The sequence below is a fragment of the Limanda limanda genome, chromosome 1, assembly GCF_963576545.1.
Source record: "Limanda limanda chromosome 1, fLimLim1.1, whole genome shotgun sequence".
Taxonomy (NCBI): domain Eukaryota; kingdom Metazoa; phylum Chordata; class Actinopteri; order Pleuronectiformes; family Pleuronectidae; genus Limanda; species Limanda limanda.
This window is the reverse complement of record NC_083636.1, coordinates 25,820,121-25,876,752: the sequence shown is the minus strand read 5'-3', so window position 1 is coordinate 25,876,752 and position 56,632 is coordinate 25,820,121. Positions and strand designations below refer to the sequence as shown.

The window sequence follows — 56,632 nt, the reverse complement described above, 5'->3', positions numbered from 1 at the left end:
GTGCACCAAAACGTGAGACCCAAGCTGAAAGAAAAACGCGTGCCACGTCCGCAGATGTCGTGGAAGACAGAGGAACCGCCTCTGGCCACCTAGTGGTCCGATCTACCATGGTAAGGAGATGTGTAAAACCCTGGGAAGGGGGAAGAGGCCCCACAAGGTCGATATGCACATGATCAAAACGCCTGGCTGGAATCAAAAATGGCTCGAGGGGCGCCCTAGTGTGCTGGTGAACTTTTGCGCGCTGACACGCCACACATGTGGCCGCCCACTCTTTGACCTCTTTGCGAAGGCCAGGCCACACAAACTTCGAAGACACCAACTTCACCGACGCCCGGACACCCGGATGAGAAAGAGAGTGCACCATATCAAAGACCCGACGGCGCCAAGCAACCGGCACCACCGGGCGGGGGCGGCCCGTGGAGACGTCGCAAAGGAGGGCAGGCCCACCATTTTGCACAACTGCCTCCTCCAGCTCCAGACCGGTACTCGCAGCTCTCAGTGCAACGATACCCGGGTCCCCAGGTTGATCGGCAGCCAGTGCGGAAAAATCAACCCCAAGATGCACAGGGCACACCAGCACCCGCGACAGGCAGTCTGCAACCGGGTTCGCTTTACCCGCCACATGTTGGATGTCCGTTGTGAATTCGGAGATCGCCGCTAGATGGCGCTGCTGGCGAGCAGACCATGGCTCTGTCACCTTCGCCATAGCAAACGTCAATGGTTTGTGGTCAACATAGGCTGTGAAAGGGCGGCCTTCCAGCAGGAAACGGAAATGACGCGTAGCCAGGTACAACGCTAACAGTTCCCGGTCAAACACACTGTATTTTCGCTCACTGTCTCGCAAACCGCGGCTAAAAAATGCAAGGGGCTGCCACGCACCCGCAACACGCTGTTCAACAACTGCATCAACAGCCACATCCGAAGCATCGGTCGTTAGGGCGATGGGCGCCCGAGACGCGGGGTGCGCCAGAAGCGCCGCGTTAGCCAGGGCAGCCTTGGCCCCCTCAAAAGCCTGGATCCTCACAGGGGTCCAGTCAACCTGGTCCTTGGCTGTCTTAAGCTTCAAAGCACCATACAATGGTTGCAGGAGTTGGGCCGCACGAGGCAAGAAACGATTGTAAAAGTTTACCATGCCCAAAAACTCCTGTAGCGACCTGACCGAGACCGGACCGGGAAAATCCGCAACTGCATGCACCTTCGAGGGCAAAGGAACCGCACCCTGCGACGAAATGCGATGGCCAAAAAAGTCTATGACAGACAGCCCAAACTGGCACTTGGCTGTGTTGACAATGAGACCATGCCCATCAAGGCGCTGGAAAACCTGCCTAAGGTGCGACAAATGCTCATCAGCCGACGGGCTGGCCACCAAGATGTCGTCCAAATAGACGAAAACAAACGCGAGGTCACGTAGCACCGAGTCCATCAAGCGCTGAAACGTCTGCGCTGCACCTTTAAGGCCGAACGGCATTCGCAGGAACTCGAAAAGCCCAAACGGTGTAATGACAGCAGTCTTGGGCACGTCCTCTGCCCGCACAGGCACCTGATGATAACCTCGCACCAAATCGATTTTAGAAAAAATTGTCATGCCCGCCAGACGAATCGAAAAATCCTGAACATGCGGAATGGGGTAACGGTCATGGGCCGTAATGTTATTTAAACGGCGGAAGTCGCCGCACGGCCGCCAAGAACCGTCCGCCTTGGGCACCATGTGGAGCGGCGAAGCCCACGGGCTGTTGGACCGCCTAACGATCCCCAAACGCTCCATGGTAGCAAACTCCTCCTTCGCGGTGGCTAACTTCACGGTGTCGAGGCGACGCGAACGTGCGAAAACGGGCGCACCCGCAGTGGGAATGAATTGTTCCACGCCGTGTTTAGTAACCGCGGCAGAAAATGCGGGCGTTGTCAGCGAAGGAAATTCCGCCAGTAAGCGCTGGAAGACATCCTTTGACGCAGCGAAATTAGCGTGTGTTAACGGCCCGGGTCCCCCTGACTGACACGGAAAAGACGCAAAAGACACAGCATCAATGAGCCTGCGATTAGCTACATCCACTAATAACCCATTAGTGCACAGAAAATCTGCTCCGATAATAGGAACCGTAATGGAGGCTACAACAAAGTCACACCGAAATTTGCGTCCATTGAAACACACAGTCACAGACTTGGTACCAAACGTCTCTATAGCTGAACCGTTAGCCGCTGTCAGACGCGGACCACTGCCACGGGCCGAGAGGTCCGTAGCTGCAGGAGGGAGAAGGCTCTTCTGTGAGCCGGAGTCCACCAGGAACTGATTACCTGATATGGAGTCATGAACGAACAGCAGCTCCTCTTGATCACCAGCGCCCACGGCTGCTACCGAGCACCGGATCTTCCGTTTCCCGGTGCCTCGATGCGCACGGAGGAACGCAGCGGCGCGCCTTGCTGCCGAAGCGCTGATGGAAGAAACACAGCTGGCCGCGCTGTCTGTGGGTGGAAACTGCAGCCGTCCATGCCGGAACCTCGTTCTCCAACGTCGACTGGGAGGACTCCACGGCCACACTCTGCACGCAGACGTTCCTTGAAGTCAGCAGGATCCGGTCTGCCTGCTCAGCCAATCCACGGAAGTCGCCGGCCGCCAAGCAAGAAGAGTTGGCAGGGCTGCGCGCACCTGCAGCGGGAGCTGGCGCAGAAAGATGTGCGGGAACAGGAAACCCTCATCCTCGGAGCCCAGCAACGACAGCATCTCGTCCATCAGGTCCACTGCCGAACCATCACCCAAACCGGGAAGCGACAGTAGCTTGTCCGCTCTCTCCGCGGCTGACAAGCCGTAGCGCCGGAGGAGAAGCTGCTTGATGGCGGCGTACTTTCCCCGCAGCGGCGGGGCTCGCAGGAGCTGCATCACGCGCCGGGTGGATTGCTGGTCCAAAGCCGCGACCACCAAAAAATACCTGGAGTCGTCTGCCGTTACTCCTCGCAGATGGAAGAGAGCCTCGATGTGCTGAAACCACGGCGCGGGGTCGTTCTGCCAAAACTCCGGCAGTTTAACGTGCTCCGCGGAGCTGGTTGATCGCGGAAGCTGCTGCGCCATGGTCGTTGTGGAGACACGGTCCACGGGAGCCGGGGAAGAAAATACGTCTTCCCCCGATGAGGAAGGGACACAATCCTCCTCAACCTCGAACATGTCCAAAAAACGGGGTCACCAATGTGGCAGGACAAGGAAAGGCAGAGACGCAGGTACTGCTTACTGTTGTTTATTCAGTAGTCAGGAAGAACTGGCACATATATATAGTAGTATATATAGCTACAGACTTTACATTACCCATCAACCCACTGGGTGAGAGGACACACCCATGAGTGCACGCCACAATATCTTTTTTAAATGCCAATAATTTACTTTACTATAATCTGATCAAACAAAGACATTGTACATCAAGTCAATTTGGGAAGTTTACATTTTTAATGGGCATTTTTTTTAAACATGTAATAATAAATTATAGTTCAAACTGTCAATCCAGAATATAATCTCCATCCACCACAGTTATCTGGACTTGATGAAGTACAAAGACACAGCCCTGAATCTTGATGATATATCAGATAATTGATAATATCTCATATAAATGTAAGTTATCAGGGGACATTATTATAGGAGCCTTAAATCCAGTGGTGTAAGTTTAATGTTTAAAGCTCAAGGTTTTTTAAAAAGTGGTTTAAAGCAGCTTGTTGTTGATTGTCATCTTATTGCTTTTACACGCCTGTAAACTGTGAACACGACTTACATAGTTTTAAAAAATGATTTCAAATAAATTAGTCAACTTTTTCTTCAGTAGTTCCTTCACAGCCTCACAAGATTCTCACCTCTGCACAACACCAATGTCTCTGTGTGTGTGTGGAGTCATATAATCCAGTATTTCAAATTATTTCATCTGTTGTAGAAAACTAACTTTAAATTGGTGTCAAATTACACATTAACTAGAACACATTCAGTACAGTGTGGAAATTGCAATTAAACACAGAAGGCAATTTCCTCAAGTTGGGAACACAAGTGTGTGTCCCGTTTATTAACATGACAACAATGAATACAAAATGGCGTTAAGTAACCCGGCATGCATTGGGCCTCCGACGTCATCACGTTACCCAGCATGCATTGGGATCCGACGTCATCGCGTTACCCAGCATGCATTGGAATCGACGTCATCACCCACGCAGGATACTTAGCGGGACGTCGATCCCGGCAGTCGTACTTATGCCTAACACATTAATTAAATAACTGTGTGAAAAAAACAGTGTGTAGAACTATACTAAGAACGAGGGTGAATTATGTGAGTCCCATTCACTACAACAGCAAATTTATCACCAGTATGAAGCAGCATGGATATAACTATACCATGTCTACAAATTATTTTACTTTTCATTCTCATCAATCAGGCAAGATCAGACCTTTACTTTAAAAAAAGCAGTTATAATACAATATTAACCAAATCAAGACATTTTAAAGATTTTTTTGCACTTTGCTTCAGTCATTCAATAAAATTAGCTGGTTTTCAGAACAGAATGGAATGTGGTTTCATGACATTCATCTGTGATCGCCCCACCTCTGAGAAGAGAGAGAATCAGGGGAAGCATGGTTATTGAATTGAGCATGGGTTCAGCGCGTCATTGCTTGTTGACCACTGTCGACCAGACAGATCCATCCAACTATTCTGCAGTGTTGGTCATAAAGTATCTATTATATCTGATTGAAAGCATGTGGATTGGAAGAATCCCTGGATTTTGATGTATCTCCAAAATGGAGTTCTTATGGTATGAAGACTGGGTGGAGGTCAACCTGCAGGTCACAGGATCAGGTTGTTCTCATCCTAGTTCAGCGACTACTGACGCCAGAAAAGGAATGTACACTACATCCCTCCAAAATCTTCTCACACCTCAGTGTGCTGGAAAGTTGTGTCTAGCACTGGTATGAGCCAATGTAGTAGACCAGGGGATCCAGTAGGCAGTTCAGACTTCCTAAACACATTAACACAAGATAGGGTCACCTCAGCTTTGGTCGCCTCAGCACCTCCGATAAATTGCAAATAAAGTGCCATCATTAGACAGTTTGTGGGTGTGAAACAGCACAAATATCCCAAGCACTGTTTCAGCCATCACTATTGCTCTTGTTCTCCTGCGTGAACGTCCTAGAACGCCGCATGGGACTCTGCTCAGTGCCAAGATCACACAAGTGTAGGACACCACTGTGATGAGCAGAGGCAGGAAGAAGAAGGGGCAGCACAGGGCGATGTAGAAGAACTTGTTGGACCAGATTATCTTGGTCACAGTCTGGAATTTGTGGCAGGTGGTGACGTGCAGCTGACTGAGGGGAAAAGTCTAGTCGAGGTGGACAAGGGGCACAGTGCCAAAGATAATAGGTTTGGTTTTGGTCTTTGGTACGTAGGTTTGGTTTTCTATTTACTTGGGTTTAATACCTTTTGATAGAACAACTGACAATGCATTTAATATACCTGCACTTCCTCCATAGAAAAACACTTTTACCTATTCACAATATGATTGGTCCATCCATCATCCATCCATCTCCATCTATACATCCATGCATCCGAAACAGTTGAGCAACTGCAGCCACTGCCATTTACAACCCAACAGTGAACCCTTTTCAATGCGACTCAGATCTGTTCCTCTTGCCTTAAACCCATTCAAGATATAAACATATATTATACATACATAAAACTCTACAACTCTAAACACTCTCCATTCATTCAGTCTTATCCCTTTAATTTGTCTGTAGTTTATCAGTATTAAACCAACTCACCTTTTCTTTTTTAATAAAATAACACAGTAAAACATATCAAAACTTATATACAAGTGTTCTTTTTTTCATTATAAATGAATCATTCTTACTGTAGTTGATCCCAGCTGAGGCAGCACATGCACACACCAGAACCAGCAATGTTGGAAACACTTGAAACATTGTGCTGGTGAAAAATGAAGCAATAACAATAACAAAAAAAAAGATTCTATTAAATATGGTTAATCCGCGTATCAGTTCTCTGCGTGTCTCATCTCTCTCGCACTCATTCTGCTGCTGATCCTGACCAGTGAGTTGGTTTCCTCCCAGCGTCTGAAAGATAATTCACAAAAACCCTGAACAGCCAATCAACTACGGCATCTGCACACACAGAGACAATTCTGTCCAATGATGTCAACTTTCCCATCACACTGACAGGAAACACACACACTTCACTGACCGCACCATAACTGGACCTCAACTTGTATTAAAGGTTGAAGGAGACAGCGTTGATTCTTGGCTGCAGACAAAAGAAAATCAATCCTCATTCCACTGCTGACACACAGTTATACTATAGTTGTAAAGGATCCAGGATGGTGTGTGGATTCAAACGCACGACTCGGAGACACAGGTAAGTGCTGTTAACAATTTTTACTGTAAATCCAACAGGGAGCAGGCAGCGGCAGAGTTGGTCAAGATAACAGTCCAAGGTCGGTACACGGGTAAATCCAACAGGGAGCAGGCAGCGGCAGAGTTGGTCAAGATAACAGTCCAAGGTCGGTACACGGGCAGGCAGTCGATCACGAAGCAAGGTATCCGACAGGGAGAGGACAGAGACGTAGGTCGTTAAACAGGCAGAGATCGGTAACAAGGTAGCTATACGGAGAAACTGCTGGGACGCTAAGAACATGAAGATACAAAGACGAACTGGCAACGCAACACAGGAACCCACAGACTAAATACACCAGGTAATGAGGGCCAGGTGCAAACAATCGGGGAGGAGTCGCTAATCAACAACGTGGAACACACACACGAGGGAGGGAGTGAGGAATCTGAAACGAGAGGAGATGTGAGTAAACAATAACAACACAGAACAGAAGAATAAGTTCTACATATAATCCAACTTATCTTAATATTCGGGACTGGACCTAACAATAGTGCTAATATGGTGAATTTATACCCATTTAATATATATATGTGTGTTTTTTATATTTATATTAATTTTGTGTAGTCACGTGCCTTTTTATCTTTAAAGGTCTATAGATGCATACATATGGATATGTCTATTTCAATATCCCCTTATACTAATGCACAATTACAGTGTACACCCTACAAACAATATTTTTGGTTTTATTTTTTCAATTGACTTTTTCATTCTCTTGCCTCATTGTGGCTTATCTACTGCAAGTGAATTACCCTGGTGTGGGATACATACAAATGTATATTTTATCAAATAGAAAAGTATTAAACAACTGAGAGCAAATTACAGTATTTTAAGCAACAACAGAAAATACTCGGTATCACTTACCTTTAAGATCAAGCACTGACAACACAAAAGTTCAGAAATGTACTCAGGGTCTTCACTTGCATATTTTTCTATGAGTAATTCTATATCAAAATCTAAACTCTGTTAAAGAAGAGAGTCCATACTGGAGTAATGAAGGCAGACCCATACAGACCTGGGCTGAAGCAGGATTATAATGAATCACAATATTCTCAGAGTGAAGGCAAAAAAACATGGATTCATTTATCAGAACTGTCAAAAAAAGTGGAGGAGAAGTGCCGATTTCCAGCTCTCCAGAGAGAACCGCAAAAACAGGAGCCACAAACCAGCAAGACTATTTCACTGGACTTCGAACAGCACATTCACTTTTTCCCCTATTCATGAACGGGTAACTGGGCTTGATAATTATACTAGGCTAAGTAAAGATTGTTTATGCGATTCTGTGTGATCTTTATAAGTTTGATTTGTGTAGCTGTGATATTTATGTTATAAGTTATTTTAAAGTTAATGTTAGCTATGTTATGCTCTACACAGTCTGTCTTTGCATGCAACTAGCTACTTTTCTCTAACCTGGTACCAACACACACACATCTCTCTGACCCCCGCCACATGTCGTAAACATTCCAAAGAGGGGGGGGGCTCCGTTATTTTTAGAATGGCCAGCCGCCATTTTGAAAGCCCACTCACTCACACACGCCTTCTCACATAAACATCTTTAGTAATTTGTGTTTTTATACTTTTAGTATCGTTGTAATAATTATTTTCTTAAGCAAAATGTTGTTTTCATTAATGTTGCGTAAGCGTAAGTGTGAATTTTGCCAACCTCTACACTGTCAATAACTCCATATCCTTCAACTTTGATAATCATCTATATGGCAATTTTGGTTATAGTTATTAATCTAATTGTAAATCAGAGTTCCAATTTGAAGTTAGTGCTTTCATGAGACCTAATCAATAAATTGGCTATCTTTTCACTTCCTTTGAAGGGTGGTGCCCCGACGTAACTTTAATCAATTAAAGTAATTATTGATTATTAATATTTGTAATATTAATATTCAATACTTTTCTGATAGCAAAATTCATTGAATGCACAAAGGCACAGCATTTAATGGTGTCAAGTTTAATGTATCAATTGCACGACAAAAGAAACTGAGTAGGACTGGAAGTCACAATAGGCAGTGAACTACAGGATATTTATGGTGACATTGTCAGTGTTACTTCTGAATTTCAGAGGATTAAAGTTGACTGTCAAAGGTTTTGTGCTATTTTTTAAACTTTGGGAATTTCTGGGAAACTTTTCACCAACACATTTCAGGGGAAATATCCCTGGAGATGCCTAAGTGTTTCCTGTTTGTTACAGTCAGATAACCTCATCAGATGGAAAATGAGATGGGATGAATTCAGCCACTGAAATGCCCTATCGTAGTACAAAATAGTCTCTTTTTTACCCGCTAATGTAAATCTAATGGCTCTAATGGTGTCTTGTTCCAGGCAATCAAATTATGTTTCTTTTCTTTTTTAATAAAACAGAAAATTCTAACCCTAACTCTATGGCAAGACAGTTTTCTAACAGAGATCAAGCTCAAACAAGCTGAAGCTTTAGCCATCATGTGTTTGATTCTGGGAGCTCTGCAGTTATAAAACACAGGAAATGAGGATTGAAGTCGGTACAAAGAAAGTGTAAAAATCTGTGTAGGCTGTATGTTTAGCTTTTGCTCTAGTTTTTATATATGGTGCAGCAGTGGTGGAGGTCACTCTAGAAAGAAGACTTCAGTATCTTACCTTTTATGTCATGGTAAGAACGGGCCAGAGGAAAACTATACTTGTGGAACAGTCTAATATAGGAAACATAATTTTTATGTTGAACTGACATATAATTAATTTGAGCAGATACAGAGCAACATTAGCATCCGTTTTTACTTGTGCAGTGTCGTTTCTAAATATGTTTGTTTGGTCTGCAGTGATGCTGGTTGCAGCTTTCTTTCTGAAACTGTAAAAGTGACCTGCAGTAATAAATAAAGAGCGGCTGCAGGACTCAGTCCACAAAAACCCTGAAGCTGTTTGTTCAAAGTTCTGTCAAGTTCAACTCAGTTTACAGAATCCCAGACTGGAGAATCTGTTGCCATTGCTGCTGTCCTGAACATGCCAGTTGTTATGGATGTACTGTTGTCGTGATCAACAACATCACTTACGTTGATGAGTCCCAGAGCGCTGGTCACCTGGAAATATTTGGCTCTTTGATGGTTAAATGTTCCACTATGTTCACCAGCTCATTACTAAGTTTTCTGTTTGGTGCTGCAGAAAGTGCACTGTGGGTTTAAAGAGCATTTTTTCTTGTCTGATACAGTGAAACAATAAACCAAAACAACATAATTGTTGGGTATGAAAGCAAAAACATTGATAAGAGAGGCACCATACAGCTCTATCGAGCTAAATGGACTGCATTGCCAGGCGATAGCTCTTAATCATTGAATCACGATTGACCCTTTAGCAACCAACTTGCCATATGATCCCTTGTTGATATAATACACTGATTATTGCAGGTTCCCTTTTCACAGCAATTCTTATCTCACTGGCCATGGGTAATGAGTGTAGCTTTTAATGAACACCCACTGACCATTTACATCCATACATGAACCACAACCTGTGTGATTCCACCGAGTCAGGTGATCCCACACACACTCACCTTCCTTCCTTGTTCATACTACTTGAAAAAGGCAATCACACTTTATTGATTCTTTTTGTATTGATTTTAATAACATAAAAACTACTACATTGTTTTATTATTGAATTATGTAAGTTATTACATGAATAATAATATCAATAATAACAAACCTCCATCCGCCACAGTTATCTGGACTTGATGACGGACGTAGGCGAAGCCCTGAATCTTGATGGTATATCAGATAATAATTGATAATATCTAATTTAAGTGTCAGTTATCAGGGAGCATTATTTTAGTATCCGTAGATGGTGTAAGTTTAATGTTAAAGCTTAAAGTTTAAAGTGGTTATTTAAAGCAGTTTAATGTTGATGTCAACTTTCCTCAGTAGTTCCTTCACAGCCTCACAAGACTCTTACATCCGCACAACACCAATGTCTGTGTGTCTGTGGTGTCATATAATTCATTGTTTCCAATTATTTTATCTGCTGTAGAAAACTAACTTTAAAATGGTGTCAATTTACAGCTTTAAAGGGACTCTTACCTTTGTTGCATTTTTACACTTTTTTTGGATAAGGTTAAATTGGTGTTAATAAGGTAATGACACTCTAAAATGCAAGACAGACCCACCAGGAGTAAAAACAAACAATTATTTCACTCTCATAATATTTAGTGAAAACTTCAACCAATAAAATTCTTTGGACCGAAGGACCTTATTGGCCGACAGACCTGTCTGTTTGCTGCATGGACATGCAGGTTTTCCGTCTGCTTCTTGTGGCGCATTCGGGCCCGCGTCATCAAGGCATGTGAATGTAAATGTATATAACTTACCGAATCCATTGCTTTGGTAAACAAAAACTCACGTGCGTGCGCGGAGGCAGTAGATTGTAAGTCTGCTTGTAAATAAAGTTTCTTTAAAAAAACACCGCGGATGGGAACGAGGGGGTGGGGCATTGGACAAAGGCGGGATGATTTGAATGTGCTGTAATTCTCAAATGCAACAAAGGTAAGAGTCCCTTTAATAGAACACATTCAGCACAGCACATTTATCACCAGTAGATGGCAGAATGGATCTAACCATACCAATGTGTACAACTTATTTCACTTTTCATTCTCATCAATCAGGCCGGATCAGATCTTTCCTTTAAACAGAACCCACCCCTATGAGAGACGTCCGTGTTCAGGTTTCTGATATTTTTTTTACAAGTTTATAATAAATTTTCAAGTTTAAGAGCAGCGTGTTCAAGAAATATACTCAAAAAAATGCTCAGTAATCTGTGCCAAATCATGCAGCTCTACTAATATATGGTGAAGTTATATTCTGTAAAATAATATATAAATGTGTGTCAAGCAGAAGGTGTATTAAACAAATGTTCATTATAACACAATCATTAAAACAGTCAACACAATCAACCATCACAACATGATATAAACATTATATGAATTGAACACAGGATAACATTACTAGTTGCAGTACAGTTATATTGTATATGTTTACCTGCATTCTATAGGTAAATTAAGTTCATATAATAGGCTTCTCAATTACAATTTCATAAAACCTGGATCACTTTTGGAAATTTCTATAAAATTATCTCAAAGCAGTAATAAAACAATATTAACCAAATCAAGACAGTTTAAACATTGTTTGCACTTTGCTTCAGTCATTCAATAAAATGAGCTCGTTTTCAGAACAGAATGAACTGTGGTTTCATGGCATTCGTCTTTGATTGCCCCACCTCTGGGAAGAGAGAGAGAGGCAGAGGAAGCATGGTTATTGAATTGAGCATGGGTTCAGGGCGTCATTGCTTGTTGACCACTGTCGACCAGACAGTTCCATCCAACTATTCTGCAGTGTTGGTCATATAGTATATCTATTTTATCTGATTGAAAGCATTTGGTTTGGAAGAAACCCTGGTTTTTCTTTTGTGTCCAAAATTGAGTTTTTATGGTATGAAGACTGGGTGGAGGTCAACCTGCAGGTCACAGGATCAGGTTGTTCTCATCCTAGTTAAGCGACTACTGAGGCTAGAAAAGGAATGTCCACTACAGCCCTCCAAAATCTTCTCACACCTCAGTGTGCTGGAAAGTTGTTTCTGGCACTGGGATGAGCCAAAGTAGTAGACCAGGGGATCCAGGAGGCAGTTCAGACTTCCCAAACACATTAACACGAGATAGGCTGCATAAGAGCCATCATTGCTCTCTTTGGACGCCTCAGCATCTCCGTTAAATTGCAGATAGTAGGCCATCAGTAGACAGTTTGTTGGAGTGAAACACAGCACAAATATCACCAGCACTGTTCCAGCCATCACCACTGCTCTTTTTCTCCTGCGTGAACGTCCTAGAACGCTGCGTGGGACTCTGCTCAGTGCCCAGATCACACGAGTGTAGGACACCACTGTGATGAGCAGAGGCAGGAAGAAGAAGGCACAGCACAGGGCGATGAAGAAGATCTTGTTGAACCAGATTTCCTTGTGCACAGACTGGACGTCATGGCAGGTGGTGATGTTCAGCTGACTGAGGGGAAAAGTCTGTTCGTGGAGGACAAGGGGCACAGTGCCAGCGAAGGATAATATCCACATGGCGACGCAGGCCATGATTGTATTGCCTGGCGTCCTCCAAGGCAGAGAGTCAAGAGGATAGACTACACCAAGGAGACGGTCCACACTGATGCAAGTTATGAGCAGAACAGAGCAGTACATGTTCCAGTAGAAGGCTGCGGTGACCACGCGGCACATGAGCAAGCCGAATATCCAGTTGTTGCCGCCAAAGTGGTAGAAGATCTTGAAGGGGAGCAGCACAGCAAAGAGCAGATCGGCACAGGCCAGATTCAACATGTAGATGGCCGCCGGCTTCTTGGGTTTGATCTTCAGAGCGAAGGCCACCACTGCACAGATGTTGATCGGCAAGCTGAGGAGGCAGATCAGTGTGTAGAAGGAAGGGATGAGGATGGTGGACACAGAGCCTGTGAGAAACAACAGCGCTTCTTCTGAGATTTTCACCTTCTGGGTGCTGGTTTCATTCAGCAGCCCCGTTCCGTTGATGTAGTCATTGTATTCATCAGGAATCCAACTCCTGTTGTTAAAGTATTCATCGGGGATGAGCGACGGCCTTGTAGCATCTTTAAAAAACCGTTTCATAGGAGTCCATCTGTCAAAAGATGCGCTGAACATTGCTGTTTCTAGCCCACCAGAACCTTCAGTCATTTCCTGTGTAGCTGGAGAGAGAGAAAGAGAGAGAAAGAGTCAGAGGATCCAAGATATAGAAAAATACTGTTTAATCAAGGTGTTGACAGATCTTTCTAATTCATATGCTACATATTCTAGAACTGAAACGATTAGTTATCTACATCGTCAATTGATTATCTGCATCGGTAACTAGTTTTATTTAGAATCAATTAATGGCAGATTTCCTGGCAGATGCCACTTTAGTCACTGTTCCTAGTGAAACAGTTGAGCTGTCTCTGTGACTTCAGCTCCTGATAGTTATGTCCCATCAGTAAGCCTTTTGTCAAAGTCAATCACATTTTTTCCTGTTGCGTTGAACCCATTAGCATTTTCAAACCCCCCACACACCAGAACCATCAGCAAGGCTTTTTGAAACAACGAAAACATTGTGCTGACGAAACTGAAGCAATGAAGACTGATAAAAAAATTTTAATCTTAAATATGGTAGAAAGTTTCTTCTCTTGCAGGCTCTTTTTACAGCGTATCCTGATCAGTAAAGATTCTTTCTGCCCAAAGTCTGCTGGCTCCAAAAAACAAACCCTGTAAGCAACAAACGACATCTGCACATACAGACACATTCCTGTCCACTGATATCCCATTCCATAAACAGCCGCCAGTTCCAGTTTAACAGTTAATGGGCCATAAGGGACATCTTCATGAAAAAGTATTTGGCTGAAGATGATAAAATACAAATCCTCAAACAGCAAGTAGTAAACGACTGAAAGCGAATGTAAATTATACAATTCAATATAAATTATTTATTTGGAGGGGGGTCTACTTCAATGAGCCCTCCACTTGAAGTCATTTGGGGCTCCAAATGTGAACGGCTCACTGATTCACATGTTTTCAGACCCAAGCAGCCTCTAAGTAAAGTACCTGCTTGTGATATTTTGGCCTTTCTACATTAGTAGCCACCACAAAGATGACCGTACATGTTTAAAGGCAAATAAATGTGTCTTTTATTGTGTCTCCTGCATTTGGTCATGTGAAGTAATGCAACCCAGAGAGCCACAGTAGGATTGGGAATCACACCAGGGAGTCATCTACAGTGTACAGCTATGTCCTTTTGATGGATATTTATAGTGTAACTTGTTCTGGATCGGAGAAGATTGAAGTGGAATTTTTTAATCTTTCGGGACTTTGACCAACACATGATTTAATTGACATATAGAACAAAATGATTTATATTATCATCCCATTACTTTTTTTTTATGGAAGAAATATCCCTAGAGATGCTTATGTGTTTCATCTGTTTGTAACAGCTAAATAACAGCATCAGAAGGAAAATGAGATGGGATGAATAAAGCCAGTAATATGACCTATTAGTACAAGTTGGTCTCTTTGTTTACCTGGTAAGGTAAATATAATTGCTGTTATGGAGTCTCCTTCCAGGAAATCAGATTATGTTTATTTTCGTTTTATTAAAACAGAAAAATCTACAAGCTGAAGCCATGGGGGATTTAACCTTGACGTGTCTGATTCTTGGAGCTCTGCAGTTTTATATAAATGAAAATGAGGATGGGAGTTAGTACAAACGACAAATGTCGATAATGTGTTCATAAAGAAAAAGAAAATGTGTTCATAGAGTAAAAGTAAGAAGGCGTCAGGGAAATAAATACCAAAGTAAGTAAATGTACTTAAGTACTGTATCGAAGTATTTGTACTTCATTACTTCCTACCTCTGGTGTCGTCTGACTCATTTGTGCTTTATATCCACAGGGAGTCGATATCTGAGCTCACAGACAGACATACTAAATCCACTTCCTCAAAAATATATCTGTTAGATATGTTTCTTATTTGTAAAATGAGTGCATTTGAGATATGCAATCATTTCATGGTTATAGCCTCCAATATGTACACATATATATATATATATATCCAGTGGCCTTTCTACATTAGGGGAAGGCACTGCCCCACCAGATCCACCAGATGGCGCAGTTGTGCAGAAAGCTAAATACCGCATATCTGAATTTTGTGGCAAAAATATATTTTATTTTATATGCAAAGTAGCGTGAATGTGTGTGTGAATGAACTTGACTCAAAAGCATTATAGTCTTGTTTGGGAGTAATTTGATTCGTGTGTGTGTTTCTGTCTGTGAGTTTGCTTTGTGAAACGCTTCCCTCTCGCCTTTGTTCATAAGTAACACTTCCTCTACAATAATGCCATACTTTTATGTTTCTTATCATTTTATTAGGGGCGGACGAGGCTGAAGGACACAGCTGTGCTGACCGTGTTCTGTCTCTTATGGCAAAGAAGAAAAATAAAACACTGGGTTCTTATCTGTTCTTATCTTAAGTGTATTAAATCAGAAAGCAAAAGATAAAAATTGTTCTAATAAGTGTTAATTTGAATATATAATATATAATGAATATAGAAATTAACTATATTATCCACAACACTTAGCAATGACTGCCAACTCTAAACAGTTGCAGGCCGTCTTTAGTTAAGGGAGGAAAACACAAAGTGTTGTGCAGATGAAGCTGGTGCATGTCGTCCTCATGTTGATAATAATAATTTAATAAATTATGCAAGTTATTTGAGCTATGTGTCTGTCTAATCTTTTTACTTTGTTGCATCATTTTACTTTAATGCTGTATTATAGGCAACATCTTTGAGTGCTAAAGCATGTGAAATGTATTTGAAATAGGATTTCTGCTCCCTGCTGGCACTCAAAATGCAGCCCATGGTATATCTTACTGGTCTATATAGGCCTACTGCTTATAATAATCAGCTACCTCTATTTTTGTGATGGTGACATGACGTCATACAAAGTTGCCCCACCAGAAATTTCAGGCTAAAATCGCCATTGTATATATGTTAGACCAGGGATCTTCAACGTTTTTCAGGCCAAGGACCCCCAAACAGGTGGAGAGATGGAGCAGGGACCCCCTACTATATATATTGTATAAAATTGTGTTTTGGCCTGGTGCCATGTATAAACATAACTACCCTGATATTGTGCATTCAATACTAAGTTATTCAAATATTACACGGGTTCATATATTCATGTTTTTATATTAAACATGTGCAAGGTACAGGGTTGCCATGCCACTGCCATTTATAAACATACAGTGGGTACAGAAAGTATTCAGACCCCTTTAAATGTTTCACTCTGTTTCATTGCAGCCATTTGCTAATATCAAAAAAGTTCATTTTATTTCTCATCAATGTACACTCAGCACCCCATCTTTACAGAAAAAAACAGAAATGTAGAAATTTTTGCAAATTTATTAAAAAAGAAAAACTGAAATACCATGATGCTCCCACCACCATGTTTCACTGTTGGGATTGTATTGGGCAGGTGATGAGCAGTGCCTGGTTTTCTCAACACATACCACTTAGAATTAATCCCAACAAGTTCAATCTTGGTCTCATCAGACCAGAGAATCTCATAGTCTGGGAGTCCGTCATGTGTTTTTTGGCAAACTCTATGCGGGCTTTCATATGTCTTGCACTGAGGAGAGGCTTCCGTCGGGCCACTCTGCCATAAAGCCCCGACTGTTGGAGGGCTGCAATGATAGTTGACCTTGTGGAACTTTCTCCCATCTCCCTACTGCATCTCTGGAGCTCAGCCACAGTGATCTTTGGGTTCTTCTTTACCTCTCTCACCAAGGCTCTTCTCCCACGATTGCTCAGTTTGGCTGGACGGCCAGGTCTAGGAAGAGTTCTGGTAGTCCCAAACTTCTTCCGTTAAAGGATTACGGAGGCCACTGTGCTCTTAGGAACCTTGAGTGCTGCAGAAATTCTTTTGTAACCCTGGCCAGATCTGTGCCTTGCCACAATTCTGTCTCTGAGCTCCTTGGGCAGTTCCTTCGACCTCATGATTCTCATTTGCTCTGACACGCACTGTGAGCTGTAAGGTCTTATATAGACTGGTGTGTGCCTTTCCTATTCAAGTCCAATCAGTTTAATTAAACACAGCTGCACTCCAATGAAGGAGTAGAACCATCTCAAGGAGGATCAGAAGAAATGGACCGCATGTGAGTTAAATATGAATGTCACAGCAAAGGTCTGAATACTTATGACCATGTGATATTTCAGTTTTTCTTTCATAATAAATTTGCAAAAATTTCTGCTTTTCTGTTTTTTTTCTGTCAAGATGGGGTGCTGAGTGTACATTAATGAGAAATAAAATTTTACTTTTTTGATTTTTGCAAATTGCTGCAATGAAAAAAAGAATGAAATATTTAGAGGGGTCTGAATACTTTCCGTACCCACTGTACATCTTGCATACAACACCGAGCTATTAATGTAATTCACAGATTCATGTTTTTATTTTTAACATACATGTAGAAGAGACAGTGAATCCTCAAGCTATCTGTGGATGGCACACATACTCCCACATTAGTGAGATGTCTGACCCTGAGCACACAACTTATCTAATCTTGGATGGATGGAGGTTGTCAGGCAGAGGGTCAAATATGTTGGATGCATGTTAATGTGTATTAAAAGACATTTAAATTCGTGAAAAAAAAAAACAAAAAAAAAATTATAAAAAATTACAAAAATTGTCCAATCAACCAAAGATTTTTGTGACCCCCCTGCAGTAGCTCCGCGGACCCCCTAGGGGTCGCGGACCCCCTGTTGAAGACCTCTGTCTTAGACTGATGGTTGAAAAAAACTAGCCATTTAATTTCTTGGACCAACACATTTTTATTAAGTATAAACAAGTTGAAAAATCACTCCAGATTTAAAATTTTTTTCCAATGTTAGACCTCTGTGTTTACAACAAAAACCGAGAAAGCAGCGAATCCATACTTGAGAGGCTGAAAAAGTTAAAAAAAAACAATTAACAGATTATATTTTGGATTTACAGTTTGAACTATAACTTGTCATGAAATGTTTTAAAAAAAAGTTTTAAAACAGTTTGAACTATAACTTGTTAATAAATGTATATATAGAGTTACCAGGTTTGTGCTGGATTCTGACAGGATGATCTGCTACAGTTTTTTTTCCTGAAAGATAATTTAGTTTTCTACATCTCTGCGTAGACAACTTAATAATAAAATCAACATTTCCCTGAAAACTATAACAGAACTCATCCTTGTTTACAGGCACAGGTCACTAAATCCATCAGTCTTCTACAGAAAAAGAGTCCTCTCATACAGATGGACAGACTGCACCTGACTGAGAAATTGTGGCAGTTGACATTGGGAAATGTGCCCAGTCGACTTGGGAAGATAAGAACATTATGTAAGAAAAACTTGAGAAGATGTTGGTGAATGAAGCTCAATGACATAAATGAAGTGTAAAGACACGTCCATCATTTCTGCCACCAGCCAGTCTAAACATCACAGGCAAATTACAGAAACTGTGGGCCTACTCTTGGTGGCACTGAGCTGAAAGAGGTAAATGATGTTGGCATTAAGTGACTTGAATATCAGATAAGCAGTTGCAAGCATAAGCAATGATCTTATCCTATTATAATCAGATAAATGTCGCCCTCTTGTGGGAAGAGCACATTTTATAAACAAATTTTTTCAGTAAACATCAAAGTTTTAAAACCAATAAAAAGCATATTTATGTTAAAATGAATCTAACATTTAAATATTTTTTGAATGGACACGTGGGAGAAAGCAAACTTGGTTGTTATTATAATCTTTCACATAATTTATCTCAGTGTTTGCTTCAACATAATCCTCCTCACATGTCTGATTGTAAGTGAGTTCATTCTGAAATTATCCACTTAATGTATTTAAGAAGAATTCGAAACACAAAGCAATGGTGTAGGAAGTGAATTTAGTGTATTATAACTAAATCCACTAATGTGTAACCCTTAGACAGGAAACAGATGTTTTCTGCAGATGTGTTGCTGTTCTTTGAGAGAGTTTAAGAGAAAGGAGGAAGGTGCATCATGGCACTAGACCTGTTTATTATTCATATTTAATTATTTAACAGCGACAGTGCATGATTGTGAACATTGTTGCAGAGCTGTCACAGTATGCCAGTTTTAGACAGATGACACAAAGTCATCCTAAGAGAAAATAGGAATTACAGTTACTCTTTGAGCAACAGTAATTTAAAAAAAGGCAATATTCATGTTTATGTACTTGAACGGATATGACTATGTTTACCTTACAGTAAACATAACCTCCATGGCTTTTCGCTGCTAGTATGAAAACAACTTGTTTATGATTTGTTTGTGACGATTGTAAACTCAGTGCGAGCCGACGCTTCGCCCTCTTCTCTGTTTTGAGTCATGCAGGATGTTCTTAGCTGCACGTCAGCGGTAACGTCACAGGCAGGAAATAGATATCGCACATCTGCGAGGTGTCTGCATGTGGTGCATACTGAGGTCAGACACATGCTGTCAGTAAATGCGTCGCTCTGGCTGTTCAACAGATTCAGTGGGAACAGGACACAGGTCACATCTGCAATCAGCTGGGTGTTAGGGACTCAAAGAATTAAATAAAAACATTAAAAGGGTACTTCAGTGTGTGTGTCCCGGAGAATATGAAAGATTCAAGTTGATGAAGTTTCCTGTAAATATAAAAAGTGAGCTGAAAGGGAAAATACAGAAGAAAACAAAAAAGACACATTCCTCCTAATACAGATGCATTTACAAACTTTGACTTTTCTCATCTCTCAACATTTTTTGCCACGTCAGTACACAACTTCACAAAGGCTTTGTAATGTAACCAAAGTATGGCAAGGCTTACATAATCTTTCAAGAAGACTGGGAGTAAAGACTAAACAAAAAACGCTCATGTCCGGACAAGCTTATCGTCTTCAGACAGACATTTCCTTGCTTATCTAGTGGCCTGTTTCTGTTTATCCCCTCTCTCCATGTCACTCCAGGGATCATAATGCCACGGGTAAAAAGTACAGAAAGCTCCCAGATACCCAGATGTGCCACATATGTGAGGCTGGAGTTTCAGACAATTGACACTCACCCTGGGGGTTGAATATTTATGTCAAGAGCCAAGTAGCTTTATAGAAGTCTACACAGAATAGTAATGGCAAAACAATGTACATTCCTTTCAGATTTATCCCTGCTGAGGTGATTTAAGAGGAAAAAAGAGAAAAACACAAAAGAGAAAGTGGGTAGTGACAGATACATTAGATTGTTGATCAGTATTGTCACCTTTGAATCTCATAAAACAGTATGATAGGGTGACAAAGTTCGTATGCGAGGGCGTCATACTGTGCATGTCCAACAGAAGGTAAATTGAAACCACACGAGTTTTCGAAGACGTCATGTTTCCATTTTTTCTCCTCATTCTCACTCGGGGGAGGTGTTTCCCGACCTGAATCCACCCACAGAGAGGCAGCAGAGAGAGGTTCAACGACAAGCAGAGATGAGGAAACTTGTATTTCTGCTCACTTTTGTTCTGTGCATAAGTGGCACACTTCAAAAAAGGGGTAAGTGTTGCTTATTTAAGTTGAGTTTTTACGAATAGACCTTTTTCTCATTAGACTTATTTTATGATTCTCTTGGTGATAGAAGTGAAACTCTGAGTTGATCTGTGAGCTGGTGTGGATACTTAACAAGCAAGCTGTAACTTGTGGAGTGGTTCCTCCATGATTCACACCAAATAGTTTATTATTATGACACAAGGGGGTCACAGCTCGGTTAGAGCTGAATAAACAGATTAATTGATTACTAAAAAAGCAGTAAAAAGATACTTTGATTATCGATCCACCATTTAATTCCTTGTTTTCACTTTTTTTTTCTTTTTTTCTAGAAGTAAATATCTGTAGGTTTAGGACATAACGTGATTTGGTTGTGTTGTCTTGTCCTTTAGAAAACTGCAATGATTATTTGTCCACTATTTTAAGATATTTAACCACATCTTACTATAGGATACATCTATTAATCTAATAAAAGACAGAAAACAGATGATTATATAGTTGCAGCACTTATTAGGAACTTGTCTGCGTTTTCAGTACATTGTTTAGTGATGACGACACAGTTGAATTTTATATTGATAAAATACTTTTATGTCCAAAGAATGAACATGTTTTCACTAACTTTTGTGTGTTCTCGTTTGGTGGCAGGTAAACAGAGGATGAAAAGGCAGAACAGCTCTGACTCTGCCTTCCCCATGCCCAGAACATTCAATGCGGGCCTCGTAACTAGGACAGTTGTCCAAAATGGGACTCAGGCTTTTAATTCATCTCCTTCTCATCCAGCTCTGACGTTACGAAGCAACAGCACAGCAGGGTACCTCAACAGCGCTCTCAGCACCCGGGTCATCCCCATTATTTATATCCTGGTGCTTACTGTCGGGATCCCGGCCAATGCTGCCATCTTGTGCACGTTGGCCTCTAAAATTAGGAAGGTGTCCTCTGCCATTCTGTACTGCAGCCTGGCTGTCTCCGACCTCTTCCTCCTCCTCTCCCTCTTCTTCAAGGCTCACTACCATTTCTATGGAAACCACTGGGTTCTCGGAGAAGCCGCCTGTCGAGTGGTCACGGCCTGTTTCTATGGCAACCTCTATTGCTCGGCCCAGACGTTGGCCTGCATCAGCATCAAGCGCTACCTGGCTGTAGTGCACCCGTTCAAGTACAAATCCCTGCCCAAGAGGATGTGCACCGCCTGGGTCACGTTTGCCGTGTGGGTGGTGTTTGGAGCCGCCGTTGTCCCTGAACTCCTCGTCCAGCAGAGCTACTGGCTCCCTGAGCTGGGACGCTTCACCTGCCATGATGTACTGCCTCTGGACAATGACTCCCATATGTTCCTGCTCTACTACAACCTGATCCTGACCATCTTCGGCCTCCTGCTGCCGCTGGTAATCACTGTTGTGTGCTTCATACGAATCGTCTGTGAGCTCAACCGGTCACACAACGACTGGTCGTTATACATCAAGGCCAGCTCACTGGTGTTTGCCATCTTCCTGCTGTGTTTTACACCTGCTGGTGTTTTGCACTTCCTCCATTACGTGCAGCTGTTTGTGGACAGAACAGAGACTCTGTACGTGTACTTTAACGTGGCGGTGTGCTTGTGTTGCCTCCATGCCTGTCTAGACCCTTTCCTCTTTCTCTTGATGTCCAAATCTGCAGGCTCCAGCCGTTACTTCAGGGCCTTTAAAGGCAAGACCCTGAGCATATCTGTTTAAGAGACTCATGATGCCAAAATCTGATCATCATACAGAGAAACTTTTATCAATTTACAGACTCCGACTAACCTAACCTCAATCTGCATTTTTTAAGATTGTGAAAGTTAATCTTACAAACAGGACCGACATTTCTTTGACTAATCAATCTGGTAGTTATTTGGAAATCTGGTAGAGTCAGGGTTGGGTTTGATTTGAATCTAAGAGCACATGTGGGTCAAGTGAAAGTTCCAACAGCCCCGGGAGGTTACCCCTGGAAGCTTGAAATGTCTAACTGGGTAACTTGGGCACTAGACTGAAGCCGGCCCAGTTCAGTTTTACTTGCCAGGGTGTAGGTTGAAGAGGCTAATGCTGAAAATAACAGGAACTTCTCACTATATTTAGCTTCTAAACATTAAGTAAGTATTTCTTAAAGTAAATTTTTTCTACCAGATTTATCTCAATATTTGTCATATTTAGCTTTTTTATAAAAAAACAAAACAAATTGAAGATTGCCAATTTTAAATCTAAATGTGTATTACTTCAAATAAGTAACGTTTTGTCTAATACATTTTCTTTGAGTATTTTCATTTTTATTTTGTTGTTGAATTGGGGGGAAAGGTTTTTTGGGGCTGGAATCCAAAAAGAAAGTAAAAGGACCTCCACTGCATCTTGTTAACAAGATTTGGACTTGATTCTTGTCATCATTTAGATAACTTCTTCTTGCACATATACCTATAGTTTTGTCTCTGGTTGTCTGTGACAAAGGGAATGAGCAGACACATTCTGAATATGCTATAAATGGTCAAATATATAAATGTATTAACGCACAACAGTTAATGTTGTAGGCCTATTGCTTTTCCCTCTGTAGACATTCGAGAAAAATTACACGAAAATAACTTCATCCTCATGTGGGGAGTATTTACAATAAGCTTGAAATATGTTACTTACCATAAACAATGTGAAACAGGCTGACTTTAGGAAATAAGTCTCCCAAACTTTTGTGTATTCCTGTAATCATATATACAGTGCCGTCCATTCAATAAAATTGAAACTATCTCCAAGATGTTTTGTGTCTTTACATTTTGTATTGGATGTTTTTTTAGTGCTGCAGTGTTGTGCAGCTTCCCGAGAGGAACAGTTTCAGATATAATCTAAGCAATTCTTAGTCTAGAACCTTGTTTAGTTTATCTTCTGAACTCACGTAGAGAATTAACCACTTATACGCCTCTCTAACTGCGTTGGTATTTCCTGTCCAGCAAGTGACAAAGTTCAGGATGACACACATGCACAGACTTCCCATTCACTTTGCATCACATCATTTACCACATTAGTCAGCTGCACATTTATGCTCCAGATCTCCAAAAGTGTTTTTCTGGATTCACATCAGGTGACTCTGGAGGTCCCTCAACTCATTTTCATGACACCAGTGTGAGACTTGGATCATTATCCTGCAGGAAGTAGCCATTAGAAGAGGGTTAAATGTGGACATTAAGGGATGAACATGTTCAGAGACAATACTGAGATTGTCTGTAAAACTCAAACCTTGATCATTTGGTATCAAAGCCTTAACTGTGTAAAGACAACACCATCAGTCTGGACTGTTGACACAGGCAGGTTCTCTCCATGGATTCATGGTGTTGACTCCAGATTAAAACGTAAGCAGCCTCAGCAGGAATCCACATTCATCAGGCCAGGCTATGTTATTCAAGCCTCAACTGTCCAGTGTTGGTGAGTCTGTGTCCCTGCAGCCTGAGGTTTCTGCTCCTGACTGACAGGAGAAAAACCTCAGACCACTCCAGGATATTGCGTATCCTTTGAGGGTTGCAGGAGAAACTGGTGCCAAACCCAGCTAACACAGGACGAGAGAGGCAGGATCCCTCCCGGAAAGGTCGCCAGCATATTGCAGAGTCATCATACAGAGACAATTAAATCAATTTAGAGACTCCGACTAACCTAAACTCAATCTGCATGTTTAAAGATTGTGAAAGTTAATCAAACAAGACAAAAGTTCCTTTGACTAGTCAATCTGTTATTTATTTGGAAAACTGGTCAGGATTGGGTTTGGTTTGACTCCAAGAGCACACGCGGGCCAAGGGAAAGTTCCAACAGTCCTGGCGGTTACCCTTGGAGACTTGAAAAGTCTAGCTCCATAAAAACAGAGACTTTGGGTAACTCATGGCACTAGACTGAAGTCCAATTCAGTTTAACTTGCCAGGGTGTAAGTTTAAGTGGTGTATGCTGAAAATAACAGGAACTTCTCCCCATATTTAGTGCTAGGATTAGGGTTAGCCCCCTAACCCTCCGAAAAAGTGATTATTTCTTAAAGTCACTTTTTTCTCTCAGATCTTCCTAAATATTTGTCATTTTTAGCTTTAAAAAATAAATAAATAATAATGTCAATGTTAAATCTCAACATTGAATTTAAATGCAAATGTTGGAATGTAATTTGGATTATAATAACAAGGTTTATAATTATAATTCAAGATTTGGGTTTATATATGATATTAGTATTTAGTTACCTTTTCACCTTAGAAGAAGTAATTACCACAGTTATATCTCATGGGAGGTTTTTAACGCCTATTACTTCAAATAAGTAACGTCTTGTCTAATGCATTTTCTTTCTGTAATCTGATCGCTTATGCTGATTCACCCATACTCCTGCATCTTTACAATCTTTACATAAAAGATATATACATGTGAAATAAATATGAGGGTGTACTGTGTTATCGTTGATACTTCTTATGGTTATCTGTGACTTAATGTCGAACCACTTCCTCTTTTGAAAAGAGAGAACTGGTTTTTGATATCTGTCCCTCACTTTCTTTCCTGATGGTTTTACATCTCTGTGGTTGTCTGGGTGTTGAACTTCCTCTCTCGAACACTGAAGCTGTGGCGTTACATTGTGCTGCTGTCTACACAGTCACATGTTCACTGTAAGATTTCAGGGTGAAATTGTAAAAAATAAATCATCATCGTTTGATCATATAACTAGTGCTGCAGACCCATCTGTACCAGTTATGACCTCTGATATTTTCTGAAGTGGACATAAACATTAAGTGATCTGCCTTTTTAGTATTCAGCACTTATTTATTATATTTATATTATTTAGTAGCGTATGAGCTTCTGTTCTTACGTTCATATCTGTACAGATGAAAAAATAAAAGAAATATATGTGTGTCATGTATCAAAGGTTGGTATGACAAGTTTCTTCTTGATATGAGTGATTTGTTCTTTGGAGATTATGCAATTTCCTGTATCACACCTTTATGTAGTGATAAAACAAACCCCAGTTTGTTTACTCCATTAGTAAACTGAGATTAAGTTCTACTGTATACCCTATCATTTTCAATATTTGACCTGGCCTCTGACTAACTTTTCTGCCAGACAGGTAACCTTACTTTTGAAGCAGGAAATAACACAATCTTCCCTTAGCAAATGATTTATTGAATGAATAAGCATTACAACAGATGCCTGTGCTAATTTAATTCACTCAGGGGTTTTATCGCAACATCCTTACTTGGTCTTATCCGACCAGGAACCATATAATGGGTAGATTTATTAAATTACAGTTCAAATTTGCCACATAAACATACATTTTTTCGTCCAGTAAATTTACACAATCCTGCTTTGATGACGGGCTACTCTGAAAGAGCGGCTGGTCTCAGCAATTTGCAAGAACTGAGTAAGAATCTTGTCAAGACTTTTCAAATAGGAAGTCAAAAAGTTATCAGGTGTTACTCTTAAAATAAGGCCCCATCTCTGAATAAGCCATAACACCTGTCACTCCAGAGGAGCCCATCCTGGTTTATTTATTGTAAATGGTGCCATCTGCAGGTGAAAGTGGATAAGCCCGATGTGGACACTGAACACAATGAATGAAGCCCCACATCGGTTCAAATGAAACTCTTTATTCAATATGTAGACACCAGAGGAATCCACCTTTACATTGCGTTCTCTTGCACCTTTTCTTATCAAAATAAATCATATCAAGGACAGGTAATTCTTTTTTACACACTCCTCCACATATTGTTTGACAGCAGAGGTTTTCAAATCTGAAAGTAACAGCGTCTGCATTTCCACACCCGCTCCAATGACTAATCCAACCGGAAACAGATTTGACCACCCCTGCTACAACATCTCACCACCGGCACGCCCCATTCACGATGACCTCGAAGTCAACTTGATTATAATGAACACCTGACAAAACAAATCTGACAACACGCACCAATGATACATTCACCTTTGGCCCCCGGGAATCGCACACGCCTGCTTCCTCCCGCGGAGGAACAGTGAAGACACCAAAACAGAAAGAGCACACACAACAGGGGGGACTTCGGTAACAAACATGCAGGATTTCTTGGTGGAAATAGTGAAGTTTAGGGAGTTTGTTCAGCACAGCTGGTGGTTCTCGGAGGAGGGCACAGTGCAGACCAGCAGACGGATAAAGCATCAGACATACTCATCAGGAACCCAGATTCACTCCTCCATTGAGTGGCAGAAACTAATGAAATGTCTAATGTAAATTGATTTCCATAGTAAGAAATATGATATTAGCAACAGAACACCACATCCAGTATATTGACAGTAATCCTCATCATCATAAAACCCATCCGAATGAAACATTACTTCACTCTTGTATTAACTGACTCATTTGAAGAGATATTACAGGAATTGATTTTGCAAAGGATCTGATGCATTTGAACATTAATGCACTCACACTGTAGCAGCTATAGTACCATTCACAAGAGGTTTTAAAGGGCCTGTTCACCCAAATCACAAAAAATCATTATCTAATTTAGCTTAGAGGTATCTAGCCATGCAGATAGATTTCATTCTATGTGAATAGATATCTCTCTCTCTCTCTCTCTCTCTCTCTCTCTCTCTCAAGGATTTCTACCTGCACGTCAGTACATGAATGGGCTTTTGTGTGGGGCGCTCACAATATTGAAAAATGTACTTTCACAGCAACAGGTCTTTCCAGAAACATTTTTAAACCAACAAAATATTCCTTATAACAGCTGTTTACAAAGTTGTGTGTATTATCCAGAGAAACAAGCATAGTTTTTTCCTTGAAAGACACATTGCTATTGAATTTTTAGCTGGATTAGTGGCATGGCTTAGATCTTGAGTCCACCACTCTGGTCCGGGCTAAAATATCTCAACAACTGGTTCGCCATGAAAGACATGGAGAACTCCAGAGGATGAACTGTGATTTTATATATATATATACGTATCTTTTCTTTTTGATTTAACAGCAAGTTAAAATTTTAATTTGTACAATACATTGATTTATGATGAAACACTACTATTAGGTTAATAACATTCACATCTGTCTCATTCTGTTATACCTGCCAAACATCAGTGTGTTGTCATGGCCACTAGTGTTTGTATTTACCTGAAAGCTCTGCATTGGCACCACAACAATGGTCCATTCAAGTGAAACAGAGTGCTGTGGTTTTTTATGCAGGTCAGAGGTCGGTCTGAACTTGGCCTTCGTCTTCTTTACATGTAATTGTTCAGTGTTAGGAGCAGAACTCAGCTAAAATCTCAGCACAAAGCCACGAAACCCTGCGTAGGTAGTGCGTTTATTTATTTTTTTCAATGTGGGTGAACTGACCCTTTATGCATGGCTTATAATTTCGCTTCGTTATGTTAACAAACTCAGTTATTTGGTAAAGAAAAGAACAAGACAAATTTAAAAAATACCTTTTTCAGCATATGCAATGCTCACTGCGTCTAGAAAGTGTTCATCTGAAAACACACTCATACACACACGCACACGCGCACGCACATACCCAGAAACTGCAGTATCAATATATGAGAGGCCGAAAAAGCAGGGCAGAGCAGCAAAGCTTTCAGCAGGGTTTGGAAAGAGAGACAAGCTCAATGGAGAGAGGAAGAGGCACGACATTTGAGAAAGGCCTTTGAGTTTTAGAGGGAGTAGCGCAGCAGCAAGGCAGGAAGAGGTAAAGAGAGAGGACAAGAAGACAGGACCAGACACACAATGAGGAAACCATGACGTGAGACGCATAAAGAGGAAGGAACCACAGGGAGAAGAGCAGGTTCTTATAACAGCAGAGGTTTCCTACGGTATAAGTTCTTCTTGACAGATCAGATTACAACAGAGAGCAAAGCCCTTCATGGTGAGCTCAGCACCACGAGACGAACACAACACAGACACGAGAGAAGGAGAGAGGAAGCATTCAGACAAAAGGTTTCCAATCTCAAAAGTCTCTTACTGTAAAAAGCAGAAAATGTAAACTTCTTTTCACTTTATAAATGTAGCTGCAGAATGTTTCGACTAAACTACTACATCGTTACTGTATTATTTTTTTCTATGGCCTTTTTATTCTTGCACATTGCGGCTAAAGGCTTGAACATCATCAACTGTTGGAGGAATACTGATCGCAGTTTCAGCTGGTAAAGCAATAAATAACACACATAAATACTACAGGAATAAATATACAAATAAACATAATCATAAATACTCGGCCGCTACGGAATGATTTGTACTTAAAGGTATTGCTCAGCGTTTTGTACAGTTATTCAGTTTCTTGCTGAGCTAGAAGTGAAGACTGATACCATTGTCAAATATGAGCCAGTTAGCTTAGCTTAGCATAAAGACTGGGAGCAAAGGGAAACAAGTAGCCTGGACCTTTCCAAAGAAAACCAAATCCACCCATCAGCACCTCTGAAGCTCACTAAGTGTAAAAACTTAATAAAACCACACAGCGCTTTTGTGATTTAAGGATTATGGGGCACCTGTGGGAGGAAGAGTGGGTTTTCCACTAACCAGAAAGTCGGCGGTTCGAATCCCAGTCTCTGCCATTCTGCATGCCGAAGTGTCTTGGGCAAAATACTGAACCCCAAATTGCTGTGTGTGACTGATGTGATGAGAGATGCAATATTAGTTATGTGTGGGTGTGTGTGTGTGAATATGGGTGAAAACTGTTTTGATGGTCAAACATATGCAGATGCAGGAGATGCAAACATTCCTGGATTCAAAAATCTGCTTCCAGCGGGGAGGCAGATGGGAGCATGGCTTTGTGTGGAGTTCAACTTTGGTGAACTTTGACCTTCGACATTCGCATATGTGTGACCGTGCCCTGAAGCGTTTTGAGTGGTCATCAAGACTAGAAAAGTGCTATATAAATACAGACCATTTACCATGAATGTGTTAAATGTTGAGCTTTGGATGTTATATCTCCAGACAGAGGCCAGGCTAGCTGTTACCTTTAGCTCCACTCTTTATGCTACTCTACTTTTCAAAACACATATTTCCCAAAATGTTAAACTATTCCTTTAATCTGAGTAAAGTGGGATTTGAAAGAGGATACGTTGTTGGAGGTCCAAGCCCTTTGCCGCCTAGACACATGTGTTTGTTGGTTGCACGTGAGAAACAGCCCATGGTGGATACAGAGCTGCTGATATACAGAGTTTTAGAAGCACTAATTATCAAGTTCTTTGTTTAACTCTTAACTCTTTCATCCAGAATCCCTGGAAGAATCACAGGGTTTTGGTAATCTAGCCTCTGACACCACACAGATTTTTGATTAGTGTCTTCAATCTCTTCATATCCACAGCTCTATGTAAAGTTAAACTGCATCTGATTATCCCAATTGACCAGGTATTTCACTCAGAAATAGCAGAATAACAGTCTCTGTCCTGTTGTTTGGATTGTGGGCAGAGTAACATTATTTGTCAAATAATAACTACAAGGGATGATCACAGCTACGCTTGTTTTACTGAAATTCAAATAAAACTTTACTGGACACAGCGTAAACAAATTATCCAGTGCACTGAGTGAAAAACCTGGTAAACAACATATTGTCCTGGGTTGAGGTTCACATGAGGACATTGGCGCGTGTGTCTGGCAGTCGAAGGCCCACCAGGCCGCCGCCAACCAACACGGACGATGCCAGCAGGATGGGGATCGCCTTGGTGATGCCAACCAGTGAGCCAAAGATCAGGTTGCCCATCACCGCTGCCAGCTTGCACATGGCATTACAGAAGCCAAAGCCTGTGCCCCTGGAAAAAAAAAACACAAGGACACAAGCAAGATATAGAGGAGGGCGGAGCATGTGTCGCAGTGTGTTTGTGTCATTTCATTTTTGGAAAATGATTTTTTGTAATTCAAATTTAGATTTTTTTTTTTTTTTGCAACGAAACAGTGCAGTATATACCAGATACAGTACAGATGATATACACAGAGAGGATCACCTAACAATGATACATTAACAACCATGACACTAGGGTTGTTAAGCCATTCATTAACAAATATAACTTTTAGATTAACTTGAACTTCAACTTAAATTTAACTTATTTACTATTGTAGCTATAGAAGGATGTTCTCCCCATTTGTAGGTTAGTTTGATTAGGAAATTACACAAAAATAACTGAATAGATTTTCACCAAACTAGGTGGAACGATGAGACATAGACTAAGGAAGATTCAATTTAATTTCGGTGTGGATCCAGAAAAAGGGGCATTCAAATTTTTGTTGATTTATCTGAGAATAATTCCTGAATCTTGATTTAGAAAGAATCAGGCATGTTAAGGAGACGGATATTTGTCCGTGTGTACAATGTGCTGCAGGTCCAAATAAAAATCTGGAATCTAGAATGTTTAAATGGCCAGTCCAAATTCAAATCTGCTGAATGTCACCCTGCTTTTTCTGGAAGCTTTGTCATAGTTTGAAAATGATCACCCAGAATCAGTGACTGAATAAATGTGAGAATATGACAAATTAGCAATGTAGATTCTCACCAAAACGGAACCCATGAGATGTTGTCTGGCTTTGACAGAGGATAATAAGAGCCATTTTCAGTCCAGAATATTATACACATTTTGAGAATAAAGTAATTGTATATTGAGATTTTAACACCCGACTTATAATGAGAATATAGCTGGGACGAGAACAATCTGTCAGCGGGTCAGATGAGGGATGTGAATAACCTGAAGCTTCACCCATTATCCTCGGAGGTTTGAGGATATTGAAAAGGAATGAAACCATTTATGAGTCACACAACTAGACGTGTTTCTTTAAGCAGTGACTTTAGTTCAAACAAAGGTCAAAGAGCATGTCATCAAGAAAATATTAATGTCCAGCGATGACTAAAATACAGTTTTTGCTTTTGAGTTTCTGATTTTTTCTGGAAAGTAGAATATATGAAAGAATTATCTGTCCCAATCTATCTAACTCTTCTTTCTAGTATCTTTAACTAAGTTTTGTTTGCAGCACTCACCTCCTGTCTGTTGGGTACAGCTCGGCGGTGACCACATCCAGGGAGTTCCAGGCAGAGATGCTGAGGCCGTTGTAAAGACAGAGCATGAAGATCATCATCGACTCACTGGTTCCAAACCACAGGAAGAAGCAGCTGATGCCTGACAGCACCATGGAGCCTCCTGCAGGGGGCAACACATCACACCTTTTACACCTCAGACCCAAAGTGGCCTCATTTGCGTCACTAGAGGTCACTGCAGGTGCAGCACAAAGGCCAACATCACAAGCAGTCGGGACATTTTGCAAGAGAAACGGCTGCTTTCCATAAGGTCAAACAGAACATCTGAGCAGCCCTCACGGACCAGGGAGGATATAATGTCATACCTAACATGCTGAGGCGCCCTATTTTATCCATGAGGAGAGCAGAGACGATGTTTCCGGGCAGCACAGCCAGAGTTCCCAGGAAGTTGACGAAGTACACCCAGTAGGCGCTGTAATCGTCCTCAAATGTCATCTGACACCCCGTCTTGTTGTGGTGGAAGGAGCTGTTGATCACCTCTGAGTTTGTTAGTTTGGCATCGTCAATATCTGTAAAAATGAGAGGAGATAATTCAGTCTTCACACTGTTGAAATAAAATGAACACAAAGATAATGCCTGGCACAAAAAAAAAAAAATCACGAGGAACTAAATTCTCCGTCTCAAGGTTGCTGAGGATTTCAGTTTATGTTAGAATGTTGATGTTTTCATTTATTGTTTGATAGTTTTTATTGATTTGTTTGTATTGGTCGTGTATTAGGCAACTGCCCCAGGAGCCCTAGAAGTGTCAGGTCCACTGTAGGTCAAATAGTTTTAATACTTTGATTAATTCACAATGACAACTAATGCAGCCCTTTCACATCTATCTTGTCTTGCCTTTGCTGTCAGTGCTCACATGGTGTCTATTCCCAAATAAAGTTGTATTTAATTAAAACAAAAATAGCAGAAACAGAAAACCTGCTGACTATGTTATGCCAGTTTAAAAACACATGTTGGTGTCGTGAAGTTTAATGAAAACTGCAATAATCCAGCCATGTTGGAGAGCCATCTCAAAGGATATAAGTTTTATGATTTTTATTGACAGTTTTATCTTATTGTGTCTTATTGTGTCCTGGTCCTGAGTCCAAAAACTGTTTTGTGCTTCCTGAAGACATACAAAACTAAATACTATATGTAAACAGTTTGTTAAAAGAGCTTTTACCAGATCATGTTTCGGAGGCAGTACATCATTTTGAGCCCTGTCAAGTTTGAGTGAGTAAACAGTCTGTATTTATATAGTGATTATTTAAGTCTTGATGACTTAAAGTATCATTCACACTTTCATATTTGTGCAGCACTTCGTCTATCACACTTCACTCACACTTAGGGTTCAGTGTCCTGCCCCAGGACACTTCTGCACATGGAATTGGGGAAACTGGCATTGAACGACCGACCTTCTGATTAATGGACGACCCGCTCTTTCAGTCAAAGCAGCCCGAGACTGTTTGATGCATTTTCACCAGTGTCTGTTAATAGTATAATAATTTGCTACAGACCCAGGCGGGTTCAGTCACGAATGGATCTGACATCCGACTCAAATCTCAGTTTTCAGGACCTGTAACTTGGACTTGTGCTCGAACTTTGACTGCATTAAGAATCAGAAGTTGGAGACAATAATGAAAGCCACCTGGTTAGGTTGAATAGAATGTTGCACTGTATTTGTTGGTGTGGTTGATACATATAAAACCTTTCAACTGAAAATATAGGGAAGTCATGTATAATGCTGTCATTTTGTACATTTTGTAAAGGTATCTCTCCTTAAGTAGAATTGGTATATTAATAAAGCTGCATGAATGAGAACACATTCTGCTCTCATTACACACTCGTCCCTCTCTCATTCTGTTTCTCCTCATTTCTCTTTCTCCTCTGCTCTAAAGAGACGCATTGCTGGGGGCAAAGAGACCTCATTTCCCATGGCGCATTACCAGAAACCTAACGTTGCCCTTACTGTTTCCCATCAGTGCAGGAGGGAACTGTTTTTCCACCCTCTGCTCCCACAAGGTCTGACTCAGCTCCAGTTCTCTCAGAACATGTAGAATGCCTCTGCTGCCTTTTCCTGTTCTTCCTGCTTGTGTTGTTGATGGATTGCACTTTAATATCATAGCTGTGGTTTTGGCAAGGGACGATTCAGTGTTTCAGATTCTGCTGCAGATACCCTGGTTCTGAAGTTTTTTATCAAAACAACGGCATAACATACTGTGATGAATTATTCAGGTGAGCAAGGAAATCTCCCTCTAGGACGTAAATAACTCACTGTCTTGAATTTATGCAAACATCTTAAACATCTGATACAACACGTCAGTCCAGGAGCCTTTGTGTGGTTAGAAAACGTTTTGCAGCCCAGCCTGGTTCAGTTTCTTTGATAACTACACTCAAATGAGTTCGGAGAGACAATCTGTGCAGGGGCAGAGAGGTTAAGCAGTAATTTAGTGACATAAAGCAAAGCCATAAACGCTCTTCTTCCCGAAGCCAGAAGCTTGGACATTAGACCTAAAATGAACTGTCTGAAAAAGACAGAGAGGCTGATTGAAACTTATGAGTAGGGCACCGACAGCATAATGGGATTTTCTGGGAAGGAAACACCTCGGCCGTGAGAGCTGTGTGCACGGGAGGAGTACTCACCCGTGTTGTAAAAGAACGAGTCGATAAAGGTGCAGTTTTTAAAGAAGGATCCGACAGAGGAGACATCTTCAAAATAGCAGTTGAGGAAAGAGGAGTCGATGAATGTGACCGCCTTGAACTTCATACCGATAAACCTGGGAAGAAGTGAAGACGACAGGGGATGAAACAAATGTAAGAAACAAATAAAGCAGGATCAGCAGGGATTGGTCACATATACCCAAAGGAGATGATACTGAACTATCCTTTCTTCTCATGAGTGAACTTTAGAGGAACTTGTACTTTTTATTAGTATTTCTAAGGGACACTGGTTAATATTTGTATATTTGCAACTTTTTACAAGGAAATATTGCACTTTTGATCACACAACATTTATTTGACAGCTGTAGTTACTAATTAATTTACAGAGAATAAGAATAAATATGATCTTCCCAATTATGATGCATCATCATAGATTCAGCTTACATGACATAAAGCAATCAACTATTGCGTAAAAAAATAAAACTTTTAGGGAAACATGTTGTGTTCATATTCAGGTGGATAATTTTAATTTGTGTTATTACTTAAAGGTTAATTGTGTCAAATTTAGTGACATCTAGTGTTCATGTTGCAGCTGAATACCCCTCACCTCACCTTCCAAACATGAAAGAGAAGCTGTGGTAGACTTCAGTTGTCATAAAAACTCAAAAGGTGTAATCAGTGTCCCGATGTTATTATAAAGTATTTAAATATAAAGGGCCCCTTCTAGGGTTAAGAAAAATAGCATGCATACAATTTCAGTGAAAAACACTAGTGACAACATCACTAGGGTTATTTTATATTCAATTTCTGCCCTTTAAATTCAGGGATTTTACATGTAACTGAGTAATTTTACAGATGACTTCTTGATCACCTCTGGTCCATCCTTTAGCATGTCTAATATGAGAGGGCTGTTGTGCACACTTTTCATGATATTGGCCTTGATTTAATCTGTTAATTAACATGCATTCTGGTCTCCAGTGGGTATTGGAAAAGAACAAATACAGCATATCGATGCATCTCCTCTGTGGCCTTTGTGTAAGTGAGAACTATAATAATAATAATCAGGAGGAGAAGGAACAGAGTGTGTGTGTGTTTGTGTGTGGAAGAGACAGAGAGAGAGAGAGAGAGAGAGAGAGAGAGAGAGAGAGAGAGAGAGAGAGAGAGAGAGAGAGAGAGAGAGAGAGAGAGAGAAGGAAAGAGAGAGACAAGCCATTTCATTTCCTGGTGCTGAGGCAGATAAAGGAGGCAGGATTAATATTTCAAGCAGTGCTGTTTTGTTTGTGGGAATGACCAACAGGATGACTATCCCACAAAGGGACGAGCAGCTATAGGGAGGCTTTTTTTTAAAATCGAATCAGAAGTCAGTTTGCACCCGCACTGTTTCTTTTACCTGTCGTTTAGAAAGACAGAGTTCCTGTGGATCTGGTTTTCGAGGGTGAAGTTGAAGGTGAAGTCTTCAATGCGTTCGTTGTTGTGAACCTTCACTCTGGAGGCGTACTCATCAGCCTGAAGGTGCTTGATGACATCAGGGAACCACACAGACAGCCCGTAGTACCTGGACACAACAACAGCCTTCTGGAGTAAACACGTGCTCATAGTCTTCCAGCTTCTGCTTACCGTGGATTCATCATCATGATGGAAGATGCACTGATTTTTTTGTGCATGACTGCTTTTTTGCTATTGCATAAAGATTTCTAATTCATTTTTAAGACACTATCTCAATTTTACAAACAGATAAACTCCCAGCCTGTACTTTTAGTAAAATATTGGAGTCTGCTTGTATGTGTCTTATGTGTAAGTACGTCACAAAACCAGTTTAGCATTTACTTATAAGTACATGATGGTAAGTACACATATTATTTATACTTAATATATTACAATAACGTGTAGAACCAGAGTCGCTGGGTCTCAAAAGGTTTATTGCACCAGTTTGTGACCATTTTATATGAATGTCCTGCTACAAGTACAGTTAAACGTGTGTGTGTGTGTGTGTGTGTGTGTGTGTGTGTGTCTGTGTGTGTGTATGTGTGTGTGTGTGTATGTGTGTGTTTGTCCACATAAAAACTTTTAAAAGCAGAATACAGTGACACATCTACCCACAGTGTGCTGTGGTGTAGGCCTACATCTGAACAGGAGAAAGAGGAAAGGTGGTGTCACAGGTGTAGGTTGTTTATATGTATTTTCAGGCTATAGAAATCAGGCAAAGAGACCTGATTTCTCAGAAAGTAAGGTAATAAATTATATTGGAGTGTATAACCGTAGACATTTCTCTTTTTAATTTTCAAAAAAAACGTAGTATCTAAACACTGCCTCTCTTTCTAATCTCACTTCTCAGCAGTCATGTATCATATGTGAGAGAGCATCTGTGCTGAGAACTTCCTTGAAAGCAGTGGTTACGCTGAGTCTCACCCACAGAAGCATTCAATAATATCAATGTGAAGTGGAGCAGTAGAACTGGAGGTGATGTTGGATACTCTGCAGAAGGATTCTCACCCAAAAGACAGAGTAAACCAAACTGCAGCCAGTTTGATGGTGTTGTCTCTCACTGGGTAGTCGAAGCATCTCATAAAAGTCAACCAGATCTAATTTCAGAGGGAAAAAACAGAATAAACACCTTCACTTCCATAAAAGCTAATTATAAAACCTGGGTTTCCGAAGTAGGGCACAGACAAAACAGCGTTGTACCCCTCTGAGCTCAGTCTTGATCTTGAAGAGGACCTTGAGCACAGGGTTGGCTGACTCATTCTGCATCTCCACCAGCTCGTCCAACTGTTTGGGGATTTTTATCCTGTTCACCTGCAGGGTGAGACACAAATCTGTCACCTGCCGATTGCACTGCAGCAGGCGGGAGGGTTGCCAAGTGGGGGGAGGCCAGTGTGTACTTACAGTGAAGACTCTCTCCGGTTCTCCTCGGGCACGCATGTTGGTGTCATGGATCTGTTTTAGCACCATCCAGGCCTCGTCGTGTTTACCCATCTAGGAGACAGTCAAGTTGAACATGTGATGCTCACACAAATGCACATTACATACATTAGGATTTCCCCTGTCATCCTCAAGTGACTTTACAGTGACGTGTTTACAGAAAAATAAAACAGCACTCTCCAAATCAACTATGAGGATGTGAAAATTAAGTTTATATTATCGTAACTCAAAGCTATGGATACAACGGGTAAAGCCTACATTTTTTTACATTCTTGGCAGACTGACGCCCATGAAAAGTTGTCGGATCAAGTATGACCTTTTTTTGTTTGCAATGTACTATGTAATAACTTTATTTGCAGAGCAAGTGGTAAACTACAAGAAAACAAATGACCAAAGTACAGAAGGAAGTACATGAATAATAATGTAATATAAAAGAGATTAAAAATAGCCTGGATCCCTGAGTAAATTCAGGAATACGCCTTCTGAAAAAAGTATGTTTTTAGCTAAGGTATGTTTTACCCATCTCAAACACTGTCTCAGACATTTCCTCAGGCATTTACTCCCTATGCTTTGGGGCCCTGAAGTATCACTACTATCACAGATTCACTTTGATTCTTAAGAAAACTTTCTAAGATTTGAGGTTACAAGGAGGAGGACAATTTTGCAGAGCTTTATGGAACTTTATTCGCAAATGGACACCAAAAGATAATTATGTCTTCAGGAAGAATCATAAATCTGAGGGGAGAGTTGGAAACTAAGGGTTTTAAAGTCCCTCGAGCAGCTCAGCTTTACGCACAGTGTTGTTAATCAGGCCAAGTCAGCAGGCAAATGCACAGCTGCTAAACTCTCATTGTTTTAAACACCAGTGTTTTTATTGCCTTGCATCTCTCCCTCCATGCTTTTTTACATCTCTTGCCCACCCTGTCCTGGGCGTTTGTACACAGGTTAACAACCGCCGCCTTAATGCAACGATGCAGCCAATAAATGTACAACACATTACAACAAGGAAATGCATCGTCTGACATAACAAAATAAAATGCAGCGCCAATAACCCTGCTGGCATTAATATTCCCCCAAAATTTGTTTTACATTGTCTGATCTCCACGAGAATTATTACCTTGAATAAGGAGGTAATGTTTTTTTACCCGTGTCTGTTTGTTGATTTGAAGGTTGGTGTATTTCAAGGCAAAATTAAGCAAAAACTATGAAACGGATTTCCACCAAACATCGTAAAGGGAAGAAGCCACCAAATTTGGTGTGGATGCAGATTAACGAGCAGATCCAGGAAAAAATGTCTTACTTTCTTTAACATAGGTCATTTTGTTTCTTTTAGGGACTAATGCTCAAATCTTTACTGTAAATATCCAGACTATTTAGTCGAATGATATGCAAGGGTACAATTTGGAGCTCATATATTTGACCACTGTGCTTTAAAATGATGGTTGGAAACCTGCAGCTACCGCTTATGTGTAGCTGAGATATTGTGGATTCATATTCGGCTGAGGTATGCGCTCTACTGAGTGCCATTCTAGTTATAACTGTCATTAAGAGAAATGGTGGTGCCACCACAATATACTGTCTCTCACTCTCTCTCTTACCTCCAGGAAGAAGCGGGGGCTCTCAGGCATAAAAGTGAGAGCGACCACTGCAGAGACACAAGGCAGCGCACACACCACCACAAACACTCTCCAGCTGTGGAACTGGTAGGCTGAACCCATGCTGAAGCTCCAGCCTGCACAATAAAACAGTCACAAAGAAGAACATAAAACATCAGAAATAATGATGGTGGATGTAGATGTCATCAGGTTACTGTTTGATGTTTGCTAGTCATGCCAGGGCGGGGCAGAGGAGGCTGGTTAGGTGATGACATGACTGATATTCACGTGAAGTTGGTTTCTGGTATATTGGTCTGAATAAGATTAAAGGGATAGTTCACCCAAAAATGTAAATGCATTCATTATCTACTCATAACTATGCTGATGGGGGGGTGGGTGAAGTGTTTGAGTCCACAAAACACTTTAGGAGTCTCAGGGGTAAACAGTGTTGCAGCCAAATCCAATACAATTTAATTAAATGGCAATCACTTCTTCAAACATAAAATAACAGAAGATGCCTCCATACTGCTCCTGTGATGTCATCCAAGTTTCCATAAGCGCCAAAATTTTAATGTGAGTCGAAACAGCATCATTTACAGCATGTTTTAGACTAAATGTTGACTGTACTGCACATGCTCCTGCCCATGGGAAGCGAGACGACATCAGCGAGAACTCGCGGTAGCTGCAGCTGATACAATACTCACGAGTTCTCGTGAGATGAGATCAGCGAGAACTTGCGGCAGTATGGAAGCTTTTGTTCTGTTGTTTTTTTACATTTGAAGAAGAGTTCAATTGGATTTGGCTGCAACGCTGTTCACCACGGAAACTCCAAATGTCTTTGGTGGAGTCAAACATTTCACTATCCCCTCCGTTGGCATAGTGGTAAGTACTGTAGATAATAAGTGAATTTTCATTTTAAAGCCTAAATTCTTTTCAGCACCATGGAGAGCGACACACAGAGAGAAACTCTGTTGCATTCAGGGGTTAAAACCTGAAATGTCTGTGTTAAAAAGATCCAAGATTGTCCCTCCAAAAAGACCCCTCATAGAAAAAAGCTCATAGATTAACTGTATGAATGTGTGTGTGAACGTGTGAATGGAAATAAACTGTACTGTAAAGGGCTATGAGGATCACTGGGCATCAACAGAAAAATAAGAAACAGCTATCCCCCCCTCGGTTTAAAAACAAAAAGTCTCCCTTCACTTAAAATAACTCCATCCACACAAGGACTCAAAGATGACTACAAACGACCAAACAAGCAATGCTGTCCAGTAGGTGGCGATAAAGTCTACATCAATGATCCGTCAAATACCAGGGAAGAACGTTGTGGCCAAAGTCATATTGGGCGAGAAGGATTCCTGTGAATGTCAGTAATGTGGTGCAGTAATGCTAAATTTAGCTGCTAACTTCTAAACCAAATAGAGAGAAACCAGCATATAGCACAAATTGCTGTTGTTGTTTCTGGGACATGTTCGTTTAACAAAGCAACAGTTGGGTTGCATGAATGTGAAGTAAGCTATGGCACCATTGTTTTACCATACCTATCTTGACTAAAAAAGCTGCATTTCATTTTTTCCCACTATCACTAGAGTCAGTGATCTAGGAATGAATCTGTGTGTGTGTGTGTGTGTGTGTGTGTGTGTGTACTCTTTTTGGGGGGGTTGTCTCAAGCCTGTACCAGTACAAACCTCATTAGGGGGATTATAGCTGTAATGGACTGGAGGGGACGGCTGAATGATTGAGATACTCAGCAAGATTTATGTCCCTACTCTACAGTAAGTGAGCACAACTGAGACACACTTGCACATAACACGCAAACATGCTGTCAAATATTAAAGCACTGTGCCTGCATGAATACACACACAGACACACACATGTGCTTCTTCTTCTTTTCTCTTCTTCCTGCATCCTGAACATCTTACATTGCGACAGTGTCAAGTTCCCTCCACAATTTCATTTACCTATATTTCTCAGTTCTGTATCTGTATCACCAGTTTAACACTTTAAAAAAGACAAAATAACACACATGAAGACATACAGCTTGATACAGTTTCACACACACACGCATACAGGCGTGCACACACACAGACACAGCTATCTGGCCTTTGTTCACCAGTCAATGCAGAGAGCACTGCGGCGGAACCTATTACCCACACACCACTGCATCTTGGAGAAAAAATGTGTTAAAACAGTGGCATCTAATCAATTGACCTCAATTATGAGCCTGTGTCGGCACCCTCACACTCACTCACACACCAAAACAAAGTGTGGGAAGACACACACAAAGCCTGCAGATGGAAACTTCTTTAGTACATCTTTTGTAAAACAGAAATGTGCTTGTGAGGATCTGCACATATATTATTTTCCCCATGCAACAATACCTCTTTATGCTTCGGTTTTCTTCCAGTATAACCTGAAGGTAAATATTCCCAAAAAGGAGAAATTATAATTTTGTTAAACACAGTATGGTATCACAATGAAAGGTTAGGAACAGTTTTCACAGGAGCTACATTCAACCAAACAAAACTCTTGACAGTTTAGTATATGGATTACCCAGAGAAACTATTTCACTGCTTATTAACTTCCTAAATGTGATTTTATTTTACTACTTTAACTGTTGTGGTTGTACTGGGAGGGAGACAACAGTTACAGAGATGAAGATGTCAAAACCTGAACAAAGAAAAACCATCACGAGCACATATTAGTTCACTGAAACACCATGATATCATGATTGCCTACACATGAGGGACGAGGGAATACAGTGTGAAAACGAGCACCTACTTTAAGAACAGTTCTTGCTCCGTAACTGAATTTCCCATAAATTTTCTCCATTGACGTTTCAGAAAATCCCTATAAACAGAAGTCTGGAACAGGGCCGACTAGCATTGTGAATTGTGACTAAACAACATTTTATTCTGAACAAAGAACATAGTGGAAAACTGAGAAAAATACTTTGTACAAAAGAGGGAGAGAACTAAGAATCCCATAAACCATTGGGAATGATCTAAATCCAATGATTTCCAGTGATTCTTCTTGAATTTAACCTTGTTGTTAATATAGTGTTGTATAGTGCAATGTATTGTCGTTTGTGTCTTGTATGTGTATATAGAGTTTCATATAGTAACAGAGTGTAGTAGTTTAATTTTAGTGTTGTTAGCCACATGGTACAGTACTTTGTTCCAGACTGTTATCAACATAATAAATGTCCATGATTAATATTTAGATCGTTGCCATCAAGATTTTCGTGGTTGTGCTAAACTTTTCCTAAACGTAACACTAACCGTAACAGTATCAGAGAAACTTCTTTATTACTTCTGGGGATTGTGGGTAGTGTAGTACTCCTCCTTGACATTGCAAATAAAACATGTTTTTCTTTGGCCCGACTTTAGAGGTTCACACTTCCTCGGCTAGTTTCCTTTACGTGGTGTAGTGAAGTTTAGTGTTGCTCCTGTGACTTTACCCTAGATAAGAAAAGCACTTTATCGAGGTGCTTAATCAACCTGTTGTCGAAACACAGAGTCCCACTCTCAGAGGAATGTCCTGATCACAGGGTCCAGGAGCCGACGTTCATCACACGGCATCAGACCAACATGGCTCATCATCTTCTCTTTTCCGTCCCTTTGATACTTTTTCCCTTTTTCCCGTCCTCTTTGCTTTCTCTCTCCGCCTCCCTTTAGCCCTCTGCAGTATCCCTTCACCTTTCGATTATCACTGACTCAAGGCACATAAATCAAGCGCACTCCCCGCCGACCTCCCGATCTCTCTCTCTCTGCTCCTCTCCTCCTCGTCCACACCCCTCCGCGGCAGATTGAATTCATTTAGTTTATTTTGTTCTTATCCTCTGACACACACCTCCTCCCCTGTCAGTTATCCTCCCGCCCTTCCTCACGATGGTTTATGAGATTTGTTGTATCAGCCAGCCTTTCACTTTCTTTAGTGCCTCAGACCTTGTCACTAAAACTCCAGGAATTATGCACATTATGTGTTGTGAACTGTGATTTTGTGAAGATAACTGTACTGCTGCTGTAAGGTCTTGGTGATGGTTTAAAATCATCAACATGGCGGAACAGTTGATCCTTCGTTCCTGCGTCAGAGAACCTCTTTCCTGCCACCCCCCTGAGGTTCTCCGTTCGCCGACTTTATGACCAGTTTACTTTTAAAGGCCGTCACGCTCACATTCACCATGAAGGCTGACATTCTGTTTGCTTTGCTGCTTTCATGCTGCCGCTATTGTCGGAGCTCGCTTTGTGTTTGAGTGCCCCCCCAGAGGATCTCGATTTCTAAATTTAGAATTTTTTCTTTCTTTCTTTTTCTTCTGCATTTTCTGTATCACGTAGAGATCTATATATTCATACATAGATTCGGTACAGCAGGGAGCATCATCAAGAGTAGAGCCATCTACCATCTGACCATTTGAAGTAATGTTTAAACTAGTGATGCAAAGGATTCCTGACGTTGAGGACCTCGCTCAGTGTGGAACCTGGGTTAACTGGAGCTGAGAGCTGATGTACATTAAGTTACTTTGCTCTAATTGTACACTACTGCCGCAGAGCCCTTGGAAACTTGCCTGACAGGAATGGGCTGTTTGCTTGGCTGAATCTCTCTCTCTGAAACTGCAAATGTGACCTGTGACATGTCTTTTTTCCAACTGACATTTCTCATCAATGTTTTTCATTAAATGTATTTGCTTTATTCTTGTTCATGTGTGTCCCTTTAGTCCTGTGGTGGAAACTGCTTCTCGCCAGTATATCACAGGCCCAACATACAGAGACAAACATTCATTCGCACTCACATTCACAGTCAGTTTAGATTCTCCTGTGTGAATCTTGTCTTTGGACTGTGAAAGAAGGAGCACCCGGATTAAACCCAAGCAGACATGAGGAGAAGATGCAAACTCCACACAGTAAGCCCCTGGATGAACCATGATTCAAACCACTCGTTGTGAGATAACAGTGCTTACCAGTTTACCACCATGCCACCCTTTTCGTTTAATATTTTATTCTAGGGCAACTCAGGCTGCATAGCAGGTGTGCCAAGTGTTGGAGAATGCTGGGGGCTTCCAGAAAACAGTTGAATGTGGCTCAACTGTTGCAGCAATGCAGTATGACGTCATCATCAAATACACATTGGGCATGCTATTGGTGTATTACTCAGTTGTAAATAATTTTCCATTGTTAGTATTAGCAAGGCTGAAATAACTGATAATTCTACAAACTGGACATCCTGCAGGTTTCATATTTCTCCCCATGTCACAAGCTGTTTCCTGTTTAAACCTCTTCTCTTCATTGTTATGATCTATTATTGATAGAATTATGTGACTTGGCATTCACATCAGTGTTGTTTTGTTATGACTGGTTTATCAGGTCGGAGCTGTCACTCACCATAGTGTGGGATGATGGCCCATGCCATGGCTGAGGCATAAATCCCTCCGATCATCCAGAACATGCAGAGCCAGCTCAGATGCTCTCCTCTCTTCTCCCGAGCCAACACCTCCGCAAAGTAAGAGAATACTATTGGAACAGCTCCCCCGATCCTGCAAAAATAGTTATAGTTATAATGAGCTATTTATACTTCAGTTGCCATGGTTCCTTTTAAACATGCCAAACAAGAAAGATTTATGGTTACATGATATCATCGAAACCCAATAATGATGAAGAAGATGATGAAGATGGAGAAGGATTTTTTCAAATTGCAATAAATGAACTCATTGTCCAATGTGACAAAATACTGTCAAATATATAACTTATGATTATGCATCTTTGGGGATGTTAGAGTTCAATAGATTTTCACTACCCCTGAGAATGATGGAAAGTGAGGCAAACTACTTGAAGAGGGATTGAATTCAGCAAAAAGAGATCAGTGTCGAGGTGGGAACCAGTTAAGTGGCAATTTATCTGAGCAGCTGCATCTGGATATATTTATTTGTTTAAAAATATTGTGTGTTTAAGAGGATAAAACTGAATGTACCACATGTCCAAATCGCACCTGAAAACTGCCACACATTTCCATGGGCAATTTACAATACACATGCCAAGTGTAAAGTCGATAAGATTAATGGTTCTCAAGATATGAGTTGCACATACTGACAGACGTTTATGGAATTGATATTACACATGTATTTTATTTTTCTTATATTGGATTTATGATGTGTTGGCCTTAATTAAAATTTGTTCGCCGCACCTTATCCTCTAAGAACATTAGGAACGCCACGGAATGTGTGATTTGACAGAGAGGCACTTTGGGTCTCTCTTTTTTCGCCTTCACTGATTGTTGAGACAGCTCGTGGTAGCAAAGTTAATGAGGTAAGGAAACGTTAATGAAACGAGCAGAATCTAAGCCCGTCTGGCGACAACACTCAATGCTGGGTCGTATTTCTCTTAGACTGAGGCTGTAAAAAAAATGGAGACCCCGGCGTTTCCTTCGAAATCTGTTACTCTGTCACAAATACCGCCACAGCTCCCAGGAGTATAGATCTGTTTATTCAGGCACATATTCTTAAAGGGATAGGGTACAATGAACGTCTTATTGGTTGCTTATACAAGTGTAATTAAACACGAATGAGCAAATCAGATAATTACTGCCAGAATAGGTCAACTTAACTAAGTGTACTGAAAACAGGCTCGACTGGTGGTCTGTAGTGATCTGAACACTTAACACACACAAATAATTGTATGAGTCTTCAGCACAGCAGCGGGAAAATAACATTTTCTTACTGGTTCTTGGTTTTGACAGCTCTCCCCAGCGGAGAGGTTTTAAACCACTCACACAAATGCCCTCAGGCCAACAACAGCGCCCTCTGACTTTAATTTACATTTAGATCTTATTACTGTTATCCAAGCCTCATCCAAGCTGAAGTAATCTCCCTGTGGTCATATTAGAACAAAGTGTGTCCCATAATGATTTTTGTTCCATGTAATTGACTTTGTATTTACCTCAGCAGCCCTGACCTCTGCACTAGAGGTGACCTTTATAGGTCATAAATGAACAGGGATGTCAGATCACTAAGATTAGAGCGTGTGTCATTTATCAAGGATGTGGGCAGCCAAGCAGACCACACCAACGTTCAGCACCAGATGTTCATTTACTGTGCTCAGCTCATTTCTGCAAACGTTCCTGTTTCGCCTTGTTCCTTCTCCCCTCACTCAGGGGATGAGGATGTGCTGGTGCCAGGCAGTGACAGAACCCCCTTGTCATGTGCTTTGACTTGTGAGGAGGGGAGACAGCAGAGGAAGGGGGAAGGGGGGGTGGCACGGATCAGGTCAGAGATGGAAAGTCCTCTGAGAGGCCACAGTCTCTGGATGAAGGAGGAGGAGGAAGAGGGTGGGATGTAAAGTGGAACTATTGGGAAGACGAGGGAAGAGAGAAAAAAGGGAAAATGTAAATTGGACTCACCCAAAACCAGAGACCATGCGGCAGAGGAGGAACATGCTGTAGCCTTGAACAAAAGAGGAGAGGAAGGCGAAGAAGCCGTTGACGGACAGGCATATCAGCAGGCACTGTTTACGGCCCAACTTGTCCGACAGGCCGCCCCAAAAAAAGGCTCCAAACATCATCCCCAGGTACACAATGCTACCTGGAGGAGAGAGGCAGGAAGGGAGAGAGAGAGATGATCACAACCATCTGGAGTAAAATGTTGCAGTCACGCTAATTTTTGCATTCCTCATTTAACAAACTACACTCTGCACCAAACCTGAGTTATTGTGTATTTTAAAGGATGCCTGGTGCCTGTAAATCTGATTGAACGCTCAAATATGAAAAAAAAAATTGAGAATGACCCCCTAAATGTAGTTATTAAAGTTAGGGTTAGTACGTTGTTTTTGAAACACTTTTTGTTGTGTAGTTCAGACTCTTAAAACCAGCGTTAACCACGTTTTTGAAATAGAAATAAGCTGCAAACACTAAACTGGGATACCATAAGATTTTAAGTTGATTTGCCAAACTCCTAAGAAAACATTTCCCCTTTTGCACATCCAGTAGACGTGTAGCTATCCTTTTAGCTCAGTTTTTGTCTCCACCAACTACTTTCTAATGTCAAAATTCCTACAGTGTACAGCTAATGTAGCACAGTCGCCCAGTTGTACATTATAGAAAACTAACCATTCACAAAAAGACATTAGGCACAGTTGTGCATGAGATTTCTTGTTGTTCTGTTGGATCACTCTGACAACTGGGGACACTGCAGATATCAGTGGTCCATCATTGCGCTGGGATTGGACACAAACACACATCAAAACATCAGCTGAAACTTTAAGTGGTGCTCACCAGCCTCATCACTGAGCTCAGGCCGAAATTGGTTGTGTTATTTCCCGGCTATCGACAGAACACTGAGAGTTCACATAAAAAGTACGTCTCTATAAATAGCGGAGTTGGGATCGATGCGTTGAGTTTGGCTTGGAGCACTTCAATATGCAACAACACTGCGGATCAACTCAACCGTGTTTTGACTGCAATGAGGGTATAGCTCTTTCATTTCCTTCCTCTAATTATGAAAGTCGATATGTCTGAGTTTGGATGAAATCTGCAGTCCATGGTAGACAGGATCAATATTTGATCGCAAACATTGTGGTTCTGTATTACATGATAGAAACTGCAGTGTAGCAGGATTGAGTTACAACACAACAGCTGCTGCTAGATCTCTTCACGTGCACAATGTGCTTCAATAGATGTGTTTGCATGTCACTTATCTATTGACTGGTGACCTGCTGTCTGTAAAGCAAACAACTCTTGCGGAATAATCAAGATTTGACTCCAATTTAGTTCTTTCTGATTGAAATGAGTGTGTTTGCTAACTGACGTTTCATTAAGTGACCACTGGGGGAAACGGAGCAGCGGTGGAACTCGCAGCCCTGCTTTTAACGTCCAGGCATTTGTCTCGTGCTGCCGCTTGTCCACAGGAAGTCCGGCTCCTTTCTCTTACTGTCCCCGGGAACATCACAGCATAAAGGGAGGGGGTGGGGGGAGGGTGCGGGCTGTCAGGCCAGCAAATGATCCACTTTACTCTCTACGTGCTAATAAAAATGCTAATGCATTTGTGGAAGGGGAAGATGCGACTGTTTGACGAGGCGGTGGCGCAAAAGAAGGAAGAGGAGCCTTGACTTTTCCTTTTTTTAAACTTCTCTCTTTTTTTCCCTCCCTCGCTCCGTTTGAGGTGATGAGACCGATACACTGAAAGAAGAGGCTCTTATCGAGCTGCACAGATATAATACTGAGAGCTAGTGATTCATTACGGGTGACAGCCACTGCTACTGCAGAGGAGGCTCTCCTGTATAGCCAGCAGGCTGCACCGGCGCTAGCTTCCAAATATCAAAGTGAATATCAAAACTGCTGCATTCTGTGCAAACTGGTGACATCTTTTGATTGGTGTAGCTACAAACCAACACTGAATATGAAAGCATGTACTGAAGGAGACGCTATCCGGGAACATCAGCTCATTTGTTTTATGGCTTCCCTCACACTGGGTTTGTATCTGTAATAAAGGGGGAGGGTGGTGGTGGTGATGCGGCACAGGATGAATCTTTATGGGAACTGGATTTGTGCTCTTCTGCAGGGTTCAAGCTCAGGTCATTTTTTATAACCTCCACTTGTCTTCAAATTGCAGGGCTTTATGTAAATTGTCCAAGACTAAAATCCGTGGGTGCAGGGTCTCCAGTGTTTGACCTTATGTAGGGAAGTAGGTTAGCAGATGAATATCCAACAACAAGACTTAACCTGCTATCAACTCTAAAATGCCTGTGTATCGGAGCTTTATCTTTCACAATATGGCACGAAAAGACGTCTTTTAACGCTGCCTCATGAAGATATCATTAATCTGAAAGAATAAGATAATTACGTCCTCGACAAAAAGCTCCTACTTAACTACCAGTGTCGCACTATGTCTTCAGGCTGAGGAGTGAAAGTAGCACAGCAGCAGCACAGACACTTCTCCATCAATGTCTGTATAGGACACGTTCAGCCTCAGCGCTGCTCTGTGCCAATCCATCAGCAATCAGTTACTATAGTTTACAGGAAGAAGACAAAATGTCATGTGGCATCAGCAGGTTTCCTTCTCTGTTGATCATGAATGTCTGTGTGGAATGTCACGACAATCCATCCAATAGATGTTGAGCAATTTCAGTCAGGGGCAGAGTGACAGACATTATTGCCATCTTCACTAGAAAACAGGTTTTACACTTAGCCCTAGTCTTATCAAGGCATGCAAAAGGTTTTTGTGTTGTTACAGAACTAGAGTAGTGCACATTCTGAAACTGCCTATTTGGAATGAGTGGTTCTCTTGTCCTGTGTTATTGCTCCAGAGCTACTTCAGAATTATTCCTTGTCATTAGTGAGTCTTCCTAAAACAGTTCTACAATATACTGTCACTGTTTATTGTTTGTGTGCTGGACGTTGTGTGCAGAGCTTTTTATAAAAAATAAGACTAGGCCTGCGGGCTGTGAAAGTGATAACTATATGTCCAGAGTAACTCAATCACTACTTAATTTTACAAATGCTGCAAACATCACAAATTAAATTTGAGTCACTGCCATTGTATTTCAGTTGATGTTTTTTATAAATTGTCCTTCATTAAATATTGATACATAATTCGGGTAAATAAGTGCTTTAAACACAAGTTTAAAATCCAGCTGAAACACTGTTTAACTATAAGTTCAGAATCTATAGGGATCCACCTGATCTGTACTGTTCATATTTTATCTCACTCCCTGCAGAATGTCTTTGCTCTTTTAACAGGTACACTGTGCTGCTTTTCTCTGCATCTACAGGGATTATTTCAGCTCACTCTTAAATTGTCTCCATGAAGTAATTAGCTCTTATGTGTTCAGTGTAATTCTCTCTTGACACCTTTCTATTTTTCCCCTCCTCATCACAATGCAGCGTGGCATGGATGAGAGGAGAGCGCAGGCACACAGACAGCACTCAGTCCAACCAAGCGCTAATTTCCTCAGTGGGAACATTTAGGACATTAAGTGAGAGCTTCAGGATTTCAGCAGATGAGGGGATTCCCGGAGGGCCGTGCGTGATTGACAGCAGGGAGCGAGAGAAGGGAGGAGTGAGGAGGCAGGGAAGGAAGAGCAGACCCCCGGAAATAAAGCACATTCCGTGGATATTAATTATGTCAACACCTGCTGATTTGTTTTCTGTAAAAAGTTAAATTTAAAGTAAAACTATGCACTTCCACCTCATTGAGACAGAGGTGGTTAAATGTATAACATTTCCAGGATCAGTTGGGGATTTAGTGTTTGACTGTTAAGTGAAGACTGGACACAATCACTCCTAATTTGCAGGGAACAGAAACATAATTTATCCTAATTTTATGTGAATAGAAACAATGTATGTTTGTGTATGTGGTGAAGAGAATTATTCATCCATTCACTCTCACATGTTTGGTTAAGATATTCTATTCAACAAGTATTACTCACCATGACCTGTCTTAAATGTTTCAGCTGACCATGGAATTGTATCATTGAGAATATAGGACGAGATGTTGAATATCCCTTGTACGTTTGAAGGTCTCCTGCACAATTTAGGTTACCAACTACCAGTATATATTAGAAGGTCTGAGTGGCCACCAGTGAATGTTAGGGACATAACTTCCCTTAGCACCTTAGCATCATCAAGTGTTATGTTCTTGTAATCAATGATACAGGCTGAACTTGAGGGTACCCTGAGGCTAAAGGTAAATCTGACTGGCTACTGGCTTGTATGGCAGCACTATGAAAGCCATGTGACCTGCATGGTAGATCAGATGTCATTACCTCTATGCCTTTTTTTAAACTAAACACTTTCCCTTTTTTTGACATAGGACAAGATGGAGAATACTGTACGTTCTGCCGCACTAATTAAGGCCTACCGCTAGTTGATGTTATAGGATGTTAGTGACCACCAGCGAATTTTGGGGACATATCTTCTGTTGTGTTCCTTAGTGTCATCAGGTGTTTTGGCCATGACACCCTTTTCTAAGGTAGACCCCCCACAGGTTGATCGGACCTGGGTGCATGGACTGGTGCATTATCCCATCTAATTTTAATGATACTTGTGTGTTTTATGTTTTCTATTAGAGTTTTTCTTTTTTTCAGCAACATGAATCCAGCTCCTCCTCATGTTGCCCCCTCAGATCAATACTCCACACTGCAACAAACAGCTCAATCATTCCGGTTTTAGAGGAAATGCCACAGTGAATTGTGAACTCTCTGCCTGAGCAGTGAGGAGGGGAATAGATCCTGCGCTGGCGCTTTGTTGTGAATAAGAAAGCGAGAAAGACGGGGGAATGAAGAGATAGCAGCAAATGTTGCTGTCCCCGGACTTTTTAATTAACTCACCACAGGCTGCAGCGGAGCCTATTTATCACCGCATTGTGTTGATTTACTTCGGCTGTCGATGGTGTTTGTGATCGCACACATGAAGCAACCACACCGCTCCGTGCAAAAATCCCCCAAAAACAATTATCATCAGTTACAAAAGGTCCTCTGAGCAGACCCTGCAGGTGTACTCAGGAGGTCTTAACCCCATGCTATGCAACAGGACTTCATGCGAGCCAGGACAAATTTGACCAAACATCCTAAAAATGCTAACAGTAGCGCAGGAAAACAGCCGCAGACGAATTAAAGTGTGATAAAAGGGAAGAGGGAGGGTGGGGGTCATTGAGGCATTGATAGGAAGTGTTTATGAAAACGGCGCTCTCTCTTTCTTTCTCAGGGAACGTACGTGAGCCAGTCTACCATAGCTAAACTGCAGAGAAGCACAATGCTGCAGAGATTAACTCCAGCCCATATCTTCAGATCTCCTGCACGGCTGCAAGACACACAGAGGCTGGAAGAGAGGGATTACAGCAGGAGGGTCACAGAGAGCACAGACAAGAGCAGGGAGATGAAAAATTGAACAAACGATATCTGGACAACATCTCACCTTTTATATTATATTAAAGTATTTCTATATCGTTAAGAGCTAATGAATGAATGAATGAATGAATGAGTTATTCAGGAGAAGAATGAAAGGATGAATTTAGAGATAAAATGTAAGGAGGTCTTAAAAAAACAGAATTTAAAGTAACAGAATTAAAATAAACATGACTAGATTTAGATATTTAAAACCTTCTTAATATGATGATTATATGAAAATGGAGGGTACTGGGCTGTAGATGAAAATCTGCTGCTCAACAAAAGGTACATTTCCATTTCCAATTTGAAATATCCACCACTTCGCCAAACATTTTCAGACTAAATCTGTCAGGATGCTTCAAAGTGTTTGTCAGAAGGTCCAACAGCATTTGAAATGAATTCGAAACTAACTTTTTTGTAACTTTGTTAGGTCGATGCTCCGACACCAGAGAACAACTTACCAAATGCCAGATGTCCAAGACTCTTACATGTACTAGGAAATGCCATGACTGGATGAAGGTGAGAATCCCTGAAAGTTTGCATTCAGTGAGCTTTATCATTCCCTTATGAGCCGCTTCTGTTGTGGCCATTCAGCCATAGAAACCCATCCATTCCAACCATTTACTTTCTACTGTACATATTCAATTTACCTGACCTCTGTGTCTCTGATGTTCGGATACCTACCTACATGAAAACTGCAAGTCAGACTCCAACAGATACAGGCTGATTGTGGGCGGTTGGCTCCTGTTAGCCAGAACTGGGCCAAAAGTAAACCATAGCAATGCAGCATGTCAACCAAAGGTGCCAAAGATAGATGCTATTTGGACCATATGGGCCACTTTAGGTTTACACCTTGCCTAGACTAGAGCACCTCATGTTTGCCAAAGAAGGCCCACTGTTAAGGGATATTTGGGCAACATTTGCTATTTTACAAGTGAACCAATAGGCTCACATTCATTTTTCATCATTGCCTGGCACCTCTATGCTAAATGGGATGTTAAGTGCCTTGACATGATGGATGTTGAGTTTGGCACTAGACAAATAAAATTGCATGAACTTAATTGAACAAAAAACATTCCTGCTGTGAGGCGACAGTGCAACTTTGCGCCTCCCTACTCCCCAATTACAACATAGTGTCCGATAGATGACATTTCATTTCAACTTATTTTCAACAACAAATAGGGTAACCATAGTTACTTGTGATGAGGAAATGTTGCTAGTTTACATCTTTAAAACGCTACTTCCCGAACAAATACTAAGGAGCCAAATCATGTATGTAATTCTGACTTTACTCATCTGTAAAGTTTTCTGTAAGACGCTCTTCACACAACTGCAAATGGTTGGAAAAACCTTTTCCACCTAATCAATATCTATTTTTGTACATTGCACACAGAGTTGATGTAACATAGCGGGCATGAGTCAGCCAAAACAAACCTCAGTCTGCAACTTCAAGTCAGGATAGCTGTTGCTATATTTCTCCCTGACATTTAATCCAGCTGTTTGTATTCCTTTGCACATATACTGTACTTTAATTATTTGTCGGAAGTGAAATGATGATAATAAATCACTTAATGCTCAAAGAAATGGTATGGAAGAACATTTGACTGTGCGGGACGATCTCTGTATCATTTTCTTTTATTCATCTTGTTTGGTTTCAGCCAGATGTCCACAGAGGACTGATAGACTCATAGAGACAGTGACCTTCACAGGGCATCTCTGTGGTTAAAAAAACCCCCATCAGTACTATTGTGTGTGGCATACATCCATAAGTGAGTGTATACACACCTCCTGTATTCATGCAGTCTGTGAGAAAGTTGGTAAACTGAGTAATTCTTTCTATTTTTCTCGCTCCTGTCTCCCACTTAGAGATGAGTCATGAAACAGACCAGAAACAGGATAATAGAAGAAACAATCCTGCTCCCAGTAATAAATAAGATCAGCATTCAAACCATACAATCATAATGTGAAAAGAAGAGAAGTGGGTTTATTCCCTTTAATCTGTGTATGGGAATGATTGTGATGCTTTCAATCGAAAATGAACATCAATACGCTGTATTTGGGAGTATACATAATGAGAAAATAGCCAGAACCATTTAGTTAATTTTGATATTAGCGAGAGAAATAATGAAGCCAAATCCCACACAACACACACTCCAACACACAGACACATTATCGACAGACAAACACAACTTTTTCGCTGGTGTGGGAGAGTTCCATCGAGCTTAACACACCTCCTACTCATGTATCCAAATACCTGGTGCCATGACAACGTGCTCGCAGCTCTTAAAGCAATGAGATTACAGCGAAAAGTGTCACCCACCATCGCTCCCCATGCACAGCCCTGCATTTTATAAACAGCACAGGTCATAAGCAGGTTGTCAGCACAGACGCAAATTCCATTAACGCCCAAAATATTTTTATAAGTCATACATGTTTCACTCCTGCCTGTCTGCGTCAGTCAGGATCCATTTCAATCAGTTTGAGCTAAATTATTGACTTCTGAAAACTGTGCCAGGTGAATTTCAAATGTCAGACTGCTCCTTTCCAAAGTCAGGATCTTTGCTGTCATTTCTACATCAGATATTCAGGATCTTGCCTGTGAGACAATCACACTACACTTTCACTATACTATTGGAAATTGATCTAAACCTCCGATAGCTGGCGCCAGACTCACATCATGCGTGACCCAGTGAAGCACTTTGAGGTTACACTCAGTGAATCAAATATGAAAAACTCTAAGTAAACTGTTATCCAATTAGGCGGGTGTTTTCCTTTAAATTTGGTGCTTTCTTAAATGTGCTTCAATGTAGAATTTCTGTAACACTGTCGGGACTCAACAAGGAAACTAAACAAAACTCATCAAAGTCGACGTGGCAGAATCAGAAATGTCAATTTTTTTTAATACAACCCTACATCAATGTAAACCTGGCATTAATGTTACCCACAACGCAAAATGACATCCGACAGGTAAGTTGGAGATAGGGCTGTGTTCATTCAAACATAGAAAACTGACATATGATACTTCCATTGACGCACACTAAGGTAGCTGCAGACAGACGCTTTCTATCAAAACACTTCCTGGTGTGCGGACTAGTGCAATTATGCAGTTGGTGCCCTTGTAGACAATCACAACAATGAGAAGCCTCACACCCGAGTCTGTGCAAATGATCCACACAAAAAAAAAGTCCAGCCAAATACTCTTATGCAAGACCACCATCACCAACTCCTGGGCTTAAGGTCACTTAATACTATTTGTATTGGTTTAAAAAAATACATATAAGAAGATTTTTCTCCATTAGCAGAATGATAATCGAAACAGACAGACCATTCTCTGGAGCTGATACAGTGGTTGGACACGGTGTGGTCTGGCTATGTGAGACTAAACCAATAAACCTTTGCATACTAATTATTGCCAACATTATAACACTTAAGATCTATTTTATCTATCTATCTATTTTTGAACTCACCACAACTACATTTTATAAAGACATAACTGACATTGCTTCGAATTACATCAGTTGAGCCAATTCTAATTCATTTGGAACAACAATAGGTTATAAAACCTCTTTCACATCTGTAACACTAGTTCCCAAGACCTGGGAATTAATTTTTATTATATAAAACCAGCAGAAACAACATCCTCAGCTTTTGAAAGTTTGATGCTAAAAGACCTCTGCTAATCTGCTTCACATGTGACCACATCCAACAGTGAGTACACTCCAACATCACAAAGTTTAAACAAATATAAGAGTATAAAGGGTTGATCATTTGCTCTCCAGTCTCATCTCTTTATCTCAAGATCATATATGTCGTTCTCTGGGTAGAGAACTGGTTCCTGACAAAGACAAAGCAGTGTTTTAAAGTTCTGTATCGGAGGAAGAATACAAACAATTGGGTGTGTGGGTATTAAAGAACTAAACTGCATTGCAGATCCTTACCAAGCCATCCGGCACCAGAGTTGGGGACACACATGTCTGTCTCAGCACTAGGCAGGACGAAGCCCACAACGAACACTTCCACGCCGTCTGACATGAGCGCCAGCCCGAGTACGAAGAACAGCTGCCACTGGAATCTCCCATGGCCACACTCCTGCATGATTAGCTCGTACTGCTGGGCCAGCTCCTCCTCATCTGCCTGTCTCTCGTTTTCCAGCTCCTTACTGCTCTTTTGGCTGTCGGAAACCGGCTGGCCGAGAGCCACCTGACCCTCCCGCGGCTTGCCGTCATTGTTGGCAGGCACACCTTGGTATTCCCCCTCATAGATCTCATCTTCATCGTCGTGGCCCTCTGTGGCATCACTAGAGGCTCCGTCCTCATCATTGGCTGCATTGTCAGCATATTCACCATCTTGCTGAGTGTAAGTACTGTAGTTGATGTCTTCTTCATCCTCGTTCTGGAAACGATTGTAGCTGCGATGAGCTGAATATTCATCTGAGGCACGATCAACAGCTTTACCGAGGTTTTTGGCAGCATGCTTCTTGGTTTCTTTAGCGATGTCCTTGGCACCTTTGACCAAGGAAGTCCTGTTGTTGTGCGTTTCATCCATCTTGGCACGGGGAAAGCTGGCACTAAAATCTCTTAATTCAACTCTAATGAGCTTTTACTCCAACAAGTTTAAGTTACAGTTTTTTTCTTTCTTCTGGTCTTCTATCCCCAGACAGAGAAGGACTTAGAGCAGTTTATTAGAGCTGAAAAGCCACTCAGCTGCCAGGATACTAATGATTAAGTAATGATGTCTGATTCCATTGGATGGGGGTAGCCAGACAGTGCTGAAATGTAGACAGTTGATCTCAAATGGGAAGAGATCCTCAGACCTGTCAGAGCTCAGTAGATGAGAGCATCAGCCTGTGGGGACAGAAAGAGAAAAGCACATTTAGCTTGATTGAAGGCATCTGTCATACATACTTGACGGCAGTGTTTCCTGGCACTGAGAAGAACTTCAAAAAGAACATTTCATCCAAAGTTCACACTGAAGCTGACACAAACTGCAGTTGACTGATAAACTGAAAAGCACGGAGAGAAAATCTGTATCCTGTGAGAATGCATCTGCATTATACTGCATCATTGACGAGCTTGACAAATCTGAGATATATGGCAGATAGATAGTAGTAAGATGCACAA

The 56,632-nt window shown here is 41.2% G+C and overlaps 3 protein-coding genes across 4 annotated transcripts; 1 reads left to right on the top strand and 2 right to left on the bottom strand.

Annotated features, from left to right (window-relative positions):
* Positions 1 to 11,909: 11,909 nt before the first annotated feature.
* Positions 11,910 to 13,091, bottom strand: LOC133001547 (proteinase-activated receptor 1-like). Its single transcript, XM_061071190.1, has one exon. The coding sequence runs from the start codon at positions 13,089 to 13,091 to the stop codon at positions 11,910 to 11,912; it is 1,182 nt and encodes a 393-aa protein (XP_060927173.1).
* Positions 13,092 to 20,426: 7,335 nt separating this feature from the next.
* On the top strand, positions 20,427 to 23,247 carry LOC133002772 (proteinase-activated receptor 3). The gene is made up of 2 exons (XM_061072424.1): positions 20,427 to 20,508; positions 21,145 to 23,247. Exons 1-2 carry the CDS (start codon positions 20,445 to 20,447, stop codon positions 22,203 to 22,205), a joined length of 1,125 nt encoding a protein of 374 aa, XP_060928407.1. The 5' UTR covers positions 20,427 to 20,444; the 3' UTR covers positions 22,206 to 23,247.
* Positions 23,248 to 30,028: 6,781 nt separating this feature from the next.
* On the bottom strand, positions 30,029 to 56,057 carry LOC133009301 (synaptic vesicle glycoprotein 2C-like). Of its 2 annotated transcripts, XM_061076773.1 has the most exons (12): positions 55,451 to 56,057; positions 46,033 to 46,213; positions 44,022 to 44,173; positions 38,644 to 38,777; positions 37,010 to 37,099; positions 36,809 to 36,919; positions 36,617 to 36,705; positions 35,514 to 35,678; positions 34,106 to 34,239; positions 31,792 to 31,995; positions 31,430 to 31,589; positions 30,029 to 30,212 (listed from the first exon to the last, which is right to left on the bottom strand). In XM_061076773.1, exons 1-12 carry the CDS (start codon positions 56,055 to 56,057, stop codon positions 30,029 to 30,031), a joined length of 2,211 nt encoding a protein of 736 aa, XP_060932756.1. The 2 variants fall into 2 exon arrangements, with proteins under 2 accessions (XP_060932756.1, XP_060932763.1); XM_061076780.1 differs by lacking the exon at positions 31,792 to 31,995.
* Between the last annotated feature and the right edge of the window lie 575 nt (positions 56,058 to 56,632).

What these genes read in the sequence shown, in the direction of transcription:
- LOC133001547 (XM_061071190.1), bottom strand. Translation starts at nt 13,091, where the DNA reads ATGTTCAGCGCATCTTTTGACAGATGGACTCCTATGAAACGGTTTTTT.
- LOC133002772 (XM_061072424.1), top strand. Translation starts at nt 20,445, where the DNA reads ATGAGGAAACTTGTATTTCTGCTCACTTTTGTTCTGTGCATAAGTGGC. An exon ending in TGGCACACTTCAAAAAAGGG is followed by an intron (nt 20,509 to 21,144) that starts GTAAGTGTTGCT and finishes GTTTGGTGGCAG; the next exon opens with GTAAACAGAGGATGAAAAGG.
- LOC133009301 (XM_061076773.1), bottom strand. Translation starts at nt 56,057, where the DNA reads ATGGATGAAACGCACAACAACAGGACTTCCTTGGTCAAAGGTGCCAAG. An exon ending in GGCCATCATCCCACACTATG is followed by an intron (nt 38,778 to 44,021) that starts GTGAGTGACAGC and finishes TTTATTGTGCAG; the next exon opens with GCTGGAGCTTCAGCATGGGT. An exon ending in TCTGTCTTTCTAAACGACAG is followed by an intron (nt 34,240 to 35,513) that starts GTAAAAGAAACA and finishes ACTTCTTCCCAG; the next exon opens with GTTTATCGGTATGAAGTTCA.